The 72,089-nt window shown below is 46.1% G+C and overlaps 2 protein-coding genes across 2 annotated transcripts; one reads left to right on the plus strand and one right to left on the minus strand.

Moving 5' to 3' along the window:
* Positions 1-9,871: 9,871 nt before the first annotated feature.
* Positions 9,872-23,273, plus strand: LOC123183238 (disease resistance protein Pik-2). Its single transcript, XM_044596006.1, has 5 exons — positions 9,872-10,973; positions 12,645-13,175; positions 13,353-14,024; positions 15,798-16,433; positions 20,984-23,273. Exons 1-5 carry the CDS (start codon positions 9,921-9,923, stop codon positions 23,111-23,113), a joined length of 5,022 nt encoding a protein of 1,673 aa, XP_044451941.1. The 5' UTR covers positions 9,872-9,920; the 3' UTR covers positions 23,114-23,273.
* Positions 23,274-32,842: 9,569 nt separating this feature from the next.
* On the minus strand, positions 32,843-34,743 carry LOC123177564 (F-box/LRR-repeat protein At3g26922). Its single transcript, XM_044591244.1, has 3 exons — positions 33,718-34,743; positions 33,480-33,614; positions 32,843-33,382 (listed from the first exon to the last, which is right to left on the minus strand). Exons 1-3 carry the CDS (start codon positions 34,642-34,644, stop codon positions 33,002-33,004), a joined length of 1,443 nt encoding a protein of 480 aa, XP_044447179.1. The 5' UTR covers positions 34,645-34,743; the 3' UTR covers positions 32,843-33,001.
* Between the last annotated feature and the right edge of the window lie 37,346 nt (positions 34,744-72,089).

Raw genomic sequence — 72,089 nt, forward strand, 5'->3', positions numbered from 1 at the left:
TTTGACTTGAAATAAAACTCAAATTTGAACCGACATTCAAATTTGAACCTATCTCCAATATTTTTGGAGTTCATTTGTTTGTTCTGTGATGTTGCATTGTTTTATGTACTACTATGCACTTTAGTTCATAAATCCAACCCTTTTTGTGAAGTCCAACTCATAGTCACTGAAAATGTTGTCCAAACAGGCTCCAAAGTAAGGGAAAACGACCCCATTTCTAAGCAAGTTTTTTTCGACCTTCTCAAAATCACCCAAAAAGATTTTCTTAGCTTATATTATACCTATATAGGATCAATACGAAGTCTCACCTTTTTTTGAATAAGTATTCATATTATTAATTTATTTTTGAAAAAACACCCTTTAATACAAAGTCAGCAATAAAACAAGTTTAAAAATTTTAAATGCAAAAATAACTTCAGATCCTCCTTAGTCACTCCAAAATGAAGCTAAGGTGAGGTTTTTGATTTTTTGCATTTTCAAAACCTCAAACCCTCTTCTCACTCCTTTGAACTCTATGCAACCTCAGTCGAGATAGTCCAATTTGTGAAGGTTTTTTCATGCAAAGATCATTAGATCAAGTTTATCATTTTATATCATAACTATGTAACATAGCAAGACTATATGCGCAGGTTTTTCATTTTTTAGATTTTTTTTGAATTAGTTATACACATTTGAATGTTCGGTCAAACCTTTCAAAACCCCGTTGACTGCCTCCAAAACACATGTAACCCTAGCGCCAAACGCCCACCGTCGATCTAACCCTAACGCCAAACTGCGACCGTCGGATAGGCCTTCTAGAAGGATTCCGCGGGGGCGATCCGTGGGAGCCCTGATTCTCCAATCTGATTGGCCACCGTTTTTTTCTCTGATGAACAGATAACGTTGAGCGGGGGAGCATCTCAGTGACCATTGGGCCGAGCGGATCGGGCCCGGCAGAGCCTGGCGTGCGTGCGCACGGCCGTCGAGAGGGGGGATGGGCTGCATGCGAGAGGGTCACTGACATGTGGGCCATCTCTGTCCCATGCATGCCATGCAACGGCGTCGCAGCCTAGCTATTCTGTGCTCGTGAACGTTGGGACACAGCCTAGCCCTTTGCATGCGGGCTTGCATGCACGCATCGACGCAGTAAAGCAGCGGCAGGGGCGCAGCGTATAGGTACGTCGCATCTAAGCTATTTTAACAAATGCATGTTTGAACCTGAGACACGGGACGGACGCGTCGGTGGTGCAGCTCCTTTTTCAGTGTCACGCGCGGATGAACGGGCCTGTTTCCCACGCGGCGTCACCCCGATGCAAGTCCACGAAACGATGCATCTCGCCTGTGCCGCCCGTGCCTCTTTGGATGCTCTGCCCGCCGTTTTTGAATTAATGCCCGCAATTACTTATGCCAACACGAACGGAGAAGAGAAAACGATCGAAGGCATCGTGTACATTGACTACGGCTGCAACGCGGCTATAAAAGGGCACCATTTCCTCATCCCTCTCACACTCATCTCTCAAGCCTCCTCCGCTTGTTCGTTTCGAGCCAAATCCACCACTCGAGCCACCATGCAGTTCTACGGCCCTACCTACCGTCGCCCTCGCACCGTGCCGGAGAGGGAGTACCCGGCCAGAGTCATTGTCGAGAATAGCCTGAGGGTGTGGGCCATCTCAAGGTGGAGGGGCCCTAGAGAGTTGACTCGCTTCTTCCTCCAAGCCGGCTACCGCCACCTCCCTCCGGGCACTCCGCCCATGTTCCACCTCCACGAGTAGTACGATGGCGACGCCAACGGCATCGTCATCGGCCTCTACGTCACCTTCACCAACCCCTACGACGCTCACCACCTCCTCGGCCAGGTGTTCTGGTGTGGATGCGAGTTTATCGCGTTCACCACCTACAATATCTTCACCAACTTCCACCACGTATTCCCCCACCCCAACGGCATGCACACCCTCCCCTACCAGATGCCGGAGAACGACGAGTGAGGGGCGCCGGCTAAGGAGGGGCCAAGGTGTTGTTCGAGTGCGAGTCTTTCTATCTATCTAGCTTGTGTTGTGTTGGTTGGGGCGTGTGTGCCCGTGTCTTCTAGCTATATGTCTAGTTTTAATTATTTTCCTTTCATGTTTTATGCACTATATGTTGTAAGGGGATGCCCCTCTATATGTTCTCTAAGGGGATGCTACTAGGGTACCCGATGCCCCTCTATCGTGCTATCTATTAATGTTTTTTCGGGCCTAAAGTTTCTCTATTGCATTTTATTTATGTGGCCATGTGAACTAAAAAATGCACTAAAACATGATCCAATCATAAAAGTTGTTGTTAGCACGTGTCTAGTTAATTATCTTCCTTTTATGTTTTATGCACTATATGTTGTAAGGGGATGCCCCTCTATGTTGTAAGGAGATGCTACTAGGGGCACACCAGATGTCTTCTTTTTTTGAGAGGGGCACAACCTTTTTCGGTTAAAACACACGAGTAAAAACTTTGAAAACACCATAGCACAAATCAAAAAAATTAAAAATGGTGCTTGGTTGAAATAAACTAGAACCAAACAATTGCAACTTTTTTGGTTCACAAAGACTGCAAGTTAGACTGCTAACTAGAACCAACCTTTTGTTTTAGGCAAAACAACACGGGACCTACCATCGGACACGATAGCTTGTGCATAAAAATAGTTCAAATAATTATCAGATGAGTTATCTCAAAAAATGTGACTACAGGAAACTTAAAATTTGTGAAATAACCTAAAGCCGAAAAGATATATCGATGTCAATGACCGTGTGCACTTTTTTTTGCACTAGCTACACTTCTTTTATCAATGGGCATGGATATGTTCTATTCGGTCCTACCTAACTTCTATATGGGCCTGGCCTTTTCGGGCAACTGTGGATGAACCATTTTTTTCCTTTTCTCCCTCTACCACTGAAACTGAAACTGATGACGAACTGAAGAACTGAAAAAACGGGGCCGAAACAGAGTGGAGAAGACATGCCGAATTCGTACAGCGCAACACTTTTATTCAAACATCCATATCATTATGATTACAAATGATGCCCAATCTATTCACTTACGACTAATTATCATCACATAAACAAATGCGAGAGCAATTACACAAACATAAAAAAGTCCGGCCATCAGCCCCATCAAATTGCCCTGCTTCTGCAATTCGATGAGTTTCTTCATCTGCTTGTTCAGCTTCTTCAGCTCTGCCGTCACTCCTGCATCCCCACAGTAGCACCAATGGAATGGGCGCCCCCAATGGAATTGCCAGATCCAGGGGCCCCAGATCCAGACGGGCCCGATCCAAACTTCTCTGCCTCCAACGGTAAATCGAGCTCCCCTGATGCACCCTCCAGTTGAATCCGCTCTATGTACTCATCTAGCCACTCAAAATGGGTGCATTGTTTCAATTTCTGAAATCGGAAAGATGAACCCTAAATCCCAAATCCGATGAAAAATATGAACTTGGGAGACAAAAAACAAAATTGGCATATTGAGAAGTAAAATCTCACCTTTCCCTGCTCTGGTTTGCTCTCGCATTTCACGAATTCCCGCCCAAGGTTGCCATTCTTGTCGGTCGTTGTGACTAGCCGCTTCAGGGGTGCGGTACGTGGGCATGCAGGGCACCTTGTCATGGGCACTGCGCCATAGCGCGACCATGAGCGGCGGGAGGCTGAAGCGGAGCTCGACAATGCTAGGTCGCCGCCCGGAACGGCGTTGCTGCGCATCGTCGCCGGAGAAGAAGAACAACAACGGTCGGGGAGGGGGGGAGGATGGGAAGGCCGCGGTAGGGCTCGGGTGCTGCACGGCTCGGAGCACGGCTCGGTGTCCTCTTGTACCAATGCTGAGCTGGATAAGTTAGTGGGTCCCACGCTGTGGGTGCCGCTCACCTGACCAATGCTGAGCTGGATAAGTTAGTGGGTCCCATGCTGTGGGTCCCGCTCACCTGACCAATGCTGAGCTGGATAAGTTAGTGGGTCCCACGCTGTGGGTCCCGCTCACCTGATTCGAGTTTTAAACATGTGTCTTTGGATTAGGCAGCGGTGTCGCACGGCAGCTATTTTTTCCAACGTAGATGTCGCATGAAATCCATTTGAACCAACGATGTCGCATGAGAGACAATTCAACTCAACAACGTCGCAGGGGAGCTATTTGCCCGGTGGCATCGAGGCCGTCCTGGCCGAACAGGAACGGATGGTAGTCAAGGTTGAGGGGGGCGGAGCGCCAGAGGTGGCGCCACCGGGAGGCGAGGACCTGGGTGCGGGCGCCTTCCCGGGTGGGGAGGAGCGAGATGATGTCTCCGAGCACGCCGTCGGGGAGGCCGCTGAGGCGGTCCTCTCCGGGGAGCGGCGGTTCCTGGTCCTCCGCCGTAGAATCCGAGCCGTGCCAATCTGCAGCCGCCGCCGGCACCTCCGTTTCCATCTTCATCGCCGACGACCTGACAGAGACGATGTCCACGAGGACGGCGCCGGGGAGGTCGGTGCTGCGGTAGCCGCAGGCGCCTCCTCCGTCCCCAGCCATTCCGGGAAGGGGCGTTCCCGGGTCTTCCGCTTCTGTAGCCGCGGGCGCCAGCGCTTTCCTCTTCATGGAGCACGCCTCCGTCCCCATGGCTGGCGTACTGTGCGGCGGGGATGGAAGAGCACGCCGAGGAGGGAGGGAAGGAGGGGTAGGGGTTGGGTTGACGGCCCGTCGCCGGAGCCGACAGGAGCAGAGGAGATGGGCGGCAGCGGCGGCGGTTTTGGGGGAAAATGCGCGTGGGCGCCTGGCGGATCACACAACGACGACGTAGCAGAATGAATCAAAGCCCACTCAAAGCTGAAGTCTTCTTTTTTTGCTCAAAAAAATATGCTGATGTTTTTTTTTATCTCGAGGCATGCTCCTCTCCTGCTGATGTTAATCACTGCCATTAGCGTCCATCGATCGACACAGTGCTCTGGCAAAATATATTTTCTTATATTTATACTATTTATAGTATTTTCTTGTTGTAAAAAATACTTTTTTTGACCATGCCAATGTCAAAAAATGGGATTTATTTTTTTCCTTTAGAAAATGATACGGCGCTCTGCCTATCTAGACTGTTTTGGGGGGCTAATATAAAAAAAATAGAAAAAGTAAACGGGCCGTGTTAGGTTTCAGTGGCGCCAGGTTAGGTTATTGCTGATCTGTTGAGCTGATTAATGCAATTCCTTTGAACACCGCACTGTTGCCACCATTTGAAATCATCGCTGTCAAGATTGTTTTTGTGTTTGTTGTTCTCTATAAGTAAATGGCGATTCCAAATCAACTTTCCCCTTTCAGTTGTATGTTCAGTTAAACGCTGCTGTAAATGGCTTCATCAAAGACATGTCTAATTGCATTGCCTTGTGTTTTCCTGTATTTATCAGGGGTACCTGACCATTGTTGCAGAGTTACCCAGGTCATCTAAAATTCATAAATACTTCTTAGAAGTTTCAGCAAAGACTTGGTCTGCTATTGCTGGTGTTTGTGTATGTTCAGAGTTTAAACCAGCTGTCTTCCTTAACTGCCGCAGGGCTAAAATCAGCACTAAACATGTGGATGGTTCAGGTTTTGCTTTGCAGCCCTTCTGAGGTTTATTTTTTTTTTGTCCTCTTTCGTTTCTTTTCTTATGATATTCCTTCTTACTTTCATAGGGACTCCTGACCCTGAAACTGCGACTCCTGTGGTGCCCCGGCACCAAAAATCAGATACAGAGGTTCACTATTTCTGTCACGCGCTAACGCTAGCATGAGAACTTAGTTCAGTCTGAATATTTTGTAATTTGTTAATTTACCGTGCTAAGCATTTAGTTCAGTCTGAATATTTTGCAACCTTGAGTGTTCCTTTTTCTTTCTGTCACAGGCTCATGCTAGCACCTGCAACTTATTTCAGTCTGAATATGTTGATACTGAACCAGAAGTTGTCTCTAAACTGTCATATTGCTGCACTTGACAGCTCTGAAGTTTTCCAGACTTAAACACTTGACAGGTCATGGAAATGACACAAAGGGGAGAGCGGCCAGATGGTATCCAGGTATTCTCAATTTCTATTTGTCTCCTAGTATCATTGCTGCAGACTTTGTAACCCTGTTGTAATGTGATATAGGATATTAGTGACGAGCCGATCTCGGAACCCCGTATGGCACCCAAACCCAGGGTTTGCAGTTGAAAACTACTTCCTAACAAAACGTTCCACAGTATGATTTGCCTTCTTTTTTAGTCTCACCGTTTTGCGGGTATACCAAAGGGACCAGGCAAGGGTACCTAGCGCGACCCAAATAAAGGCGCGCCTAGTCCCGGGGAGCCGAAAGACCTCCCCGAACAAATCCGGGAGGTTGTCATGGCACCATGTGCCCCCAACCACCTCCCGGAAGCAACTCCATAAGAACTGAGCTGCCGGGCACCGGAAGAAGATGTGATTGCAATCTTCCGGTACCAGACAAATGGGGCATAGACCATCCCCAGGTCCATTACACTTACGGACCTCGGTGCCTGAGGGGAGGCGTCCTCTCACCCATTGCCATAAAAAAATACGGATCTTCAGAGGGAGTTTGATCTCCCAGAGCACCGTGAGCTCCACTGGACCAGGAGTAGGCACAATCGCCTGGTACAGAGATCTAGTCGAAAATCTACCGCTTGGCTCGAGGTGCCAGGAGAGCGAATCCGGTTCCAGAGAAGGAGGATGAAGGGCAATGCATTCAAGTAATTCATCCCATTGCGAGAGTTCGACCGCCCCGAAGGTGTGGCGGAAGGCAATCGCGCCTAGGTTCTCTAGGGCCGCGGCCACAGAGATCTGTGGGCGAACACAGATAGAGAATAGAGCAACAAACCGCTCTGCAAACGGGCGGGGTCCCGCCCATTTATCCAGCCAAAAAAGTGTGGCAGCCCCAGAGCCTATTTGGATGGAGGTCCCAATGCGCAGAATCGGTAACAAAGACATCACCGATTGCCAGAATTGGGAGCCTCCAGACCTAGAGGCAAACGCTAATGGTTGCCCGCGAAGGTACTTCCCACGTATAATCTGAAGCCACAGGCCGCCCTCCTCAGTTTGGATCCGCCAAAGCCATTTGGACAGGAGGGCAATGTTCATACGCTTGGAGGAGATGACTCCCAAGCCCCCCTGGTCCTTAGGTTTGTAGATCTCAGACCATTTGACCATATGGTACTTCTGCTTATTGTTCTCTCCCGCCCAAAAGAAGCGGGAGAGTAGTTTGGTAACTTCCTGATGAAGGGATTCATGTAGGCTATAGAATCCCATGATATACATCAGTAGGCTAATAAGGGAGGAGTTCATTAGAATCACTCGAGCGGCTTTGGAAAGCCATCCCCTTGCCAAGGCTCCGTTCTAGGTTGGAGCTTGGCGACTATTGGACGGAGATCCTTTTCCAGGAGTCGTGCATCACTAAGGGGCTTGCCTTGATCCTCATCTGATCCCTCAACTATCATAATGGTCTCATCCGCATATTGGAGATGGGTCAAACCCCCAGGAGTCACCAAATGAGGGCAAACCCCTCTAATGTGACCTGCACGCTTGGCCAAGTCCAGAATCGAGGCGAGCGCATCAACCACAAGGTTGAATAAGAATGGGGAGATCGGGTCTCCCTGCCGGACCCCTTGGCCAGTCATGAAGTAAGGTCCAACCTCCCCATTGATGTTAACAGCCGTCCGGCCACTCGTAACTAATTGCATCACCCGGGCCACCCAGTGGGGGTCAAAGCCACGTTTCAGCAACACTTCCCGAAGGAAGGACCAGTGAACAGTATCATAGGCTTTATGGAAATCGATCTTGAAAAAGACCGCACGGAGGTGTTTGCTCTTAACCTCATGGATAATCTCATGGAGGGCAAGGATCCCATCTAAGATATATCTCCCTTTTGTGAAGGCCGACTGGTTCGGGTGATGAATCCGGGGAGCAATAAGGGCCGCCCTAGTGGCGTACCCTTTAGCGAGGATCCGAAAAATCACATTGAGGACTATGATCGGACGGAATTGTCTAATGTCCGCCGCTCCCGGTACCTTGGGAAACTGATGATTTTAAATCTTGCATCAGAAAAAAAAAGGGAATGGCATATGATGAGTAATCCGGTCGGTTTGGCATGAAGGATGTTTGGCAAAATTCGAAAGATTAAACACAAATTTCACTATCAGAATGAATATGTTTTGATCCATATAGCTTGACACACTACAGATCTACAGTGCATAGGCATCGAGTTTCTGAGAAGGGAATAGATCACGCGGCTGAAATATAGATGCATAAGCTCATGTCTGAACTGTACATAGTACATGTGGAATTGCTTTATTGGACCATTCTTCTTTTCTTCTGTATATCACATTTAGCAAATCCAGTGAGCAATGGTTATCCTTTTTGAATATCAAACTTGTGTTACTCTTTTCTACGTTGTCTTATTTATCTCAGGTCTGACTCCTGAGCACCGATCAGTTTTATGCATCCTCTATTGTCACTTTTAGCTCTTAATATTTGCCTTTATTTTTTTGAAAGATCATAAGCTTACTCATTCATGATACATAGCCCCATTATCATTTTTTTTCCTGCAATACATGTTAACTATATTGTCTTCTTGTAGTTTTGTTACTTGTGCTGATGCTTGCCACTCAAACCAATATACTTGCTGCCTAGCTACTGTTGTGTCATGACACAGAAACTCTATTGAAACAGATCGACATAAAATGCATCAGGAAGATACGAGTATAGAAACCTTACGTGCTTACCGGCAGCCTGGGCGGTTGCGGCGAGCGCAGGACTCCCCGATCGTTACAAGCATGGAATGGGGCATCTCCCTCTTTAGATTGTGGACCTGACGGAAAAGGCCTTTATTCCGTCCGAGAGGAGCTATTGAACACGAAAGAGAACAGAATCAAGGATGGTGACAAGATTTATCATCCACCTCTCACCCTTAGTCTTTAATTAGTGATGCAGCTGAGATGAAGACTTTCCATGAAAGCAACCACCTCTGTCTTTAGTCTTTAGTCTTTAATTAGTGGAGGGAAAGAGCATCTCTGATGGAAGAGGATAGCTAGCTCCTCATCCATCATATCAGGTGCAAGCATGGAACCGGGCACCTCTGTCTTTAATTTGTGGACCTGATGGAAAATGCATGGTTCCCTCGGTGAAAGAAGGCTAGCCACCACGAAAGAAGTTCCCTCAGGTGGATGCAGCTTTGTTTCCTGTCGTGTTGAACACGAAAGATGGAAAAGAATCACCCCCCTTTATTCTTTGGTTAGTTATGCAGCTGAAAATGTTCTGGACCTTAATACATCATCAGTTTTAATGACACACTGGACAAACCTCTCAGAGCTCTTGTGCGCCTTGATGGTACCACATGGCCATTAGCAACTCAGGATTGAAGAATAGAATTGTATAACCTCATGAGAACAAGAGACATGGACAAGGATTAAAAGGTAGAAGAGCTATACTTCCTTCAGTAGTGAGTTTCTATTAAACTCAAAGAAAAAAAAGTAGCTATAGCAAAAAGAGCATCCTGTATAAGTTTGTACCACACATAATTTTGAATATCTATAAAGAGCAATTGAAAAACGAATATGAACAAAATTAAGTATTGAAAATATAAATATTGTGTAATACATCTAACCGCGAAAATGCGTGAGCCACCCCACTAGTTTTCTTTCTCTTGTGATGGTTCCTCCTCCGCCACGAAAGTTGATGATTGCAGATCTGTACCATAGAGGTAAGGCATCAAGCAAAGGTGATCTAATGCAGATGCTTATCAGCTTTGCAGTGCACCGGATACTATCCAAAATATCCGGCTTGCTCAACGAATAGATGCTTTCTCTGGATATGGTTTTCTTCCATCTTCTCTCCCTCTTTATAAACCATCTGCAGATTAGCGGGTCACCTGCGCTGCCTTGTACCCATACTAGTACACAAGAAGGGAACAAACTCCAGAGACCTTGAGAGAACAAACAATGGCGGACTTCGCGCTTGGGTTGACCAAGACGGCGGTGGAGGGGACGCTGAGCAGAGTCCAATTGGCGATCGATGAAGAGAACAAGCTGAGGGTGACGGCGAAGCAAGACCTGCGGTACATCACAGGCGAGTTCCAGATGATGCAGTCCTTTCTCAAGGTTGCCAACAAGGAGCGCGCCAATAATGAAGTGGTGAAGACCTGGGTGAGGCAGCTCCGAGACCTTGCCTTCGATGTCGAAGACTGTGTTGAGTTTGTTGTCCACCTGGACAACAACTCGGCCTTGATCTGGTTGTGGCGCCTGGTACCATCCTGCATGGCACCACCTCGGACTCGGGAGCTGGACAGGGCAGTCGCTGAGTTAAAGCAGCTGAAGGCAAGGGTTGAGGAGGTAAGCCAGAGGAACACACGCTACAACCTCATTAGTGACTCCGGCTCCCATGCCAAGACCGCCACACCGACCGAGCAGCTGGCTGCCCTGGCCACCACCAACCCATCAGCATTCCACATGCTAACTGAGGTCTGGGAGGCTGCTGGGAGGCGACGCGGCATGAGCGACCTACAGAAGTTGATCCTAGGTGAAGGCAGTGACCTTCAAATGATCTCCGTATGGGGAAGTACGGCAGCTGATCTTGGGACAACGTCCATTTTCAGCATGCTGTATAGTGACCCAGATATTTGCCGAGCATTCAGAAGACGTGCATGGGTGAAGTTGATGCATCCTTTTAAACCTGACGAGTTCCTCAAGAGTTTGCTGACTCAGTTCTACGTGAGATCTCACCAAGAAAACATAGATGTAGATCATCTCACGAAGGCTGAGCTCATGCAACAAGTGAAGGTGCACAAGTATCTCATCATTCTAGAAGAAGTATCTGGTGTGGCGGACTGGGATGCCATCCGAGAGTACCTGCCGGACAATGAGAATGGCAGCCGAATCATCGTGTCCACAAAGCAATTAAGGAATGCACTCTTGTGCACAGGGGGTGGGGAGTACCAAGTTTCAGAGCTCAGGAGATTCTCTGACGATCGATCTCTTTGTGCCTTCTCCAAGAAGGTAATTAACCCAGAACATCGTCTTCTACTTCCAAACTATACTCCATTCCAAATAATTGAAGATTTTGACTTTTCAAGGACTCCACTGTGTAATTTGACCTTTAGTTTCTATACAAATATGTAACAAATTATTACAAAAAGTGATAAATCTGATGGCACTGTTTTCATCTAATCAATCACAGCAATTACATATTACTTTCTAAAACTGTAAAACATAAATAATAATTATATAAAATAGTTGGCAAAGATAAAGAAAATTTATACCATACTTTGTGAAGTGCTAAATATCTTAGAACAGATGGGGCACTAGGCTAATCATAGGTTTGTGGTCTATTTCTTAATCGGTATCTCCATCAAGGACGCTGTAAAGTTAGGTTCTCAAAAGGAATACCAAACAATGGATGTAACTTAATTGACCATTGTTAGTTGGCTGTAGACATAATAGCTAGTACTCCTATATTGTTTGCAGCATTTATACAAATCATGTTGTTTTAGGTTTTGGCACATTGTTCCATGCACAGATATTCTATGTACCTTAATATAAGACATTTTTTTAACTGCAAAAACGTCTTATATTAAGGTACAGAAGGTAGTATATATAATTGTGATACTATGAATCTACTTTTGATGGCAAATATATGGTACCATTTCCATTGAATCAACCTAAATATCTTGTTATGTATATGAATGGTCAGACTAGAGAAGTTCACCTGCTCATTGTAGGAAATCTTCTTTCCAAAGGGATGGATTATTAATATCTATGGTTTATTCTTTGTCCATCCGTTTCCAAAGCATCCAGAGTTCTAAATATCTGGATGTCGAAATGGTTAAAATAGATATGTAACAAATACATGTGGTTTATTCTTTAAAAATGATGCATTCTAATTGGCTTGGACTTTGTACTCACAACGAACTAACAGCACATTGTATTTGGATTTAAGTGGTTGATTTCCATTATATTAAATGTACTATATTGAATCCAAAAGAAATATAGGCTATATTGGTAGATTATTGCAAATTTGATTTACTTATAATTATCTATATGTATCTTATGTTTATCTGGCTGTCGTTTTTATCATCTGATGGTGTTGTGTGAAATGTGGGACATCTTAAAAAAATTTCTAGAAAACAATCAAAACACTTGCACTAGTAGGAAATAGGATTTGTTACCACCATTCAGTTTTTAAAATAAAATCCAATGTAATTTTCCTAAAGAATCAAGAAGTAGACTAGGTTTAAATAATGAACTCGATATATAATCAAATTGAATTTGGTCACGTACTAATTCTAGTCAACCAGGTGCACCTGACAGGTACTGAATTGGTAGTAAAACAGAATGCATGAAGACTAACTGCTGCAATACGGGGTATCTATAGTTTCAGAATTTGGTAGGATAAGTTAATCCTAGTAATAATAGGTAGAATATGTTAACTACATTATTAACAAAACTGTAATAATCCTGTAAGAACCCCCACCCCCCAACCCCCCTCACCCACCAACCCACACACCAAGAAAGTCCCAACCCTGAACCAAGAAAAGCGTGTACTTTGTGAAAGGGGGAAAAAGAGCACTTCAAGTAGAAGCTTATAGTTGAATGCGCAGTTGGATTAATGGGAATTTGAAGCTTAAAGTCCTGCCCTTCTAGTTTAACAGTTATGGCCCTTACTTGCAGGCAGGGCGTCACAGTGGTATGCACGATCTTATTTGGCAAATAAGGTGTCGTGGTGTGATTTCACTATGGGGGATTAGCGATGCCAAATCATCACTCATCAATAAAGTGTACACCAGCATAGTGTATAAGAGTAAACAATTCGATGGAGTTGAATTTCAACGACACAGCTGGGTCGACGTGCCCGCTCCTTTCAATTTGGAGGTCTTCTCTCGGCGCTTACTTGTAAGTTTCCGCTCAGAAGATCTTCAAACCGAAGAAATTGCAATGGTTGGTATGATGGAAGAGCCAGGCCTAACTCAAGAGTGTTGCAAGTTTCTGCATGAAGACGATTGCCTCGTTGTTATTAATGATCTGCAGTCCACACATGACTGGGACTTGATAAAAACTGCTTTCTTGTCCGAGCCTATTAAAGGATGTATTCTTATCATTACAAATGAATCAAGCGTTGCCAGACATTGCGTAGAGGAGGAAGATGGGGTTCTCAACATCGAAGATTTGAAAGCCCATACTATGCTTCGCCCCTTGATAAAGGTACGCATGCTTCCAAATCTCAACCTAAATTGAGCCCAGTTCTCTTTGTCATTGACCATCTCATTGATGGGCAAAAATCATATTGATGGAGGTCGATCGGACCACCGGAGGGTCTTCCCAGCAGCATGTCGAACTCTTGCACCTATCGTTTGAATTATTATGTATCTTTACTTGTAGGATTGCCAAAACTATGGAATTAGATGGAAGGAGGCTACTCACAGGGGTCGCCTTTTCTCCATCAGATTGGGGGAGACACGTGAATGGTTCACAAAATTTGGACACATGTATTGGGAAGAAGCGAGGGACCTTCGGTTTCTTTTACACAATCCTGGTGTGATCTCGTTGTGGGGACCTGCTGGTGCTGGGTTATCAACTCTTGTTAGAATCTTGTACTATAAGGTAATGCTTAGGTCTGATGCTTCTTGGGAGTGGGAATATCATCAAGAGAGGCCAGTTAGCTGGGAAGAGAAAATTACAATGTTTAGCTGGGTTGATGTGCCCCATCCTTTCAATTTAAAAGACTTCTGTTGGCGCTTGTTACTGGATTTTCGTTCAGATGATCTTCGAGCCAAGAAAATTGCTGCAGTTGGTATAATGGAAGGCGAAGACCCAATTCAACAGTGTTCTAAGATTCTGCGTGAAGACGAATGTGTCGTCGTTATTGATGGTCTACGGTCCACCGATGATTGGGATTTGATAAAAGCTGCCGTATTACCTGACCCAATTACCAGCCATATTATTGTCATTGCAAATGCTGCAAGTGTTGCCACACATTGCGTAGATAAGGAAGATCGAGTGATCAAGATAAATTGTCTAGAAGCTGGTATGGCCATTGGTCCCCCGATAAAGGTGTGTTAATTTCCTATAAATAGAGCTAATTCTCTACTGTGCCAATAATCTATGGATTAATTTCCTTGACATATCTATATATTTAGAAGAACTTCCATTTTATGGTGCAAATGGAGTCTGGGACTTTACTCTCCGAATTTAGTGCCTAAACTTTCTAAACCTACTCATTTAGATTGTATATATGCTTGATGATCACTTATTCAAACTAGAAATCAGAACAATGGATTATTTTTCCCATAATGTTTGCCTAACATTCCTACAGATCGGGGGCAACGTCGCTACTCACACTCCAGGAAAGAACGAAACAGAACACACGCCGCCACTCCAAGCGAGCCCCTGTGCTGCCCATCCCTCACTCGCCGTCGCCGGAGGAAGGCTAAGGACAAAGCCCGACGGCTGACGGCAGCGGCGAGGAGACGCGCGGCCCATGCCCACGCCTCTCCTCGATCTCTTTCATTCCTCCCCAGCCAGATCCAGATCCGCTCCCGCCGCGGCCCCGAGCGGCGCGCCTCTCCCGCTCATCACCAACCTCCGGTCGGCTCCCGAGTGTGTCCCACGACCCTTCCTCGCCTCGCTGGGCTCGCTCCCTTCCCTGGCCGTGCGGGACGGCTCAAGCTTGCTCCCTCCTCCCCCCCCCCCCTCCGAGAGGCTGCCGGGTGGGGTGCTAGCAGACCTAGAGCTCAGCAATGTCCACGGGCGGAGCATTGACAGCGAGCAGGTCCAAGGGCGGAGGAGCTCTCCTGATCCGTCGGCTGCGCATTCATCGTTTTGCTCCTGCTGCTTCTCTGCCTGCTGGTCGGTGGGTCATTCGGTAGGTGTGGAGGCCGGAGAAATCCTTGTCGGCGGTCGCCAGCAGACAACGTCGATGTCTACGGGCGCCGCATCCACCTTGGTGGCGTTGTCTTGCCTCCATCTCACATACGGTTGGCCTGGAGACTGAATCCCTGCCGGCTCCTCTGCTCTGCCTCCCATCGTTCTGCCTCCTGCTCCCTTCGTGTTGATGTGTCCTTCTCGGCAAGCCCGCAATCTCCTCTTCTCGCCATGAGAGCTTCTTGCAACACTATGTCCGGCCCTTGCTTCCTTTGTTTTCATCAACAGGTGGTCGTGTGTGTCCTCCATCTACCCTCCGCCATGCGCCATCTGCCTTGGTTGAGATATTTTCTTTCGAGGCCTCTCTGTGAGCTTGGTTGAGATATCCCTTCCGGTGGTGAATTTAACACTCTCTCGGTGCATGCTCGCTGAGCCGGCATCTCCCCCTCCATCCTCACCTCTCCACGGGCACCCACCCTAATGTTGGGTGTGCGATGGCTAGGGGTTGGCAATGGTGCTGCTCCCTGGTGGTGGAACCCTGCGTTATCTTAGGTCTGTGGTTTTGATGTTGCTGTTGCTCATGTGCTCTTGCGGCGACCTCTGAGCTTGCCGCCTTGTTGTCTTGCTAGTGCTACCTCGTAAATGGTTCGGCATAATCTGAGCTGCTTCTCCCAACCACCTATCTCTTCTGGTAGTTGGCGTTTGCGTTGTGTTGTATCTATGTATGGGGTGTTTTGTGTTTACCTGTTCTTTTGCCCCTCGGGCTGTATGTTTTTTGGATCCGGTTTTTCTTATAAACTGGATCAAGGTTTTCGATCCGGTCTTTCTCGTACTTGCAACTTATTTAATACTTGCATGCATGTAATCGTAATGACACTGTGCTACTTCCTTCCCATTCCTTCCTAAACCACAACCGGCGGGCATGGCTTGTGCTAATTTAACAGTTCTGCATGTAACTTGCAGGGTTGTATATTCTCCAACAGGAGAGCAGAGGCACGTGCCTTGGTCAACACATTTGCACTTCTTGGGCATCAGAATCTATCAGCTGATCTGCTTCGCAGCAGTTTAGATTCCTCAGGTCCTAGTGTGTCCTCATTGTGGGGAATTTCTGGTGTGGGGAAATCAGCCGTGGTCAGAAGTCTGTACTGCCACCTGTTGCTTGGACTGGATCAATATTTCAAGTTTGGCAGCGGACACAACCTCACTAGTCCCCAAACGGAATTTACCATGTGCAGCTGGGTAGACGTGCGTCATCCATTTAATTTGATAGATTTCTCTTGCCATTTGCTCCTGGATTTTCACTCAGATAATCTTCAAGCTAAGGAAAAGGCAGCAATTGGTATCATGGAAGGGCAAGATCCAGTTCAAGAGTGTTGTAGAATTCTGTGTGAGTACAGAAGTCTCATTGTTATCGATGGATTACGGTCCACGGAGGATTGGGACTTGATAAAAGCCTCCTTCTTACCCAATCCTACGAATGCATGTATCATTGTAATTACAAATGAAGCAAGCGTCGCTACACATTGTGTAGATAAGGAAGATCGTCGAGTGGTCAATGTAAGTCTTGAAGCTGACATGGCGCTCATTCTCTTCAAAAAGGTGTGTGTGCTCTCAACCATTTATTTATTAATCTTCGTTGAATCAAGGTATGCAAAATTTAAAATCCCATAAACTTTGTTTTTGCCACTCTAGCTTTTGACCACTTTGCTTTTGCCACTCTAGAATTTGACATTTCACTTTTGCCACTCTTAGTTTTTGACAATACATCACAATTGCCATTCCATGGCAAAAACAATAATTTTAGAGTGGCAATTATGATACATTGTCAAAATCTGAAGTGGCAAAAGTGAAATGAAAAATTATTGCTTTTGCCACGAAATGGCATTTGTAATGTATTGCCAGAAGCTAAGAGTGGCAATAGTGATATGTCTAATTCTAGAGTGGCATAAGCAAAATGGGCAAAAGCTAGAGTGGCAAAAACAAAGTTTTCCCATGCAAATAAGTGGGCGACATCATTGAAAAAACACTCATGCTTTTGAGATTATTGTGTATATTTAAAAGATCAACAACGAAAATGATTTAATTTAACATGGTCCATCGTACCTACTCTTTTTACATGAGAGATAAGAGTATATAATAGAATTGAGCCATTGATCTTATCAATTGGTGGTCGATTAACTCTTATCTTTTTATCTCACATGAAAAAGAGAAGATAAGAGGGAGAATGCTAAATTTTGCCATGAAAAGAAGAAAATCTTGTTGACCTAGCGAAGGAATGATGTTGTAGTGGACCTGTATAGCTATGTCGACGGCCCCGTTAGCCCCATCGACATAGGCCTCACGCCGTCAAACAGCCATCACCGCCCGGGTAGCCGAGCTCACAGGTATGCCGACGGCCCTTCCTATGCCGACGGCCACCATGGGCATATATCCATCGATGCCGACAGCGGAGCTATGCCGACCAAACCTGGCCAAATGGGCCGGCCTAGGCGTGCCGGCACGATAGCCCGCGTGCCTGGCCCGTCACGGGCTGACCCGGCACGTGACTTAATGGGCCGTGCCCGGCACGTGGCCCGGCTAGGGCCGTGCCTGGGCTGGCTAGGCAGGCACGCGTGCCAGCCCGACCCGGCACGCCTAACCATCTGTTATGTGGGGACTAGCTGGCATGGGTAGGAGCGTTTTGCTCGGAGGAACGTTGCGGGAGGGACCAGGAGGTGTGGCCCATGAGAGCGACGTTCGTACGAGAGCGAGATGATAGCGACGTGCCTCCTGGCACGAGCGAACGAGAGAGACGTGCCTTGATGTGCCTCCTGCACGAGCGCACGACGTGTAAGATTTTTTTTTTTTCAAAGCAAGAGATCACGTACGTAGCATGCATCGATTTGTTACTTCTTTTTTGATGTGAAACGCCTCAATCTGCCTCTCGTGCTGGCGTGCTTACCGGGCCAGCGTGCCGGCATGTTTACTGAGGGGCCGTGCTTGGGCCGCGGAGGTCAGCACGTGTGCCGGCCCGGCCCGGCCCGTGTACTAAGCGTGCCTGGTCGGGCCGTGCCGTGCCTGGCCCGTTTAACTTAGGCCGGGCCGTGCCGGCCCGTTTGGCCAGGTTTGATGCGGACGGCCCCCGTCGGCATAGATGGATATATGCCGACGGCTTGTCTACACCTACTGCTTGACCTAGGCCGTCGGGATATCTGCATCTATGCCGACGGGGGCCGTCGGCATAGATCAAGCCGTCGGCGTACACAGTTATTCTGGTAGTGCGTAGCGGACCAGTAGGCCACACTGCATTCCACAGAGCACAATAGTCCAAATAATGAGATGAGAGTCCCTTACATAAACATACTAGTGAAAAACCAAAAATAATTACGACGCATGCACAATTCCAAACACTTCTGTGAGGTGGAGGAAGCTGGCAGGGCGGAGGAGGCTGTGCTCCATGCAGTGGACTGTGGACGGCACTGTGGAGGCCAGCTGCGCAGTTGAGGATGTTGGGTTTCAACCGCATCTTCAAGCAACCACAAAAGTAAAAAAAAGGCTTATTCCTGCATGTGGCAGGATAAGATAACATGCATTAAATGCATGTTAGGGTAGGATAGGAGTGGACAGTGTGACTAAGGGGGTGTTTGGTTCAGGGACTTTTTAGTCCCAGAGACTAGAAAAAGTCCCTAGGAACCAAACGGGAGGGACTTTTTTTACAGGGACTCTTGATTACAAAAGAGAGATTACAAATCCTTCTATACAGCAAATGAACCGACTATGGACTGCACATTACGTGCATTACAAACTAGTACTGCACTAGTGTGTGAACAAGAAGCAAAAGTCTTAGGGGGTGTTTGGTTCAGAAGTCCTAGGACTTTTTCTAGTCCCAGGGACTAATCAAAAAAGACTCTCTAGTAGAATATGACCTCTACCACAAACAGGGCACCCCTACCACTCATAGTGCAGGACCCATGGCACTCACAGAACACGCATAACACTCCAAATCAGGACCCCTACCACTCACAAGGTAGAAACCCTAGCACCCATAGTACACACCTACCACAATAGTTTGGGCTAACAATTGGCATCAGAGACTCGTTCAAGCACCCATAGTACAAACCTACCACGTACAATTGGCAGTAATACTAGACACATCTTCAAGACATCAAAACCATCCTGTGTTCAGCCCTAGCTCCCCTCTGCTCCTCTACTTCTAGTCTGTTTCTAACAATATTTCAATATTTCATAAACATTTTCATTGATATTTCATGCAAGTACATATGTTCCAGTGAAATTTTAAATCAACATTTCAGTGATAACACAACTTGAATCACCATTCCCAACTTTCCATATCAGTGTATTTCAGAAACATATCAATTCTAGAGGATAAGAAACATTTTTAATCTAATTGAGTCATATTTTATTTCAGTTGTGTGTCTGACAAATCTTAGAAACATCTCGGCCTTGTTCCACACAGGTTTCACATATCCACAAATCCAGAATTGCATTTTCAGTCATGTTTAATATATATTTCACAAATATAGAAATGCACATTCCATTATTTCAGTTTCTACTATGCACATGAATATCCTCCTTTTTTATAAAAAAAACATGCATTTCACGACCATTCCACAAGGATCGGATTTCAGAACTGCAATCATGGCCTAAAAGATTTTAGAAATAATAAATAATGGATAGATACATGTAGCTCCAAAAATTTACTCCCTTATGTACCCTATTTTCTCCCTTGTACATTTGTATGTATTGACTAATATATTTTCTGTCGGAGCTTCCCCTACAGTTTTCAGTCAAAACATGCATGCACCTTCACAAATGTCGTCTCATACATGTTTGCATCCATTTCACAATTCTTACCAACATAATACATATTACCACCAAAGCATAAATGCACATAAAAGAGAAGAACTTATTGGCCCCATTGACATGCTCTTGTGTGCGTCCAAATTTACCACCCAAGCCTAAACCAGAAATAATCAGACAACCCTGAAGATCATATCTTTAAACCCAACACCAATAACTAAAACTACTACATGGATCTACGGGGGAATACACCAGGTTGAATCACACCAGCATTGCAGCACCGTGTAGGAGTCCAATATCTAAACCGGCTCCGTGCCTTGGCACGAGCTCGCCAACGCCTACGCGGACCCCACCCTCGTGGTGGTTATTGCTGTCCGTTGCGTTGTCTCGTCACTCCAGGGGACATGTACACATGAATCCTATATTATTAGAGAAACACACGAATTTGGATCAGGGATTGTTTGATACCATGGAAAAAACAAAGGAAATGTCAAAGATGTTGGGGTGGACGGGAATTGTCCTCCAAAAAAAGGGCTCTTTGATTCACATCATTCAAAATCCGCGGGAATAGAAAGAAAAAAATAGGATCGGCATGTCATGCTCATCTCAATCCTACATGATTTTGGTTTATTTGATTGCATCATAGGAAAACCAAAGGATGATTTTAAAGAGGTTTGAGTGGATACTATCCTATGAAATGTAGCAGACGGGAATCCTTTAGAAAAATTCCTATAGGATTCAATCATATGAATCAAACAACCCAACATCGGAAGAAATCTTAAGGATTCTAATTCTCCAACATTCCTATAAAATCCTTTGAATCAAAGGAGCGCACTGTCAAATCAATCTTAGGGTTTTTTTTCCTAAGGATTCCATTCCTGTGAATCAAATGGCCTATGTAGGAAAAAAATCATAAAAATCCAAATCCTCCAAATATTCTACCAATTCCATTGAATCAAACCACTTGTGAATCTAGAACCCTGACCAGCTGATGCTCCAACAAGTCCAGTTGTCTTAACACTACTAGCTAATATGCCAATAGACTCAAGTCCCAACCGGCATATAACACCACTTAAAACCATAGTGCACAACATTAGTGTTGCCTATTTGATAGTGAATCTGGAATTTTATTTTATTTATATTGAGGAAAACTAGGTTCGGTCATGTCAGGAATGGAAAACAATTACAATATTTGATTTTATTTTTCAAAGTTTAATTTCAAATTTATTACTTATTTGGTAGGCAAAATCTGTATTTTTTATGTTGATACTGAATAACTTATGGTAACTACTATTTGCCAAATAGAGATTTTACATTATTTTAGAAGCTAATGTATTTCTGGATTATAGATCACAAAGGATGGGATAGAATTGACTCCTGACGAGATGGAGCTCTCCAAAGTTACCGTAGGCAGATGTGGTGGGATTCCTAAAGTTATTGCTACTATAGGCCACCTCTTCACCAAAGAGAATGCCGCTGGAAGGCGCTGGTCTGTATCGGCCACAGATTTGTTGAAGGAGATAAATGATGACTTTATGCACAAGTTGGAGACCGATCAAGAATTTCACAGTTTAAGGGATCTATTCTCTTGGATGCAGTCCTACTTTGATGGTTGCTCAGATTCCCTCAAGCCATGTATTTTCTATCTCTCAATCTTCCCTCCAGAGCAGAAGCTAAGGCAGAGGCATTTGTTGAGGCGGTGGATTGCTGAGGGTTATTGCAGGGACACGTATAATGCTACTGCAGAGGAGAATGGGGAGAGATTGTTCATGGAACTCGTTAGTTTGAGCATAATCCAACGATGTCAGAAGACAATGAAGTGCCTATACCAAGTCAATGGTTTCTTTCATGAATACATCATTTCACGGCGAATGGAAGACAACCTCGTCTTTGCACTAGAGGGGAATTGCAGCCCGAACTCGCAACATGCAGGTCAACACCTCACCATAAGGGAGGACTGGGACAGGGACATCACAGTGTTTAAGACCATGGACTTCTCACGTCTACGGTCCTTGACTGTGTTTGGAAAGTGGATGTCATTCTTCCTCTCCTCTGACATGAGTCTACTTCGGGTGTTAGATATGGCGGATACATCAGGTATACTAGATGCCGACCTTGAGCAGATCGTGAAGGTGCTACCTCGTCTTAAGTTTCTCTCTCTGCGAGGATGCAAAGGGATAAGCCATCTACCAGAATCATTCGGTGGCCTGAGGCAGCTGCAAACGTTGGATGTCAGAGACACCTCAATTGCCATGCTACCGTTGTGTGTCATCAAGCTACAGAAGTTGCAATACATTCGTGCTGGCACCATCATATCATCTGATGAAGGCGATGACGCTCTTGCAAGTATACCAACAACAACAGTAGACCAGACATCAAGACCATTGGAGAGCAGTGATGACATGGTCACAACACTACCGGAAACAACAGAGGAGGTTCAGACATCAACACCACCAGAGGCCAGTGATGACGTGGTCACAACTCTACCGAAAACTACGGAGGAGATTCAGACATCAACACTACCAGAAACGAGAACAGAGGTTCAGACATCAATATCACCTGAGGGCAGTGATGACATGGTCACAGCACTACCGGAAACAACAGATGTTCAGACATCAACACGGTTGTCATGGAGCTGCCGGCCATGTAGTTTGGTGTCTAGCTGGTTATCCAAGTTGCGCAGACGCCGACTTGATAATGATGGTGTTGAGTTTCCTGTAGGGATTGGGAGCATGACGGCCTTGCATACTATTGGTGTTGTCAATGTCAATATTCCAAATGGAAAGGCAATCCTAAAGGAGCTTAAGAACCTTACACAACTACGCAAGCTCAGCGTGTCTGGCATAAACAGGCAAAACATACAAGAATTGTGTAATTTCATCTCCGGCCACAAGCATCTGGAGTCCTTGTCATTGCGACTCGATAAGGATAAGGATAAGGATGAGGGGTTACTTGCTTGTTTCGGTGACATGATTTCCCAGCCACCCAAGACCCTAAAGAGCCTCAAGCTGTACGGGCATGTAAACAAACTGCCAATTTGGATCAAACAGCTTAATAATCTCGAGAAGTTACATCTTGAGTTGACCATACTAGTGCCAGAGGACATGCACTTCCTTGGTGGATTACCAGATAGATATTGCTTACGTGGCCTTTGTGTCAAGCCAATTCAAGATGGCGAACTCAATTTTGGCACCCTGGGTAATGTTATCTTTTCGAGATTACGGGTCCTAGAGATCGATTGCACCTCCAAGTTACACGTAACTTTTGTAGAGAGGGTGTTTCGGGAAGCTGAGGTGCTAAAGATTCACTGCTCTGATGGGGCGTCTTTGCGGATTTCTGGGCTAGAGCATATGAGTGATCTCAAAGAAGTGTGGCTGAAGGGTTCGTATGGTGACGAACTCAAGCAAGAGTTGCAACAGCAACTTTCCGTGCATAAAAGAAAACCCGTCCTGAAGCTAGTGCAGCGACGCTCGTCCTGATAGGCTCTCTCTCTCTCTCTCTCTATTCATTTGTTATTTCTGTACTTGTAAGTTGTAACAAGTCCTGTAGAAAGGAATACAGTTCTGCATTGCGCATCGACGGTGCACTCTGCATGCAAACTTCTGACAAAGAAACTGCCCTTGTGATGTATTTATTTCATTGTCGTTCTGTAACATATATAGTGAAGTTCTATTATTATCTATTATATAGTGAAGTTCTATTATTATAGCGACTCTCTTCTTGCTTCAGTGAACTTGCTTGCTTGTGTTTATGTGATGGTAGGGAGATCCTGGAGCAATTTTATCATGGCATTGGCATTTCTAGGTTGCTCGTAGATTAACCTGATTGATTTATCACATGTTTGGGGCTTATTAGTATTGCTTATTACACTAATGGTCCATAAGCAAAAAAATGTGTAGATAGATACCCCTGTACTGTACTATTGATTCACTAACAAGTGCAAATACACAAGCATAATCGTCTCAATAACAGAATGCAGCGAATTAGCAGACATATTACGCAGTCCAAGGAACTCTATCAACGAATACAACTTGAATCAGTACTACTAGAGGGCACAGGTCAAGGGAGCTGCCCTGTGTTGGCAGTTCCCAACAACTTCAGCGTGCCTGACATAGATATCTGATGAGATCTATATTTGAGCTTCCAAAAACAAAACCAGCAGGTCAGCGTAACAACAGCCAAAGCCGGGCTTGATCAAAGCAGCTCAACATCAGGACCACTGGACCTTTTTATGTTGAAAACAGAAACAGTTCCCTACTTCCACGGTGAAGCCCCATGTCCTCCTTGTTCCGACTGACAGGTGATGTGAACTGGAGACATCGCCCAACATTCCGAATGCGCAACAAACTGTTCTACACATATCATGCCACTGGGCAAGGGAGAAAACAAATGGCTGATAAAGTTGGTTAGCAGCAGACACTTTGCGTCACCGAAAATGGCGCCGTGCCTTGCTAGATCACAGGCAGGCATTGCTTTGGATAGCATCACGTAGCACTGGGCATCAGCAACAATTCCTCCCAGTCCAGCCCCGCATCGCTTGAACAAATGCTCCATGAATGACTCCAGGGTATGCAGTGCATGGATCATCGACACACTACCCAGTTTACCGACTCACTGCTCATGACCGTCGATGCTGTTCCTGGCAGACCAGACGCTCCAAAGGAACGTGATAACAGCAATGTGACTCCCTTTGGGTCCTCTTTTCATTAATGTCATTTTTGTAATTTGCAGAGCCCACCTTCAAACTCTACAGGTTCAAACACATGTGAATCTCAATGTATACAATAAGTCAGTTTACTCGTGACTCTAAGATTAACGAGCAGAAAACCCTGCTCGGCTCGGCTCGTTTGAAGCTCGTTAAGCTCGTGAGCGCTCGTTAACAGATTATAATGTGTTACGATATACATGATAAATGTGTAGGTGTGGTTTTCAAGATGAAATATGATGAGTACAAAAAGAAATGCAGTAGTTTGTTGCCTCATATGTCGATTAGATTGAATAGATGGGCTAAGGTTCTACAAAAGTTTGTCACGTAAAAATAAGAATATGTGTTGTGTTGTTACTAACGAGCTTAACGAGCTACTCGTGAAACTCATTAGCTCGCTCGTTAAGCTCGTTAAGCTTAACAAGCTGAAATCAATGATTCGCTCTGTTCATTAAGAAGCGAGCTACGAGTTTAACGAGCCGAACTATCGAGCGCTCATTAAGCTCACGAGTTATGAGCTTTTGGTCCAGCCCTACTCTAAGGCCTCCGACTTTAGTTATAATTTGATGTCAACGTGGATTCTGTTAAGGTTATTGATTGTTTTTCGGTTTGTTGTTCTGTATAAGTAAATGGTGATTCCATATCAACTTCCGCTGTCAGTTGTATCTTCGGTTCAGCGCTCCTCTAAATGGCTTCATCAAAACATTCCTTTTTCCTTTTGACATTCCTACTTTACTTTTGTAGGAAGTCCTGACCCTGAAACTGTAACCCCTGTGGTGCCCCGGCACCCAAAATCATATATGGAGGTTCTCTATCTTGAGCATCCTTTTTTTTCTGTCATGAACTCATGCTAGGATATGAGCAACTTAGTTCAGTCTGAATGTTTTGATATTGAACCAGAAGTTGTCTCTAAACTGTCATATTGGACTTAACACTTGACAGGTCATGGAAATGATACAGAGGGGAGAGCGGCCAGATGATATCCAGGTATTCTGAATTTCCATTTATCTCCTAGTATTATATCTGCAACAAGAGGACTCTGTAACACTATTGTTTTGTAATATTGGATATTAATGATGAGACACCAAACCCTGATCAGCTAATCTCGGGCTGCGTATGGCACCCAAGCCCAAGGTTTGCACTTGAAATTACTGGCTAACAAATGTTTCGCAATATGCATTTGCCGTTTCTTTAGTCTCGCCGTCTTGGAGACAACGACATGTGTATCTACATGGTAACCACGGCACCATCTGATGATGAATATAGAGTTTTACTTGGTATGTTCATGATGCCATCAGGCTTGCTCGAGAACTATGGTTGGCTCACATTTCTGTTGCTGTTGAATAGCCATGGGAAAAGCAAGTCAAACAAAGTTCCGGGCGGGATCTGAAAGTTCACCCAAGCAACTCCATCGAATCGACGTCCGGGTTCGAATTGATAGCGCCAGCCAGGCCGCGGGATCAAATGACAAGTCTGATCATGGTGGCTTGCTGCTGACGACAGAGCCGGCTATGGGCTCTGAAGCTCCTGTGGATGATGATGCCACCTCGCCGAAACAGTAACTGCAGAAACACATACACGATGGCTGGATCAGGACAAGATGTGAAGTGGAGGAGAAGATTCGGATCTCAAGACCATAGTACTTTTTTCTAGAATGAGAGTTGCATTCTTTGCAGCATAAAGGTTTATATAGGAAATGCAAGGTAAAACTACTGCTCCAATATTACCACAGATTCATTTCATTTTCCAATCTTACTTGGAATGATTATACTCTCACAACGGATGGAAGAGGGCAAGAAAGGGGCGACTCTATAAGCATATTATACTCGATCTTCACTTCCTGACAGAGAATCAAACTCTTTCATCAGCAGGCCAAATAGAAGTTTGATCTTGAGGTGACAATATACTATTGCAAGAGGACATGCACTCCCTTCTGTCACACCCTACGGAGTTCAGGGGTTGATCGGCGGCTAGCCGGAGCAGAGGTAAGAGACGGAGAGGAATCGGAGATAAGGGGAGCGAGCGAGGAGATAGCGTGTGGAGGGGGATAAGCCAGAATGAGAGGATAGAATGAGCTCAATTTCAAATTTCATACCTCACAGCGTTACACTCTCTCGCTTATATACCGCGAGTTACAACCCAACTCCGGCCCAACGACCCACACCCAACACCTACCGAACGGCCCAACACCTATTCAAACTTCTCGCGCCTTGGTCGCCTTGATCGCGTGTGTTGTGGTCTCCTCTGCACTTACAGTGCCCGCCCCTGAAGATCCAGCATGTCCCCACGCTGGTGCTGCCGGAAAACGCTCTTTGATTACCTCGTAATCCTCCCAAGTAGCTGAGGCCGCGGGCATTTTCGACCACTTGACCAAGATTTGAAGGTGGGATGCGTTCCCTTTCTTGACCAGACGCCGATCCAGGATTTCTTCAGGTACAACCCCAGGGACAGATAGATCGATCGGAACTGGCAGAGTGGTGAACACCGGAGTGTGGTCTGGCACATGACTCTTGAGCTGAGATACATGGAAAACCGGGTGTACCTGGCTTCCTCTGGGCAGCTCCAGCCTGTATGCAGCATTGCCCACCTTGTCTAATATCTTGTAAGGTCCAAAATACTGCAGAGCTAATTTCCTGCAAGGACGATTGACCACTGTGGACTGAGCATAAGGTTGCAGTCGCAAATACACCATTTCTCCTTGTGTAAACACTCTGTCAGATCGTTTTCTGTCAGCAAAGTGTTTATACTTGCACTGGGCCCGTGCTAAGTGATCTTTCAGAGCTGTTGTATGGTGAGTGTGTGTGGACAACCATTCACTAACATCCGGGTGACTCGAAGGTGTGTGTCCCAGAAGCTGGCCCATATTGGGTGCATAACCATAAAGAGCCTTGTATGGAGTACATCCCAGTGATGAATGATAGGTGGAGTTATACCAAAACTCTGCTTGGGGCAGCCAGGATACCCATTTGATTGGAAATTCGTGTACAGCACACCTCAGGTACATTTCCAAACACTGATTGACCCGTTCTGTTTGGCCATCAGTCTGGGGGTGGTAAGCTGTGCTCATTTGCAATTCAGTGCCCCATATCCTGAACAATTCTTTCCAAAAGGAGCTAGTGAAAATCTTATCTCTGTCTGAAACAATTGCCAGGGGTAGTCCATGCAGTTTCACAATGTTGTTGAGAAATATATTTGCAACAGAGGCTGCTGTGAAAGGATGTTTCAATGGTAGGAAGTGGCTGACCTTTGTGAAACGATCTACTACTACCAGAATTGCTGAATATCCTTCTGACTTTGGCAATCCTTCGATGAAATCCATACTGATGGCCTGCCAAGGACTGTCAGGAATGGGTAGTGGTTGTAACAGTCCTGGTGATTTGCACAACTCATGTTTTGCTTGCTGACATACACCACATTGCTTGACGAAATTTTCCACATATGTTCTCATCCCTCTCCAACTAAACAGTTGTTTAACTCTGTGGTATGTTGGTAGAATGCCTGAGTGGCCTCCCACCGGAGTGGAGTGAAATGCCTGAATCAGTTTTGTTTTCAGGCCCTCATTCGCTCCAATCCAAATCTTGCTGTCCTCTTTCAGAAGACCTTCCTGTAGTTGAAAACCAGGACAGGACAGCTCCTACCCCAGTGTTACATGCACCAGTTTCCACAATGAAAGTCTTGTCAAAATTTGGCAAAGCTAACACAGGTGTACTGACCATGGCCTGCTTTAGCAATTCAAAAGCTTGCTGTGCTGCCTCAGACCACACAAATGCTTGCTTCTTTAGGAGGGCAGTCAAAGGTTTTGCCAGCAACCCATAGTTCCTCACAAATTTTCTGTAATATCCAGTAAGGCCTAGGAAACCCCTCAATTCAGTGACAGATGTTGGTACTGGCCACTGTAACATGGCTTCAGTCTTAGTAGGATCAGTTGACACACCTTTGTCAGAAATGATGTGTCCCAAATATTCCAGGGACTGTTGAGCAAAGGCACATTTACTCTCCTTCACAAACAGCTGATTTTCCTTCAGTATATCAAATACTGACTGCAGATGTTCAATGTGCTCCTCTAAAGTGCCACTGAACACCAGTATGTCATCCATAAAGACCAGTACATATTTTCTGTTGGCCCCTGCAAAAGCAAAGTTCATAACACACTGAAAAGTTCCTGGAGCAGTGGCTAATCCAAATGGCATAACTCTGAATTGGAACCGCCCATGATGAGTTTTGAATGTTGTTTTATACTCATCTTCTTCTTTCATCCTTATCTGGTGATAACCAGCTCTGAGATCCAATTTAGAGAACCACTTTGCTCCTCCTAACTCATCCAAAATCTCATCTATTACTGGCATTGGAAACTTGTTTTTTACAGTAATTGCATTCAGTTTTCTGTAATCCACACAGAGCCTCCATGTCCCATCTTTCTTTTTGACCAACAACACTGGTGCAGCAAAAGGACTGATGCTGGGTGTAATTAGACCAGTATCCAACATCTCCCTCACCTGTTTCTCAATCTCATCTTTTTGTAAAGGAGAGTATCTGTATGGTCTACAGTTTACAGGAGCAGCATCTGGTACTAGATTTATTTTATGATCAAAAGCCCTATGTGGGGGCAGGGTTGTAGGTTCCTGGAACACCTGCTTGTTTCTGTCCAATACTTGTTTCACTTCTTGAGGAATTTTTGTAACAGGATCCACTACTATGCGATTTAACAGAGCAGTAGCCCACACTTCATTCCCTTTCTCCCATTTCAGTAACTGATCAGCAGATATCTCTTCAATATTTTCTTGTTGAACAGGCAGCACACCTTGTAATCTGACTTCCTTGCCCTGATACTGAAATTGTATCCACTTGTCAGCCTAGTGACACTGCATTACACCCCATTGTTCGAGCCAATCCATTCCCAAAATAATGTCATGGCCTCCCAGGGGAAGAACCTGCATAGAATTACTGAAACTGTGCCCTTGCATCCACCAGGTCAGTTGAGATACTTTCTCAGTGCAAGAGATCACACTGCCATTTGCCACTTTCACTTGTAAAGGAGTCACCAGAGGTTCAGCAGTAACTGAGATTTTTTCCAGAAAAGCCTTGTCCACAAAAGTATGTGTGCTACCAGAGTCCACTAATATCAACACCACCTTGTTCTGCACTAGAGCTCTCAACTGGATGGTTTTAGGGTTTTGTGCCCCAGACAAAGCATTGACTGAAATAGTAGCACATTCTGCTTGTGCTCCTGCTACTAATGCATCCAACACTGTATCTGAAATAATTTCTTGTGTAGTCAGGACTTCAGCTGCTTTCAACTGAGCACCCCCTGCTGCATTCTGGTTACACACATGCCCTGGCACAAATTTCTCTCCACACTTGTAGCATAGTCCATTTGCTCTACAATATTCCTTCAGTTGTTTTGCCTTCCACAACTCTCCAGCTGCTAGCCCAGAACGACTGTCAGACTTGGTGTATGCAGTTTTTGGAGCACTGGTTTTGTGAGTTTTCTGCTGAAGAAGCAATCCTTCTTGAACTATGCATAGAGAGATGCCAATTGTACAGTGCGTGGTATCTGCAACTCCACAGCAGATCGAAGCTCCTCCTTGAGACCCAGCACAAATCTCGTGACCAGAAACGTATCACTGATGGTGGGTTCATACAGCTTCACTGTGTATACCAGTTGCAGAAACTGTTGCTTATACTCTTCGACAGTATCCACCTGTTTCAGCAGCATTAGTTCCTTCATCTTCTGCCTGTACACATCAACATCAAACTCTAGCAGAATTGCCTGACGAAATTGCTCCCACGTATGAAATTCCCCCGACTGTTTGAACGCCTGGTACCAACGAGCAGCGTTTCTGACAGATACAGAGATGCCGATGTGACTCTGAAACTGTCAGGAATGTGATACAGTCTGAAAAATGCTTCGCACTTGTCCAACCAGATGCGCACCTCTGTGCCATCAAACCTAGGAAAATCCCTCTTCGGCATCCACTGTCGTTTGCCCAGGTTCTCATCTATTTCAGGCATAAGAGGAATGTACGGACCGTGTTGAACTTCAGGTACCTGAATAGGTGGTGGCGGAGGACGCCCCACCGATCGAGGTCCCGCTCCGAGAATGCCATCAGATACCTCGGACGCCGTCGGCGACGCCATCTCAGGCGCACCCTGCTGTTTGTGCATCTGAACCACATGCGCCTGACTCTGCTGCACCTGACTGAGCGTGTTGCAGGACAAATCCACCTTGACCTGCACCTGATCAAGCCGCGCTCCTTGCTCGGTCAGCTTGGCGTCGAGAGCTTCGAGCTGTGCGCTGAGGCCGTCGACTGCGAGCAGCTTGCTCTGCGCGGCGCGGATCTTCGCAAACTCCTTCAGCATCCTTTCCTGGAACGCCTCCATCTCGTCGACGATGAAGCGCGACTGCGGGCTTGGTTTGAATGTCATCGTGGTCGCCAATTTCTCCGAATCAACCCACCTCAGGTCAGGGATTACGCGGATCGAACCCTAGGGTGATCCGCTACCGTCGCCTCGGATTTGCTGGGTACGAATCGGAAAAAAAATTCCGGCGAAACGCGGCGGAGAGGAGCAACGGCTCTGATACCAACTGTCACACCCTACGGAGTTCAGGGGTTGATCGGCGGCTAGCCGGAGCAGAGGTAAGAGACGGAGAGGAATCGGAGATAAGGGGAGCGAGCGAGGAGATAGCGTGTGGAGGGGGATAAGCCAGAATGAGAGGATAGAATGAGCTCAATTTCAAATTTCATACCTCACAGCGTTACACTCTCTCGCTTATATACCGCGAGTTACAACCCAACTCCGGCCCAACGGCCCACACCCAACACCTACTGAACGGCCCAACACCTATTCAAACTTCTCGCGCCTTGGTCGCCTTGATCGCGTGTGCTGGGGTCTCCTCTGCACTTACACCTTCATGTATGACCAAATAGAAGTTGCTTACATCGCCTTTGTGTGAAGCCGATTCAAGATGGTCAACTCCCTTTTAGCACCCTGGGAGATGCTAACATTTGGAGATTACAGGTCCTAGAGATCGATTGCGCCTCCAAGTTACAGGTAACTTCTGCAAGTAATGTTTGTATGAGAGTTGAGGTGCTGAAGATTCACTGCTCTGGTGGGGCGCCTTTGCGAATTTCTGGACTAGAGTATCTAGATGGTCTCGACGAAGTGTGGCTGAAGGGTTCCTACAGGCTACAGCGACGAACTCAGGCAAGAGTAGCAACAGCAGCTTTCCGAGCATAAACAAAAACCTGTCCTGAAGCTAGCATAGCGCCGCTTGTCCTGATAGGCTCTCTGTTCATGTGTTATTCTGTACTTGTAAATTGTAACAAGTCCTATAGGAGTGTGAACTTCTGACAAAGAAATTCCCCTTATAGTGTTTGTGTTTGTGTTCTGGCCACTTATTGCCAATTCTAGAATTGGACCCTTTTATATTTGCTATATGTCGTTATTTCACTATCCTTTTTAATACAGCGTAGTTCTGTTATCTATATATGGTTGGAGAAATTGATTCGTGAGCAGAAGACCGGAAACTCAAAGTGAAGATAGATTTAGTTGGGTATCCGTGCGATATGCGAGACGAACAGACAACAAAGTATGTGTACCCCAGTGGAAATGCCTCTGAAGGAATAATTTTTGTGTCAGCTTGCCAGTTTATCTGGCTGGTGACTCTTCAGTGAACTTGCTTGCGTGTGTTTATGTGATGGTAGGGAGATCCTCGAGAGACATTAGTTAACCTGATTTTGTCAGTGGCACCAGCTAATTTTGTCAATGGCACCACCGCATTGGCCTTCCTAGGTTGCTGGTAGATTAACCTGATTGATTTACCACATGTTTGGGGTCTACCAGTATTGCTTACGGTAATTCGGGACGGTCGTGCAATGACCACAGCAAACAAAAACTAGAAATGTTGTGTGTAGGTAGATACCCTCTACTACTGATCCACTGACAAGTGCAATAATACATATGCACAATTGACACAATAACAGGTTCCATCTTCAGCAGTTGCACCAAAATCCAACAAATTGCCAGACAGATTATGCGGTACAAGGAACTCTGGCAATGGATACAAAGGGGGCAAAGAAAACGGCGACTCGACTCGGTCTTCCTGGCAAAGCATCAAGCCAAGAGTCAAAAGCAGTTCAACATCAGAACCATTGGACCATTCATGTTGGAAACAGAAATAGTTCCCTGCCTTCACAGTGAAACCCCTTTCTTCTCTTCGTTCTGACTAACAAGCGGTAGATCCGCACACCAAACAGGGCAAACAGCTGATGTAAACCGGAGACACCACACAATATTCTGAATGTGCAGCCAACTACAGCCCACACAAATCATGCCATTGTGCAAGGGGAAAAAACAAATTACCGATAGGACTTTTAGCACCACAGTTTTACCTTGATCTGAGGAAGTGCTTGGCACACCAGATGGAGCAATACCGATACTCAGACCCATCAATTCGCGTGGCTTCCTAAAATCGGCTTAACAGATAACATCACACTTGACGTTCAGAAGCCACACAGGTCTGTATTTTCTCATAAAATAAGTGTACATCGTCACAAGTTGGTTTCAACAGAACTAACAGCTTAAATAGCATATTTAATTGTCACTAGATTCCAGGATAATACAAACTTAAACAAACTACAAACATGAGAACTAAACTTTTTTAGGACAAAGCATGAAATTGGTACGGATAACTCCTTTCAAAGGGATCAGCTAGATCCAAATCACGGACACAGAAATCCGTAAAACTGCCATGAAAATGATACGTTGTAAAATGAAGCCGAGCACCTCCTGAGGCCTTCTTATCCAGTTGAAGCTTCTCACGTTGCCGTGTAAAAAACTCCTCTTTGAAATTACTCGGATAAACCTGAAGAGTCATTAACTCTAGCACTCTCGCGTTTAGTAAAAAGAATGTGGCAAAGTCAACATCTGACTTGGTGCCCACATAATATCGCCAGTCAATTGTCTTCAGACGGATGTCAAGAGATCTTATTAGATTCTGGTGTTTACGGCGCCACAAATTCTTTTTCCCTGGCTTAATTGACTAACAAAACATAACCAAATGAAAAACGCCCAGTTCAGAACAATAAGCAGATCACATGAGAAATGAACACTATGAACCATTAAGGAAGAATTGTTACCTCAATGTACAGCCTTTCCAAGCAAGGAAAGCATCTCATCAAGTCAATAACAACATCCAAACTAAGAGCAATCATACGAACAGATAAAATCTTGACAGTGCGCACCGTCTCCGTCAAGCTATCAACACGCAATCCCTTCATGAAGCATGGAAGATGACATTATAAACCATCTATAAGTGCAGAAACTACATAATTCATCACCATAAGTGCAGAAATTGATCGAGAAGGCAAGTGGTACCTGAATAACTGTCGAGTATAGCGTGAGTGTGGTACTAGAATCAGATAAATAGGAAGATAGGCAGCCTAGGGTCTCCAATTTAGGTGCGGAGATTACCGATATATGCGCGGGTTCAGCTGAGCCAAATAGGAGCAACCTTTCAAGACAAGGGGCATTCTCGATGATGACTTCCTTTAATATGATGAGCTCTCCCCAATAAGCTTCCACACCTATGCCTCTAAGGCTGATGGAGTTGATTCGGACACAACGGAAGCCAGAGCCGCGGCGAATCAGCAAGCACTCTAGAGCGGGGCAACCATCAATCATGGTTTGTAGTGAGGATTCGGATATGGTGACATTTTCAAGCCCGAGCTTGTTAAGCTTAGGGAAGAAAAGCGCTTGGGCCATGCTGTCAGGGATGTGGCACTCTCCGATGGTGGCAACGCCGAGGGTGTCAGAGAAGCGGAAGGCAGCTGCAGGCAGCGGCGCCGGCTGCGGTATTCCCCGTGGATACGGGAAGAGCTCAAGCTCGTGGAGGTTGTCGAGGGCGGGGGATCGAAGCCAGGCGTCGGCTTCGTCGCCGTGGAGGTGGTAGATGGGCGCGCAGAAGCGGCGGCCGGGGCCCCGGTGTGAGGTGAGGATGCGAGACACGATGGCGTCGAGGCCCTCCGCGTGGAATAAGAATGGACGGTAGTCGAGGTTGAGAGGGGCGGAGCGCCAGAGGTGGCGCCACCGGGAGGCGAGGATCTGCGTGCGCGCGCCTTCCTTGGTGGGGAGGAGCGAGACGATGTCCCCGAGGACGCCGTCGGGGAGGCCGCTGATGCGGTAGCCGTCCCCGCCCCCTTCCGCTGCGTCCAGCGGCGGATCCGCCGTAGCCTCCGGGCCGCGCCCTTCTGCAGCCGCCGACTTCCTCTTCTTCGAGCACGGGCCGCCCGCCTCCACCTCCATCGCCGGCGGGGTAGGGTAGGGTTCGCCTCCGAGGGAAAAAGAAATGGGAAGCGCTAGTCCTAGACCATCCGATCGAACTTACACCCAACGCTCGATCTGTTAGCAAACCCCGTGCATGATTTGCTGGTTCGTCATAACTGCTACGTCGTCGTTCCTTTTCTTACGGGATGGGCCCGGTGCTACTTCTTTCAAACAATTTGTTTGCTTCCTACTTATAGGCTCCGTACAATTAGTTTGCTTCCAAGATTGATGCATCATTCCATCTATAAAAAAGGATTGATGCATCATTTTGTCCACCTGATTTATTTCTTTATTTTAGATATTCTATTCTGAGCCAACCATATTTGCTTCCATCATATAATAATATGCGTCATGAGCGTACAACCAAATTTGTTTCGATTTAATGAAAAATGTGTGATTATAAATGTTTATTTTGCTTCCAACCGAGCACCAATTTATTTCTATCGACTCATCGATTTGTTTCCACTGCAACTCAATTTTTCTCCTATCAGGATAAATATGTTGACCAAACGTTCGGTATTTGCGTACAGATCCGAACGACGCGATCTCCGTGCGATGGGGGCATTGAGCGCCTGCTACACATCGCCGGCGGCAGTTTCCTTTTTTTTGGGCGATTAATTAGTCTGCGCATGTAACTTCGTTTCCTTTTTCTATTCAATTTCTCAGTTTCCTTTTCTTCCAGCCGTTTTCTTTTTTTTCGACCACTCCTTGCATATGTTTCCTTTTTCCAAAAAAAGTGTAGAAGCTGAGATTCAAACCTGCAACCTATAGGTAAGTTCACGACTCAATAACCAACTGGGCTATCACGGTTTTGTGACTAAATTTTGTTCAGTTGCCTTTTTGTACCTTTGATCTCCGGCCAGAAGAGCAAAAAACAATCTCGCGTGTGTGCATGGTGCATAGTATTCGAATCTGAATTTCTAGCCAACTAAGTCACTTATGCGTACATTTTATACGAACACTATCCTTTTTAATACAAGAAAAATAAAAATATTACTAGTATCAAGAAATCTAATTTTCAAACCCTGGTAATTTACATGCAGCGGAGCTGATAACCTTTGTACGACCACCTCGGTAACTTTTGACATAAAAAAGGAGAGGGTTGTTGAAAAACATACCACCGATAACTTTTGTGTAACCACATGATAATTTGCACACATGGAGCTGATAACTTACGTACAAACACCGCGATAACTTTTGATTCGGAGGAAAAAATGTTGTTGAAAACATACCTGGTAAATTTTGTACACATAACATGGTAATGTACATATCGATAACTTACTCAGTCAAAGTGTGATAATTTTTCGACCTAGAGGGAAGTTGTTGACTAAAAGAAGAAGTAATCGTCTAAAGTGGGACTCGGACCCACGAGCCCTGTCATGGTAGCAACAATGTACTAACCAACACACCATGTCTTGATTGTTGACCAATAAGTAGGAAATATGACAGTTAACCTTTTTTTCACTTTCATATGAGCCAAAAAAACATTTTTATTCTTGTGTTTTTTTTTGTTTTTCTTAAGTTGTCTTGTAGTCTCCCATATACCAACGGGTTGTATACCTTGCCCATGTAGCCTCGTTGTAAATATCATGGCAACTTCACATGAGGGATTTTTTTGGGTTGAAACATACATCGGTAACTTCAGTGCAAATGGCATGGTAATTTGTGTACCGGAACCCGATAACTTATGTATAAATGTCATGGTAATTTCGACCGGGGGTGGAAAAATATTGAAACATCTCTTCAGTAATTTATGCGTAAACAACACGGTAATTTCTGCATGGCAACCCTGATAACTTAGGCATAAACACCATGACAACTTTGACTTGAAGGAAAAAAGTTATCAAAAATGTACCCCGGTAACTTTTTGTATAAACATCATGGTAATAACGCATCATATACATGATAACTTAGGTACAAACACCATGATAACCTGGACCCCGAGGAAAATTTGTTGGGAAATATAACCTTGATAACGTTTGCGTGAATATCATGGTAATAGAAGCACTGCATACCTGATACTTAGGTAAACCACGAGGGGAGGGAGTTGTTAAAAAACATATTCCCGATACTTTGTGTGCAAATAACACGGTATTATACACACAATAAAGTTGATAACCCACTACAAACCCCACGGTAACTTTTGGCCCCGGGATGAAAGTTTGTTGAAAACATAGCCTGGTAACTCGTGTGTAAATAACATGGTAATATACATATAATAGAGCTGATAATTTACTTAATCCAGGCGTGGTAACTTTTTGACTAGGGAGAAATGTTGTTAAATAATACCTCCCAATAACTCATGTGTATACAATATGATATACACACACTTGAGAGCTGATAACTCATATACAAATACCGCTGTCATTTTTTGACCGAGAGAATTAAAATTGTTGAAGAACATACTCGATAACTTTTGTGCAACATGGTAATATACACAACAAAGTTGATAACTCACTTCAAACATCATAATCATTTTTTTACTCTGGGATAAAAGTTTGTTGAAAACATACCCTCGACTCTTTTGTGTAATGACACGGTAACTTATGTATGACAGACATGATAACTTACGTAGCCCAGATGTGGTAACTTTTGGTCCGAAAAAAAATCATCAGAACATAGCAACATGGGATCTAGTTTCGAAGATCTCATCGAGACGATTTTTTTCGTGAAAATAGTTTTTCAATCGGGGCGACGGTTTAAGCTACAAAACATTTTGAAGTTTGAAAAAAGGAAAGAATCTAGGATGACATCAGCTTTTCATCATTTAGTGCATATATGCATGTAATTAGAGAAAGGAGTGCACGTGAAGGAAAAATTAGTCATTTTAATGCATGCATGTATATAATGAGAGTGAAGTAAGGGTTGTTCTTGCCTATTGCTAAAATCCGAACGTTTGGTAGTTATAAAAGTCCAAATATATTTGCTTCCACTGTAGCTATACATTGTTTCCACAAAAAACGAAAAATTACTTCCAAAGAAAAGGGAATCTGCTTCCATGAAACCAAAGTATAAATACAATCACAACACATTACAACAAAATATGATACAATATTCAGGCCTAATATATCTGCTGGGAATCCCTGGATATGGTCTTGAGCTGCACCATGAAACTTGCTTCGATCTACATTTTGTGGATGTTATAGAAACTTGCTTGCATCTCGGAAGTGTGGATATTATAAAAATATTTTGCTTCCACGGTGAAACTTGCTTCCATCTACAGTGAATTGGCCTCCATGGCAAACAAACATGTTGTGATTTTACAGATTTTACTAAAAGAAATTTGTACTTATGTGATGGTATGCTTACTTTAAAAACATTAAACTGTCGCTTCCATCGACTAGATAATTCTCTTTAACCAAATAAGACATTCCTTTAGGAATGAACCATAATCATGAGTATACATGCTTCAAAAGACATGAGTGTGTTTCCTGTTTGCTTAAAAATGCACAAAATTATTCATCCATAATTCCATGACCGTACTACATGCTCAAACAATGTGGTAACTCCTGCTAGCTTGCTACTTGTTGGGATCATGGAATATGACAGCGTGGACATCAAGTCATTTCATTTGGCGTGGCTCCTCAAGGCGCACAATATTTTGGGGCATGAGCAGCACATCGGTATTGCTTCCGTCAGCTTGAAGGAAGTCATTCGTCAGTGGTGCTTCAAACATCAGTAAATTTTCCTTCCAACGAGGTGGTGCATCCAACACTGCCCAAATCAACAGTGAATTGTTGATGCAAATCATCATTTCAACTAAAGCAATATACAGAAATTGAAAGGGGCACTGAAAGAAAGAGAAATCACGTCGGTGATGGAAAATATAACAAAGCATGTTTGTTAATAAATAAATAAATAAATATCTCCATGCACTAGAAAGAAATATACTAAATCAAGAAGCATGGTCACAATTCTATCTGTTCATGAGAAGCATGGGACAAGCACCTACGTAGCATGGATTCTAAGCAATGATCTTGATAGGTGAATGTAAGCATTTTTTCAAGGATACGTCAAGGATGACATATCAATATCATAGATAGAAAGTGCCATGATGGCAAATATTCAGTTACAAGTTACCCACGGCTATTGCAGCCAAAGATGTTCTGAAGCCAGGCTCCGAATGAAAAGGGTAATTACACAGTTGAATATATATGCATCACAAGCTAGAATGAAATGGCTTGAAGCATATGTATCTATGAAGCTCCTAGGAAGCATGTCAAAGGATTAATATGCCACTTGTACACAGCAAAGCACCTAGAACAGATTCAAAGATGTAGTACTGCATGTGAGACTACATGGGAGCATGAACTGTTTCGATAATTATATATAAGTAGGAAAAGCAAAATAAAATAAAATTAAGAAGCAGCAAGCAAGGAAGCTTGGATCGGAAACTGTACAAGCACATGAAGTGTGATGTTGGAAGCTCCATTTGCATGATGTATGACAATAAGATAGGTAACATAGAAAATGAGCTATATGCGGGAGCTCAATTAGAAGCATAGTAAGATCAATGAAAATTGAGGCAAACTAGTATTGTGGCCAACAACAGAATGGATGTTTTGTCACAAGCGTACAAATTGATTGAATTCTTAAACTATAGAAGCAGATTGTATAGATTTCAGTAGCATCTGTCAATTTAGACACTGCATAACAAAGAAGCATGAAAATGATACTTTGGGAACAGAACTAGTCTTGGATGGAAGCATGCAAAACTGAAATTGTAAAGCAAAGTAATATTACCACCAAAGGTTGTCATGCATATTATTCTGATGTGCGTATCAAATTATAGATGATATTGTAGGAGATATGCCCTAGAGGCAATAATAAATGATATTATTTATCCCGAGTTCATAATTATGTTTATGTTCCATGCTATAACTGCAATGATTCTCGAGTTTGCAATATCCACGAGGCTCGGAGGAAGACTCATATGCACGTGTGGAATAATAAACGGTAAGAAGAATTCCTAGTCTGGCCTCTAAGACTAGCTCAAGTGTTGCATGATGGTTCTATTTTCCTGATCATGGGCATGTCTATGCCAGCAATTTTGAGGGCACAATGTTAAGAGAACATTTGTGTTGAATCGACCCGGATTGATGTTATGCTAAGAGATTCATTTGTCACAAGTTAATGGTGCATAACACAGAGATGGTTAACGTTTGCATGATTCCTTAGACCATGAGAGTATCGAGTTTCTTCATGCTTGCTTCATGAACTTTGGGGTTTGTTAAACGTCATCCGTAAATGGGTGGGTATTACGGCGGCTTATGGGTTCATGGAAAAGTGTGTCAAGTAACTTGATAGCTCAAGATTGGGATTTGCTCCTCCGATGATGGAGAGATATTATCAGGCCCTCTCGGTATTACGGTATCCATAATCGTCTGGCCAGACACAGTGTGATTTGATCACTGGGATGCCGGAACACGGAAACGAGAAAAGAGAACAAAACCGGTAACGAGGTAACTTGCATGGTGGACAAATTGTTCGTCCACGGGGATGCAACAAATCTCACCTCGGGTGTTTGTGACATATCGCGAAGCAACAGGAATAGCTCACTGCAACTGGAGGTTCACTCGAATATTCATTCGTGTGGGTATAGGGGTCAATATGGGTGTCCACGGCTCCGATGTTGATCATTGATCGGAAGGGGTTCCGGGTCATGTCTATACTTCACCGAACCTATAGGGTCACACGCTTAAGGGTCATCTATCTGCTGAATACTAGACAGGGAGTCTGAGAGAAAATCATCGAAAAGTTTCGGACACCGAAAAGTTTCGGACAGCGGAAAAGTTCCGCAGAGAGAGGTCACCGGATGAGTTTCGGTGAAACCGAAATAGTTGTTTCGGGGTATGCCATTAAGTCAAAATGGTTTCGGCACATGCCTGATAATTCTTGGAGGGTGCCAGAATCATTTTGGAATTTTGTTGGAATTTTCAGAAATAAAAACCGGAAATGTTCCGGAGCTGCAGGAACCGGTTCAGATGCTTTTCGCAGATGAAAATCACTAAACTGGAATTGTTCCAGAACACGTTGAAAATTATTATGGTGGGTACTGGAAATGTTCTAAGCCCACATAAATATTTTCAGTTCGAACGGACGCTGAAAAATGTCGTCGTGAATAGTGAAAGTGCTTTTTGGGATATTTTATGGAAAGCCACCTTTTGGGGCTTTGCCCAAAAGATCTAGGGATGACATGGATGGATTGGGAGGCCCTCATGAGGGCCCCCCAAGGGGTGTGGCCGGCCACACTTGGGGCTCCACCTTGGAGCCCCTCTTGTTCCTTGGTTTCACTCTTATGTCCTTGAGGAAGGACTTCATTCATGTGCATTTTGGGTTTTTGTGTTAAACTACCCTACCCCTTGGGATTTCCTATAAATAGAGGTGGAGGGGCAGCCCTCCACACACACTCTTTCTCACATACAAGTGTCATGCATGATCTGGCTTCTCTCTCCCTCCCAGCGAAATAGTTTCGTAGAGCCGTAAGGATGTCTGGGTTCCGGCAGGAACTAGTTCTGGATGGCGAAGCCCTACCGAATAGATGACACCGTATGTGTGCAACTCTGTAGAGAGATCGTAGTTTCGGTCTTAGTTCGTGAGTGCCTCCCGTAGGGCTGTCCGTGTGACCGTCCGAGTTTCGAAGGTCCTCCCGAAGGGCTGTCCGAGTGACCATTCGAGTTTCGAAGGTCCTCCCGAAGGGCTGTCCATGACACCGTCCGGGGGGGCTGTTCGAACGCCTCCCGGAGGGCTGTCTGAGGAGCAGATGAGGGTATACATCCTCGCGGTTGGGAGGTTCTAAATCCTAGCTGCGGGGATCTGCACCGCCGATCGTCATCGACTCTACTTCCCGCTGCGCTACGAGTCGGTAACGAAAAAGATCAAACCATGTATGCAGTCTCCATAGTGGTCCTGGGCTGGTGCGTAGGTCGGAAATTTTTTGTTTTCTGTCGCGTTCCCCTACAGTGGCATCATGAGCCGTGCTATGCGTAGATGCAGGTTGCGATCTAGAATACATAGAGATGTATGGGTATTGCATAATATAATTAGGTAGTAGATGAGATCTATTGCTGAAAATTATTTATGCGGGTGACAGATGAAATCTGTTACCCGACGTTCTTGTTGCTTCCCTAGAATTTGCATTTGCTCAATCTCGAGACAGCATGGTGGAATTTGACAAAGTTCTGGCAATCCGTGATCCTGATTGATCATGGAAGTGCTATCAGTTCTTTGGGTTCTGCCGTAGTCAAAAGAAAGATGAAATTTGCAGATGAAAGGGCATTGCAGATATGATCTGCACGGGGGTCATGCGTATGACGAAGTTTAGTATGGGGCTCGAGATTTAATTATCTCGTGTTTCATACACCCCGAGATGTTAATCTAGCAACTTGAATAATCATACTTGATGATAAAACGTTGGTAGCTGCGGTTTAAGTCAAAACCTTAGAAGCCACGTAAAATAAATTTTTGCATAAACCAATTAGAGGCGTCTAACTTGGTTTTGTAGGATGTGCATGTGATGTGGTATAGCAATGCTCATATTCAATTTGATTATGTATGAGATGACTATATGATGTAATTAACATGACCTGCGTGTCATGATTCGGCATGATGGCTGGAGCCATATGATTGTCACTTTAATGACCTGCGTGTCAACCTTAAGTAATGCACTTATTTTATTAGCTATAGAGATAGCAATATTATCTGGTGCATCAACAGGGTGGTGGCAATCTTCGTGAAGGTGAACACCGACGCGAATGCCGAAGACGAAGAAATGAAATACTTCTCCGTCAGAAAGGGCTATACCATATCATGCTATTATGAATTGCCTGAGATGTTTATCCCTTATGATGCACCCTTCTTGATTGCGCGGTAGTCGCTTTTTATTAGGGTGATCTCTCACTTAAAATATCAAAGTAGTTAGTGTTCACCCAAGTGTAGCACCGTCTGAAATTCGTATCTTTTCGGGGTGCGCCATGTACACATGAGCACGAACGAATCGAGAGGAATGAGGCGGGTGAGGTCAGACCTCGCAGCAAGATCACTTGGTTGTCTTTGACGTTCAGGCAGGAGAGTCCTGAGCTCGGAACACGCCCATCGAAAGATGAACAAGAATCACATAGAGATGTGATCGGCAAGTTGGCCTACCGATTGAAATTCGTGTCATCAGTGATGAACCCGTCAATGGCATCGAATAGAAATATGGATCTTGAATCACTCTAAATCAATTATGAGAGATATTGATTTGAGTGGGAGCGCACTGTTGAATTAACATGTTTAATTCTCAGTGCAATTAATTATGAACACTGTCTAAGTGTTTCTTGCAAAATAGTTGTAGAATAATGGCTCGCGTTTCCACCTTCCCTGTTAAAATTGAATAGCTGTTAAATATCTGGTTAAAACTTTACGTTTGGTAACGTAATGTGAGGATTGTCCTCAAAAGTGCCGAGAAGGATTTTGTCCTATCGCATGCTTTCCGTATCCTCCCGCTAATGCTATGGATCATGTGACTCTCGTCCTTCGATCCAAAAGCTAGAATTCTGTTACGGTCAAGTGGAATATGTTTGCTTCCATGAAACCCAAACTTCGAAAGTTGGGATAGTTATATGATATTCATGGAACTGAAAATTATTTTCAGATACAAACAAAGCAATGTTTGTTTGCAAGTATTAGTAAAAGTGTTTACTATGCATTTGACTGTTGGGAAAGGGATCCAGAAGAACGCCTGTCATATAATGAAAGGTGAATAAAACAACAACTTAAAGAGAAAGGAAGTGTCCAAAGGGTGTTAGTATGACTTACACGCCTAGGAAGTCCGGGGCTAACGCCACTCTTAAGTTGGGTGCTTCTTTTGCGAGTAGGAGAAATACTAAAAGTTAAACAGTTAGAAGTATAAAGGCAGAAAGAGAGATGACTGGAATATCCAGCTCATGTATGAATGTCATACAAGTTTTTGATGTATAGTAGGCTGGTCAAAGATATAGTTCTTGGGAATTATGGTTAAACATGTTAATCACTAATTCTTGGGTATTGTGAGTTAATCACAAAGATACCCGCTCGATTGCATTCTGTTGCGAATCAATGTAAGAGCTACTATGGCCTAAAAAGACTAGCCAGAAATGAGGTTAAGGTATACACAGGGAACATAGTAAATGTTACTATACCTTCCATCGGTGTATTGCCGTCTGTATTTATTTTCATAATTCATTTAGAGTTTTACAAACTCTAGCCCATTGCATAAGGTATCTTGCAAGAAGGTTGTTCATAAGAGAACTTTTTATGTTCGATGTTATGAATAACACAAGGGCCATACTTTCATTATGAATGAGATGTATGTTATGAATATTGATAATAATACAATACCTCTGGGTTTACTTTCATAATTCATTTTAGAGTTTCTTACACTCTAGCCCATTGCATAATGTTTATTGCAAAAGGGTTGTTCATAAAAGAACAATTGTTGTTCAGTATTATGAATAACATGAAGGGCCATGCTTCCATCCAAGATGGGATGTATGTTATGAATATTGATGGTAAAATGATACATCCATAACACTGACGCTAAATGTCGCAAGACTATGAGAATACCACACATGTGTGGAACTGCATTTGGTCACATTGGAGAAACCCGCATGGAAAAATTCCATTATGATGGACTTTGAAGTCGTTTGATTTTGAATCATCTGACACTTGCAACTTTCCTCCGAAAAGTGAAGTGACTGAAATACCGTTCACAGGCCATAAGGAACGAGCAACAAACTTATTGGTGATCATACATTTTGATGTGTGTAGTTCAATAAATGTTGTTGCAAGTAGTGGATTTATATATCTTCAGAAATGACTCAAGTAGATATATGGATATTTGCTTGATGAGACGTAAGTCTGGATCTTTTGAAATCATTCGAAAGGTTTTCAAAAATGAAGTAGAAGTTATTGTAACAAGGAAATTATGTTTCTACAATTTGATTGCAGAAAGGAATATTTGAGTTACAAGTTTAGCGAATGTCTGATGAGTTGTGAAAAGAGTTTCATAACTTACACCTTCCCGGAACACCACTATGAGTGGAATGTCTGTGAAGATGTAATCAAACCATTTATGACATGGTAAGGTCAAAGATGACATAAATAAATTTGCCATTATCCCTTTTAAAGTGATGCTTTAGAGACTGCGGCTTTTACACTGAAAAGAGCTACATCGGGTCTGTTGAAATGAAGCCATGGTATGGTACGCCCAACCATGTTATATCTTTTCTTAACATTTGGAATATGGGGCTTGTGTAAAAGGTTACAAACCTATTCCAAATCAGACAAGTGCTACTTTGTAGGTTATACCAAAATGTTGGGTATTCCTCCCTCACTATACCGAGGCAAATAGTTTTGCCGCGAAACGGTGTGCTTTTAAAGAGAATGGTTCTTTCAAAAAGGTGAGTGGGAGAATAGTGCAACTCGACGAGATAAACAGTATCTTCGTCATCAGATCAAAGGAAAGAGACCTTGGAAGTAATTCCAGAGTTTCCTACTGCGACTGATACGGAAGTCTCTACAATAAAATGTATGAACTTCGGTCGAACTTGCAGCTGAACCACGTAGGCAAGGCTCGTGCAAACCTCTCAGGTGCGCAAACGAGATATTGTTGTTAGACAACATTATACCTACGATACACAAGGAAGCGTTGATGGGCCCTGACTCCGGAATTGGCTAAATGCCAATACAACCCGAGTTAGTTTCCATATAAGTGATTCAAGATTAAAACCTTGATACACCTTTCGGAAGACTTAGAGTCTAACGAATATTTATGGAACTTAAAACTGATACGGATAAAAATGTTTTATCCATAAAGCTCGACTTGTTGAAATAACAAGTTCAAGAGTTGACTACGATAAGGTTGTTTTCATCGTAGCGATGCTTAAAGTCGGTTCGGGTTGAACTAGCAATTAATACATATTTCAATCATGAGATATGAAACATGGATGACAATAGGATTTCCATTTGATGGAAATTAAACCAAGGACTTGCATGTGTTACAGTCCAAGGCATTTTGTCTATCCAGAGGATGCTAGTAAGGGTGCAAACTTCAGAGTTCCAGCGATGGACAGAAGAGAGCAAAATGGAGTTGGAATCTTCGTGCTTTGATGAAATGGTCAAAGGGTTCTGACTTCATCAATGGGTAACGAAGATGCTTGTAATTCAAGAAAGTAAGTGGGAGCTTAATAATATTTCTAAAAACCTTGTGTGCTTGACACATTGTTAATTGGAAATAAATTTCTTGACACGAATTAGGACTTCATTTGAAATTGTTTTTGATGAAGTGCTTAGGCAGAATAGCCTCAATTTTAGGCATGATGATCTATGGAGATAGATTTACCTAATATGGCTAAGCAATGAATACATATTGACAAGGTGCTAAAACCTATTTAGCATTAAAAACACCAAGGAGTGATTCTTGACTAAGTCACATGGAAAGAGTTTTTACAAGACTCGGTGTCCCAAAACACTGAGGAGTAAAATACATGATGGAGATTCCACACACCTTCGTGTTTTGGATTAATCATGTATTCCATGGTATGTAAAACAACCAGATATGTCTGCCCAAGGTGTTGCGAGTATGGATACTAAAGTGATCAAAGTACTGATCGTGGGACAACAGTGAAAGATGTCATTGAGTACTAGAGTAAGTACTGATGATATGTTTGTTGCAAGCGGAGATCATGAAGAGTTCGTTGTAAAATGTTACATCGATACAGTCTTCATCTTTTCTCCATGCGATTTTCGATTTAAGTTAAGGGTTTTGTGTAATACACAATATGGTGGCACGGTAGTTGGAAATTGTTCCCAACAGGATACTGTGGTGAATTCTATAACAAATGACTAAGTATGTTGACGCTTTAGAAGCGACAAAAGAAAATGTTGAATCATATAGTTCATTCATGAACTTAGTATGGTTCCAAGATGGCTTTTGTCAATGGGACACTACTGCAGGTAGTTGCTTCATAACTCAGTCTGAGGAATCCAGGTTCGTCCTATGATTCACATACATACAACGCCAAGTCCACACAAAATATGAATTTTGTGAAAGCATGAAAATGCGAGGATATGCAGAGATACACACGGAGCTGAAGTTGTCAGATCCGATGGACATCAGGCTATACCACATGCGAAGCATTTTTTACACCAGTATGCCATAGGAGTAAAGTGCATTAGCATTAACTAGATTATTGACTCTAGTGCAGGTGGGAGTCTGAAGGAGATATGCCCTTGTAACGCCCACGATGCGGCTATATCTCCCACGTGTCGAGGCACGACTTAGAGGCATAACCGCATACTGGTTTTGTCGCAAGAAGGGTCACCTTCACACAATCCCATGTAATGAACAAGAATGGGATAAAGAGTTGGCTTACAATCGCCACTTCACACAATACATAAATATCATCATACATCATCCAAAATACAATCATATAGACCGACTACGGTCAAAATCCAGATGAGAATAAGACAACCCCAAATGCTAGATCCCCGATCGTCCCAACTGGGCTCCACTACTGATAATCAGGAAAAGACACATAGTAACGACCACGTTCCTCGTCGAACTCCCACTTGAGATCGACGCTATCATCTGCACTGGCATCGTCGGCACCTGCAACTATTTTGGTAGAATCTGTGAGTCACGGGGACTCAGCAATCTCACACCCGCGAGATCAAGACTATGTAAGCTGGTAGGAAAGGATGGTGCAATGAGGTGGAGCTGCAGCGGCAAAAGCATATATGGTGGCTAACTTGCGCAAATGAGAGCGAGAAGAGAAGCAACGGAACGGACGTCATCTAGCAATGACCAAGAAGAGGTCCTGAACACCTACTTACGTCATGCATAACTCAGACCGTGTTCACTTCCCGGACTCCGCCGAGAAGAGACCATCACGGTTACACACGCAGTGGATGTATTTTAATTGGGTCATGTGACAAGTTATCTACAACCGGACATTAACAAATTCCCATCTGCCTCATAACCATGGGCACGGCTTTCGAAAGATAATACCCTGCAGGGGTGTCCCAACTTAGCCCATCATAAGCTCTCACGGTCAACGAAGGATAAACCTTCTCCCGGAAAGACCCGATCAGTCTCGGAATCCCGGTTTACAAGACATCTCGACAATGGTAAAACAAGACCAGCAAAGCCGCCCGAATGTGCCGACAAATCCCGATAGGAGCTGCACATATCTCGTTCTCAGGGCACACCGGATGGGCAAGACGTCGGGTTGGCATAGACCCTGGTTGCCCAGGGGGCGCCGGACATCGCCCAGTTTGGGCCAGCATTCGAAGGAACACTGGTCCGGGGTTTAAAATAAGATGACCCTCGGGCTCGCGAAAACCCGGGGGAAAAAGGCTTAGGCGGCAAATGGTAAAACCAAAGTTGGGCCTTGCTGGAGGAGTTTTATTCAAGGCGAACTGTCAAGGGGGTCCCATAAATCACCCGACCGTGTAAGGAACGCAAACTCAAGGAACATAATCCCGGTATAACAGTAACTAGGGCGGCAAGAGTGGAACAAAACACCAGGCATAAGGCCGATCCTTCCACCCTTTACCAAATATATAGATGCATTAATTAAATAAGAGATATTGTGATATCCCAACATATCCATGTTCCGACATGGAACAAACTTCAACTTCACCTGCAACTAGCAACGCTATAAGAGGGGCTGAGCAAAAGCAGTAACTTAGCCAAACAACGGTTTGCTAGGAAAGGATGGTTAGGGGCTGACATGGCTAAAATAGGAGACATGATATAGCAAGTGATAGGTAGCGAGCATGGCAATAGAGCGAACAACTAGCATAGCAAAGATAGAAGTGATTTCGAGGGGTGGTCATCTTGCCTGCAAGGTTCTCAGAGTTGTCGAAAGCTTGATCCTCGTAAGCGTACTCGACAGGTTTCTCGTTCACGAACTCGTCTCCCGGCTCTACCCATGACAAGGACACAAACAAACGGAACCACAATCAACAACGAGGAATGCACAAGCAACATGATGCAAAACATGTATGATATGCAAGATATGATATGCGATGCATATGCGTGCTCCGGAAGGAAAATGATGAACATGGCAGTAACCTGGCAAACCAAGTATGCCACTGGAAAGATGAGATGATTTCGGTCGAAATCGATATAAAGATCACCGGAATCGGATGCACGGTTTGCAAATGGCAAGCAAAACAAGAATGACACGAATCTGCGATTAACAGCAAGATAGCACTTAAAATGCAACAAGTAACAATGCTACAGCACCCCAACATAGCAACAAAGCACATGGCAGTAATCTACAGGAGATGCTTGACAAAAGATGAACACTGAGCTACGCTAGTTCACAACATATCAAGCTTCAACAAGCATGGCAAAAGTGCAAAAGATTACAGGTTCACAGACTTAGTGAAAAACTGGACATGGCAGACATCAGCATCAGGTAGCAATGTTCAGAGCACAAAATCAACATGGTACAGGGACTTAACATAGCAAAACAAGGCATGGTAGTGTTCTACTAAAAGCACATGACAAAAGTCCCTTACTGACCATAAGCCAAAAAGGACCAGAAGATATGATGGCAAGCATGTAAACATAGCAAGTTTCGTTATCAGGTTTCAGACTTAGCAGAAAACAGAGCATGGCAGAAATATTAATATGTAGGCCTCTTTGTGAGCTTGATGCACTGACTACAGAGCAATGCATGACAAACCAAGCATACCTACAGAAATATGGAATGTTTATGAAGCTATCCATGGCAAGAACAATTGCATAGCATGTATGGATCAACTACAATAAGCTTGGCAAAAATGCATATCATGTTAAGAATCTGCCAGAAATATTTTATAACAAAAGTAGAGCAAGATTGAGTCATGCTACGACACTCCATAATTGCAAACAATTGCAGGAATGGATCAATTACAACTATATCTAAAAAACATCCTTGCTGAACATCTCCAAAATATGCATGGATCTCTCTGTAGCATCAAGTTTACATGGCAACAAAATTACAGCAGACAAGGACTTAGAGAAATCACTAAGTCCCTGAAATCAGAAATATTACGGGGCCTAATTTGCATGCTTGTGCTAGTCACCACAGAGATACCAAAAATATATGGACTACACCACTGGAAAGATGGCATGTCATACTTCAAAACACATGTAGAGTTCATGCTCAAAATATGCACAGATTAAATGATACAAAAATAACAAATCTCCAAGTTCTGTTAAGAACCAGAGAATAACAGCAACTAGCCCTCTTCCAACAGAGATTTGGGCATCAAGATGACCTCTAATGAACATAGTGCAATTGAACAAAATGAAGAGCATCATGAGGCAAACAATTTGACATATTACACGCACAAATCGGAGCTACATGCAAGAAGTTATCGCATCTCGAACAAAGGCACTTGCTAAAGATTTTCCAGGACTTGGAGAAAAAAAAAGGGGGGCGAGAAAGTCAACGGGCACGTACAGTGTAGATCGGATCGAGCGGAAGAGCTCGAGCTCGAGCCCGTCGCCGGTCGGGAGGAAGAGGAGCGACGGGGAGGCGGCCGGAGGAGGAGAGGCGCGGCCGTCGGCGGCGGCCTCGGGAGGCGCGTCGGGCGGCGGCGGAGATGGCGGGGCTGGCCGGCGCCGGCGAGGGCAGGCGGCGGCGCGGGGCGCGGGCGGCGGCGCACGGGAGGCGAGGCGGCGGAGGGCGCGCGCGGCGCGGGCGGCGGCGATGCGGGCCGGCGGGCCCGCGGCGGGCCTGCGGGCCGGCGCGGTGGAGGATCCGGCGGCGGGCCACGTGTCACCACGGGATTGGACGGGGCGCGGCGGCGGACGTGTCCGGCGGAGTACGGACGCGTCCGGCGGCGCGGAGGGATTTTTTAGGGTTTGGACTGCGGTTGTATTTCGGGATGCCCACATATTTATAGGTAGAGGGAGCTAGGAGGCTCCAAATGAGGTGCGGTTTTCGCCCACACGATCGTGATCGAACGACCTAGAGCATGGAAGAGAGTTTGGTGGGTTTTGGGATTGTTTTGGAGGGGGTTTTTGCTGGACACACAAATGGACTTTGCGGATGCCCGGTTAACCGTTGGAGTACCAAACGACCTCCGAATGGAACGAAACTTGACCGGTAGGGGCCACATGACAAGCCTCGGTCCATTCCGAGAAAGCTTGACACACGCACACGAAAGAAAACAAGAGGGGTGCACCGGAGGAGTTAGGAGCGCCGGATTGGAAAACGGACAACGGGGAAAATGCTCGGATGCATGAGACGAACACGTATGCGAATGCAATGCACATGATGACATGATATGAAAATGCATGACATGACAAAATACAAAACGAAAGACAAAACCCGACAACGGAGGGAAAATCATAACACATAGCCGGAAATGGCAAGAGTCGGAGTTACAAATATGGCAAGTTACATGCGGGGTGTTACAACACTCCACCACTACGAGAGGATCTCGTCCCGAGATCTAGGACTGAAAGAACTCCGGATATTCGGAACGGAGATGGTCCTCGCGTTCCCAGGTGGCTTCCCGGTCGGAATGGTGCGACCACTTCACTTTCAGAAATTTGATAGACTTGTTGCGAGTCTTGCGCTCAGTTTCTTCAAGAATAGCAACGGGGTGCTCATGATAAGACAAATATTCTTGGAGGTCAATCTCTTCAAAGTCGATAGTGCGCTCAGGCGTCTTGAAGCACTTGCGGAGCTGTGACACGTGGAACACATCGTGCACGTTCGCGAAGTTGGAAGGAAGCTCAAGTTGATAGGCGAGGTCGCCTCTTTTGCCAATGATCTTGAAAGGACCCACGTATCTAGGGGCAAGCTTCCCTTTGATACCGAAGCGACGAGTGCCCTTCATTGGAGAGACGCGGAGGTAGACATGGTCTCCGATCTCGAAAGCCAAATCACGATGCTTACTATCATAGTAACTCTTCTGACGCGATTGCGCGGCTTTGAGATTATCACGGATGACTTTACACATTTCTTCAGCTTCAGTGATTAAGTCATTGCCAAGAAGTTGGCGTTCACCAGTCTCTGACCAATTGAGAGGAGTACGGCACTTTCTGCCATAGAGAATCTCGAATGGGGCCTTGCCCGAACTCGCTTGGAAGCTGTTGTTGTAGGAGAATTCAGCATATGGAAAACAATCTTCCCATTTCATGCCAAAGGAAATGACACAAGCCCTGAGCATATCTTCAAGAATTTGATTGACTCGCTCGACTTGGCCACTAGTTTGAGGATGGAAAGCTGTGCTGAAGCGAATGTTTGTGCCCATGGCCTTCTGGAAGGAGTCCCAGAACTTAGAGGTGAAGATGCTTCCACGATCTGAAGAAATCAATTGTGGAATGCCGTGCAAAGAGACAATTCTGGAGGTGTAGAGCTCTGCCAGCTGAGCTGCTGTGATGGATTCTTTGATAGGAAGGAAATGAGCCACTTTAAAGAGCTTGTCGATGACAACGAAGATAGCATCATTTCCGCGCTTGGACTTGGGAAATCCAGTCACGAAGTCCATTTCGATATGATCAAACTTCCATTCTGGGATAGCAAGAGGTTGGAGGAGACCAGCTGGTCGTTGGTGTTCTGCTTTCACTCTTCGGCAGACATCACATTCATTCACGAATTGAGCAATCTCTCGCTTCATTCGAGTCCACCAATACGACTGCTTGAGGTCATGATACATCTTCGTACTTCCAGGATGAATGGAAAGGAGAGAATTGTGCGCCTCGTTCATTATGACTTTCCTTATATCACCTTTCGGAACCACAATCCGGTCCTCGAAGAACAAAGTGTCTCTGTCATCAATGCGATAGCACTTGTATTTGGAAAGACCCTTGTCGATGCCACGTTTCACCTTCTTCACCATGGCATCAAGGAGTTGTGCCTCACGAATTTGATCTTCCAAAGTAGGAGAGACTATGAGGTTGGCAAGAACGCCTTGAGGAACAACTTGGAGATTCAGCTTGCGGAAAGCTTCACAAAGATCCGGTTGGAAAGGCTTGAGAATTAAGCTATTGCAATAAGCCTTCCTGCTTAAGGCATCTGCAATGACATTTGCTTTGCCTGGAGTATATTCGATACTCGTATTGTACTCTTGAATGATTTCGACCCATCGAGTCTGCCTGAGGTTGAGGTTGGGCTGAGTGAAGATATACTTGAGACTCTTGTGATCAGTGAAAATGTCCACTTGTCTTCCCAACAAGAGATGTCTCCACGTAATCAACGCATGGACAACTGCCGCCAACTCAAGATCGTGAGTGGGGTAGTTCTTCTCGTTGGGCTTCAACTGCCGAGAGGTATAAGCCACATATTTCTTCTCTTGCATTAACACAGCACCGAGACCTTGGAGAGAAGCATCACAAAAAACTTCATACGGCTTGGATTCATCAGGAGGAGTCAAGACAGGAGCTGTGACTAGTTTCTCTTTGAGAGTGTTGAAAGCAACGTCACACTCAGGAGACCAGACATACTTCACATGCTTCTGTAGGAGGTTGGAAAGAGGCTTTGCAATCTTGGAGAAATTCTCAACGAATCTTCGGCAATAGCTTGCAAGACCCAGAAAACTTCGAAGCTGCTTGACATTTTGAGGAGGTTCCCAATCTGTTGAGGATATAGACCTGGGAGTCACCCGCCAGGAGGGCCGGGTTACACTAAGGATCATTGCCAGAAGCCCGGAGCTAAGTTTCAACATAATGGGCCAGAGATGGGCTGAGACCCGGCGAGGGCTTAAAGCCCGTAGTACAATCTTTATTGTTATAGTAGACTTGTAGTGTAAGGCAAGTATTGTTTAGAGTCCGAGACAGACACTCTTATGAGCCGGCCGGGACTCTAAGGGCCGCTGGGCGTCAGCCTCCCTATATAAAGGGACGACCCGGCAGCGGTTTAGGGGCGACAACAATCTGATCGAGAGCCGGGCATAGCTGTTTAGCTCCCTGGCGATCGTAACCCTAATCAATAACACCTCGAACTGGACGTAGGCTTTTACCTCCACCGTAAGGGGCCGAACCAGTATAAACCCTCGTGTTTCTTGTCCCGCATAACCCCTTCAAGCTTCCTAGTTGCGATGGCTCCACGACTAAGTCCTAGCTCAAGGACATCTGCCGTGACAATTCCACGACAGTTGGCGCCCACCGTGGGGCAGGCGCACGGTGGATTTGAGTTCTTGGAGGGCAGCTTCGAAGGGCTCAAGGGATACGCTGTGGGCCGGATGACCAAGAGTCGTCGCGGCAAGCTCTACGTCGACGATGCGGACTGGGGCCCCGACGCCGGCTCAGTGGAGTACGGGTACCGGGTCCCCTTCGGTGGAATTCATGTCTTCATCGGCAAGATTGGTGAGCCGGGCCCCGAGCCGGATCCCCGCGCCGATCTCGTCGAAACGGCTCAGCGCACACGACCCGCCCGGGCCCGGCTTCCTTAAGGCGCGCTTTTGTGGGATGCATCCACGGAGGGCCCTCTGATCCATCCGGGTCTGGTGATGAGGCGGCCGCCGGCTCTGACGGCGAGTCGGCCGCTGATGAGTCAAACTCGTTGTACCAACTTCAAGACGGCAGGCTCATGAGTTATTCCGATGGCGACAGTATTCCGGACCTTTTTGAGCCGCCAAGTCAGGTTGGAGTTTTTATGGCCGGCGCGCAGCCTGTTCAGGACCCCGTTGCCGGATCAGGAAACCCGGTGCCTTCCCCGGCTCAGGTGCTGCTGGATCTCACGGACAAGATGACGGCCCTATTAACTGCCACGGTTGACCCGGCAGATCAAGCTCAGCATGATGCGGAGGTGGCACAGTTAAAATTGGATCTGAGGAAAGCTAAAGAAGATCTTGCAGCAGAAGGGATCAGGCTGGCGGCAGAGCGGGCGGCTCTCGACGCCCAGACTCAGTTGATTCAGGCGCAGTCTTTCCAACTCACGATGGATCAAAACGCGGCCAACGAGGTCATGAGAAGGAGGCATCAGAAGGCCCAGTCTCGACTCCCGCCGGTTTACGATCCGCGCAATCTCTTCAACACGCCGGGTGAGGGATCCAGTAACCCACCAGGAGTCATTGCGCCCGGGTCAGGACCCCTTATTCAGCCACGAGTGATGGGGCCTCCCCAGGTGCCCCCTGCCCCGCCTCAATATGTGCCAATACCCCCGGGCCATTATAATAACCCGCTGGAGAACATGGTCGCCGCGGCGGCACGGCTGGCGGCTCTGCCCGTTGATGGCGACTCTCCGGCGGCTATTGGGACCCGCCGGGTCAGAGAACTCCTTCATACAGCACTGGCGCAACAAGAGGCGTACTCCTACAGCCGGGATAGGATCCACTCAACCCCTCGTCCAGGGCAGAGCCCGAGTTACAGCCGGCACATGGTCTCGGCGACCGGCTCAAGTAATGTCCAACGCCATGACCCGCCCCCTGGTCATGGCCCGGCTCATAAGGGAGCCTTCTACGTAGCAGACCAAGCACGCCAGGAGGCGGAGCAGGCGCCTCAATTGACGGCTTACCAGACCCCCCCCCCCGGCTTACCCGACGACGTCCGTTGATGCGGGTATCCCTACCAGAACCGGGGGTGTCCCTTGTTTGGTGCCAGCTATCCGTAATGAACGTCTACCCAAGGACTTCAAAGGACCTAGGAAGGTGCCTAACTATACAGCAGACTTACAGCCTGCAGCCTGGATTGAGAGTTATGAGATGGCTATGGAATTACTGGAAGTCAGTGAGGCGGCCATGGCCAAATATTTCACCATGATGTTAGATGGAACCGCCCGCACGTGGTTGAAAGGGTTACCGCCGAACTCCATTGGGTCTTGGGCTGAGCTGAAAGCCCGGTTCATTCAAAACTTCAAAGATACCTGCAGGCAATCTATGTCAATCGTGGATCTGACTAACTGTAAGCAGCAGGAGGGTGAATCCACGACCCATTGGGTTCGCCGGGTCAAGGAGATCATACATTCATCGGATAAGATGGATGCCGGCTCTGCAGTCTTAATGTTGGAAAAAAACTGTCGCTTTGTGCCCCTAAAGATGAAACTCGGGCGGCTTAAGCGTGACTGTACTGATATGGGTACACTGATGGCGGCTCTTGTCAAGTACGCCGATTCTGATGGTACCAAGGATCCCCCTTCAGATGAGGAAAGGACAGGGAAGGGAAAGAAGAACGGCAATGGCAAGAGTCCTCAGTTTAACCCGGGGAATCAAGGAGGAGGCAAGCGCAAGGCCGATGGCAGCCTAGAGTTTGTAGCCAACACCAACTCTCAAGGTAATAACCAGCGACGCAAGGGGAGGCCCCCTCCCCGAGGCGGCGGGTCAGGACCTTCTCTGGAACAGCTGTTGAATGAACCTTGTCCGAGACACGGTTCTAGAGAGAAGCCAGCGACTCATCTGTGGAAGGATTGTGCTATCATGAAGGCCTTTAAAAACTACAATGGTCCGGGTGGCGGCTCAAGCTCCGGCGGCTTCCATGGCCCGGGCGGCGGGTCAAATTCCGGTCCTCAGAACGGTCAAGGGGGCTTTAATCAACAGTCTGGTCAGGGTCATCAACAGCAACAGGGGGGCTATCAGACCAACCCAAAGCAGCTTAGCGGTGGACAGTGTCACGTGTTCACCACTAGTTTGTGCAAATGAGACGAGAAGCTTCACAAGAGGGCTGTTAATGCTGTTGAGCCGGCGGTTCCACGCTACTTATGGTGGTCGGAGCAGCCCATAGTGTGGAGTAGGGAGGATCACTCTCCCCGGGTGGATAACCCGGGCCACCTGGCCTTAGTGGTGGCTCCTCAAGTGGGAGGCTATAAGTTCACAAAGGTCCTCATGGATGGAGGCAGCAGCATCAACATCCTCTATTATGAGACTTTCCGTCGTATGGGACTAGTCGATAAGAACCTCAGCCAGTCAAATACTATCTTCCATGGTGTGGTACCCCGTAAATCGGCTTATCCAGTCAGCAAGATCGAACTGGAAGTGGCCTTCGGTGATGAGAACAACTACAGGGTGGAGAAGTTGACCTTTGAGGTGGTCAAGATAAGAAGTCCTTACCACGCCATATTTGGACGGCCGGCTTACGCCAAGTTCATGGCACGGCCGTGTTATGTGTACTTACAACTCAAGATGCCGGGTCACAACGGGACCATTACGGTTCACGGCAGCCGGAAAGTGGCTCTGGAGTGTGAGGAAGGTGACGCGGCTTATGCAGAGTCTGTTTGTGCCACAGAAGAGTTGAAATTTTATAAAGACAATGTCGACCCAACAGATATGACCTCTCTGAAAAAGCCGACCACGGAGAATGAACCAGCAATGAAGTTTAAATCAGCTGATGAGACTAAACTTGTTGATTTTGTTCCAGGTGACTCGTCTCAGCAGTTCAGCATCAGTGCAAATCTGGACCCGAAATAGGAAGGCGCGCTCATCGAGTTCATCCGTGAGAATAGGGACATCTTCGCATGGAAACCTTCTGACATGCCAGGTGTACCTAGAGAACTCGCTGAGCACACTCTCAATGTTGATCCAAAATTTAAGCCGGTCAGACAGTTCCTTCGACGGTTTAACGAAGAGAGGCGGAAGGCTATTGGTGAAGAAGTGGCCCGGCTTTTGGCGGCCGGGTTCATTGTTGAGGTTTTTCACCCAGAGTGGTTGGCTAACCCGGTGCTTGTACTTAAGAAGAACGGCACCTGGCGGATGTGTGTGGACTACACGGACTTGAACAAGGCGTGTCCGGCTGATCCTTTTGCTCTCCCCCGTATTGATCAGATCATTGATGCTACGGCAGGTTGTGCACGCTTAAGTTTCTTGGATGCCTATTCCGGGTATCATCAGATTAAAATGGCAGTTAAGGACCAGGAGAAGACGGCGTTCATCACTCCCTTTGGAGCCTTCTGCTATGTCTCTATGCCCTTTGGGCTCAAGTGTGCGCAGGCGACTTACCAGCGTTGTGTACAGAATTGTCTCGATAAACAGATCGGGCGCAATGTTCACGCTTACGTGGACGATATTGTGGTTAAGTCCATCAAGGAGGAAACCCTGATAGATGACTTAAGGGAAACCTTCGATAATCTCCGGGTCTACAAGATGATGCTTAACCCGGCCAAATGTGTTTTTGGTGTTCCTGCGGGCAAGCTATTGGGCTTCTTGGTTTCTGACAGAGGAATTGAAGCTAACCCGGAGAAGATCAAAGCTATCACTTCTCTAGCTAAGCCGGCATGTATAAACGATGTTCAGCGTTTGGCAGGTTGCATCGCTGCATTAAGCCGGTTCATAAGCCACTTGGGTGAGAAGGCTATGCCCTTATATCAGTTGATGAAGAAAACTGACAACTTTGTCTGGAATGATGCAGCTAATACCGCTTTTGAGGATTTGAAAAAGCAACTGGCGGAGCCCCCCGTCCTTGCTGCTCCGGTTGATAAGGAGCCCTTGCTACTGTATGTGGCGGCAAACGCACGAGCCGTCAGCGTGGCTATTGTGGTGGAGCGCAAGGAGGCGAGTAAGGAGCATCCGGTTCAGCGGCCGGTTTATTATGTCAGTGAGGTGCTCATTGAGTCCAAGCAGTGGTATCCGCATTGGCAGAAGCTCGTATATGGGGTGTTTATGGCGAGCCGGAAGCTTAAGCATTATTTTCAGGGTCATCCCGTCACTGTGGTCAGTTCCGCCCCTCTCGGTGACATTATCCAGAACAGAGAGGCTACAGGGAGAATTGCTAAGTGGGCTATAGAACTTGGACCTCATGACCTTAAATATGTGCCACGCACTGCTGTTAAGTCTCAGGCCTTGGTAGATTTCATCAATGATTGGACAGAGTCACAAGTACCTGAGCAAAAGCTGGATAACACTTATTGGACTATTCACTTTGATGGGTCCAGGCAGCTGGAGGGCTCGGGAGCTGGTGTTGTCTTGGCTTCCCCTAAAGGTGACAAATTCCATTATGTGCTACGGTTGATGTTTCCTTGCACTAACAATGCGGCTGAATACGAGGCTTTGCTCCACGGTCTTCGGGTGGCTAAGGAGATGAGCTTAAGCCGGGTGAGGTGCTTTGGTGACTCAGACTTGGTGGCTCAACAAGTATCAGGCACCTGGGATTCTAAGGATCCTCTAATGGCGGCTTATCGCCGCGAGGTTGATGCCATTGCTGGGCACTTCCAGGGGTACCAAGTGGAGCATATTGATCGCCGGAGGAACGAGGCGGCGGATGCGTTAAGCCGGCTAGGCTCTCAGCGAAAGCCGGTGCCGCCTAACACTTTCCTGGATGTCCTGTATAATCCTTCGGTCAAGTTGCCTACAGAACAAGATTTGGCCGTCCCTGACCCGGAGGCGCAACTGGTGGCAGCTCTTCATGTCATACCAGGCTGGACAATGCCATATCTGGCTTATATAACCCGGGGAGAATTGCCTGAAGAGGAAATTCTGGCCAGGCAAATAACCCGGTGGGCTAAGTCAATGATTGTTATCGATGGCGAGTTGTATCATCGCAGTGTTTCAGGGGCATTTCAGCGTTGTATCTCCCCTGAGGAAGGTCAAGAGATCTTGCGCGAGATCCATGAAGGGGATTGTGGCCATCATGCCGGTTCAAAATCTCTTGTGGCCAAGGCTTTCCGTCATGGTTTTTACTGGCTGACGGCTCACGCTGATGCAGAGGACTTGGTCAGTAAATGTGATGGCTGCCAAAGGTTCTCACGACGGGCTCATGTGCCGGCTCAGGAGTTGAGGATGATTCCAATCGCCTGGCCCTTTGCGGTCTGGGGGCTTGATATGGTTGGGCCTTTTAAACGGTCCAAGGATAAGAAGACCCACCTCTTGGTGGCAGTGGACAAATTCACGAAGTGGGTGGAAGCTGAGCCAGTTAGCAAGTGTGATGCAGCCACGGCGGTTCAATTTATGAAAAAGGTGATCTTCCGCTTCGGCTTTCCGCACGGCATCATAACAGACAATGGCACTAATCTGTCCAAAGGCGCTATGGAGGAGTTTTGTCAACGAGAGCATATCCGGCTTGATGTTTCTTCAGTAGCTCATCCCCAGTCTAATGGTCAAGCTGAGAGAGCTAACCAGGAGATTCTGAAGGGCATCAAACCCCGGCTTTTGGTCCCTTTGCAACGGACGCCGGGTTGTTGGGTGGAGGAATTGCCCTCCGTCTTATGGAGCATCAACACCACTCCTAACAGGTCTACAGGCTTCACGCCTTTCTTCATGGTTTATGGAGCAGAAGCGGTTCTCCCCAGCGACATCCGTCATGATTCACCTCGTGTGGCGGCTTATGTTGAGACGGATAATGAACAGGCGCGCCAAGATGCTCTGGACTTGTTGGACGAACAGCGTGATGTGGCAGCCGCCCGTTCAGCAATTTACCAACAAGACCTGCGCCGTTATCATAGCCGCCGGGTCAAGTCACGGGTCTTTCAGGAAGGCGACCTGGTGCTCCGGCTCATCCAGGATCAAACAGATGCACACAAGTTATCCCCACCTTGGGAAGGGCCTTTTGTGGTCAGTAAGAACTTGCACAACGGGTCATATTACCTCATTGATATCCGAGAGCATAAAGACTCGCGTAAATCTGAGGAGGAGACCCGTCGGCCGTGGAACATAGCTCAGCTTCGGCCTTACTACACTTGAGCTACCGGCTCTTGTGGTGTATATATTTATCTCAGCCATGTATATATTATGATAAGCAATAAAGCAGGACCTCTGTCCTTTTTTCTCCTCCAAATATACGTGTCATACTAATTTGAAAGGAGGATCCGGCTTACGATCGCATTCGAGTCTAGCCGTAAGCAGTAAGATCACTTGGGGGCTTCCTGTTCAAACATGGGTCGTCTTCGAACCAAAGAGAACATAGCTGTCGATACCCATTTGATTGGCAAAGTGCCGAGCTCATTGGGAGGTTGCTTTTGGTCATATTTGAATCATAGTGTAACCCCTCTGAGAACCGACGTGGATCGTATTCGAATCAGCGTCGTTAAACAATTTTCAGAATCACTTGGGGGCTTCCTGTTCAAACATGGGTCGTATTCGAACCCAAGAGAACATAGCTGTCGGTACCCTCTTGATTGGCATCGCCACACCCATTGGGGGCTATATGATCGTATCCGAATCTTGGCTTAAACCCCTTTCGGGCCGGGTCTCTGGTCGTATTCGAACTGGAAGCCCCTAAGTTCCGATTTATCGCAAAGTCTACTCTGATTATGACAACGTATGCATGGCCGGGTTTCACTTGCCGGCTTAATTTTGGTTTATCTTGTTAGTTGAGCATCATGGATGTCATCAAGACAAGTAAATTCGAGTTAAGATACCAACCGTGCTACCCGGGTTATTTAACCCGGAAGTATGCTTACAGGCTGTTGAGTGTGTTATCACGACTGTGTTCAGAACATAGTTAAGGACCAGTCTTTTTGGTTTGTATTCCGGGTTATCCATCTCAAACACCTGATTCTCAGGGCGGTAAGCCGCCTTGCGACTTGTGATTTGCCTTTCTATGCAGATACTTAAAGGTACTTTTTAAGGTTGAGAAGGACAAAGGGATAATTACGACCCGGAGGAACACAAAGGATAAATTCAAGAGTTTCCAGCATTCATTACGTGCACGATGGCACGGCAGAGATAAAATGTTGCACCTAGTCTATTACAAAATTCTTCAAGTCTCAAGGTTGGAGCGTTGTTCGGTGAACCGCCAGCCGCTTTACGATACCTGCTGGGTTGAAGTCCCCAGCTCGTCTTCTGCTCCGGTTGATCCCAAGACCTCGAAGGTTGACGACTTCCAGTCGATGCCGCTGAGAGCTTCGAACTGGGCTTCTTCGTCGATTAACCCGGCCGGGTCAATCTCGGGGGCGAAGGTGTGCTGACGAGCCAGAGGAATCAGACTAAGAGCTTCATAGCGAGGGGTTGGAATCCTCTGATTCTCCGCGTTGTACCCCGGCTGATACTTGGTTAAGTCGGTGTCGTTCCCGATGATGGTGGCCACCGGGCGTACAGCCTTAACACACGCCGCGAAGTCCTTCTGGTCGAAGGTGGAGCCGTCTTCCTTCAAGCTCGGGTAACCCAATGCGATGTCTGCCGGGTCTAGCTCCGGCAGGAATGCTTTGGCCCGGCTCAGCGCGGCAATTGCTCCGGATCTTGCGGAGGCTCGGCGTAGCTCCTGGATCCGCTGTGGCAGAACAGCAAGCCGGCGCAGGACTTCGGCCAGATGGGTTGGCACCTCGTTGGATAGGGCCACCACAACTAAAGCGCGCTGTGACCCGGTGTAGAGTTGTTCCACCAGGGTGTACACGGCCTTTAGCTTGGTGACCACGCTTTGGTTCAAGTTGGCGCTTCTGGAACCTGTTTAACAACATCAGATGACCCGGTGACAAGGATGAATCAGGAGATGTAAACATTCTAACATGAATGAAAGTTGGTGAGGCGACTTACCGAAGATGGCAGCTACCATTTGGGACACTTGGCGCTTTAGGCTGGAGAGTTCGGCGGTTTTTTCAGAGAGTGCCTTCTCCGCCTGTTCCGCCCGGGTCATCAGTGCGGCTTTCTCCTCAGCCCAGGCCTTCCGCTCAGCGTCGAATTCAAGCTTCAATTTCTCTTGAGCAGTGATGCTGGAGACAAACTTTGCATTCGCCTTCCGGGTCTCCATCTCTTGAGTCTTTAACCGGCTCTTGAGATCCGCCAGGTCCGACTCTAATTTCTTGCCAACAGCCTGCATATTTTTCCGGGTTATTGACAGTCATTCTATAAAGTCCCAAGCGCTTTCCAAGCAAAGACACTTGGCACTTGGGGGCTAATGCATATTGAACGTATTTATCTATGTACGGCCGGCTCAGTTCAGTAAGCCGGAATCTAAGTCTACAACATATTCAAGTATAAGTGCTAGACTTGGGGGCTAGGATGACAAGGATCACTATGCAGAAATAAGAAAACAGCAGAAGGTTACCTCAAATTTCTGTTGGATCTGGTTGACCATGGCGATCTCGGCGTCTCGGCTCTTGTGAACTTGGCTGATGTAGCCTGAGACAAGCTCTCCAATGCTTAAATCGGTGTAGCTGGAGAGATCCAGATTCACCCGATGGGGTTGCAGCAACTCCCCCTTCGCGGAGCATTTGGCCAGTGCGGTCGGCCTCCCCGGCTCAACATACTCCGTCCGGGTAATTACCACGTCCGGGTCGTTAGCTGGTGGGGCTGAGCCGGACGCCTCCGGATTAGCTGACGCTTCGGTCGTTGTCTTGGTGGTCGGGGCAGGGGCTTCAGGCGCCGTATCCATGGGAATGGTGGCCTCGGAGGCGGCTGGCGGATCTTGAGCCGTCGTCTCCGGCTCAGGCAAGTCCGGCACTCCGGCTGACCTGGTCTTCTTTGTTCTTTTGGTGAGCTTTGCCTGGGCACTGAAAAGACAGAAGTGTTAGGCATACAAAGAGTAAATACAGACAGATAATGTAAGGTGATTGTTATTACCCGGGTGCAGTCTTGAAGGCCGGCAGACTTGATTGCAGGGAGTCACCCGAAGAGGGGGAGGTCTCCTGGTAATTGGAGTCAGAAGAATTAAGTGGTTGACGGATAACACCCGCCAACGGATGAAAAGGGTACAAGTGAGAAAAGACCTCGGTGCGATGTTTCTTTGTCGCGTCGGGTAGCCCGGCGGAGAGGTCGGTGTCCTTGCGGGCCCGGGTGAGACGCCGGCTTTCGTGAACCTGCTGCTTCAAAAGAAATTGAGGGTCTTGATGAGCTAATGGATGAGAAAAGCTTACTTTCCGGGTTACCCTTCGGACTTTCAGCTGTGGCAAAGGCTCCGAGTCGGAGGGGAGTAATGTTACCTCTTCAATCACCGGGTTACTGGCGCTGGTGTCATCCTGTCAATAAGCAAAATGATGGTAAAGTGGACAGCAGCAACCAGTAAATACGGCAAGGGTTTAAAGGTTTAAGGGTTACCTCTGACTCGGAGCTATCGCTTAATTGCAGCAGCTCCGAAGCAGTGGGTCTGTTTCCCTTTTTGCGAGGGGCGGCTCTCTTGGCGGCTTTCTTCGCCTTCCTGGCCTTCTTGGCCGCCTCATGGTCATACTTGACCCGCCAGAATTTATCATCAGCCTGAAAAATACAGTAATGAGTTCTTAGTAAGATGACAGGTAAAAAATGGAAAGGTTAAAGTCAGCGGCTTACCGCTGGGGCTGGATTGATCTTGCAGAACGGGGCTAGCCCGGTTCTTCCACAGTCTGCCAGGCTCTCGTTTAACAGAGCCTTGGTCTCTTCTTCCGCAACGTCTTCTGGAAGATCATTGCGACTGTGCCTCTGCGGGTCATCCTTTCGCCCGGTGTACTCACACATTAAGCCGGGGCGGCGGCTCAATGGGATCACCCGCCATGAGATCCAGACCCGGACCAGATCAATTCCGTTCAGACCATTGCCTAGCAGGGCCTTGATCTTGTTGATTGTTGGAAGCAAAGGTTGGCGTCCCGCGGCAGTAAGTTTGTCGGATAACGGGTGAGTCGGCTCCAGGCGTGTTGGGCGAAAGCCGGGCAGTGGATTCTCGTCAGCCGGGGATGTATCTTGGCAGTAGAACCAAGTCATATTCCAGTCCTTAGGGTGGCTCGGCGGCTCTGCGTAAGGGAACAGACAGTCCCTACGTCGCTGGATGGAGATGCCGCCTAACTCTAGACTTGGCCCGTTGGCACACTCATTTTGGCGGTTCAAATAAAACAGCTCTCTGAAGAGCAGTAGACTCGGCTCTTCTCCAAGATATACTTCACAAAAGACTTGGAAGTTGCAGATGTTGGATATGGAATTGGGTCCTATATCCTGAGGTCGAAGGTCAAAGAAGTTGAGCACATCCCGGAAGAATTTTGAGCCGGGCGGTGCAAAGCCCCGGCTCATATGGTCCGCAAAGATCACTACCTCCCCCTCCCTCGGCTGTGGTCTTTCTTCGGACGGATCAGGGGCACGGTAGGACATCACTTCCTTCCTGGGAAAATATCCGGACTTAACGAAGTTGGCCAGGGTCTCATCAGTGACGTTGGATCTCATCCAGTTGCAAGTGATGGGAGCTTTGGGAGGCATGGTGACGGTTGGTGATCTATGATAAAGAAGAAGGTGTCCGGGTTAATTATAAGCCGGAGTTTATCATTCAAACTACAATGACGGCTTATGAAGGGGACTAATGGTATGTATTGATACGGTGGGTTATCTAAGCCGTCGGGGCATTCAGGATGAGTTGGTCATCTACGGCTTACTGCGGTTAAGTCAGAAGATACTACAGAGCATGGTTCTCTTTAAACCGGAAAGTTCTACGGCGCGTGTTTTCTTTAAGTCGGAAACATAAGCCGCCAAGATTCAAGGGCTGCAGTTTTTACTAAGTGTGGTAAAACAGATTTCATATATTACAGTAACTTTTTCGGATCAAAATGGTCGGGCAAGATGAAAATTTTCTAGACCTAAAGAAACAGAAACAGGAGAAGTTCTTAAGGTGGAACATGGTCTTTAAGCAGTAAAAAGAGGATTTTTTGCAGATGGAATGGATCTCGAACATTTACCGCAAAGGTTCTACGAAGAGTTAAGATCAACGGGGGCAGTGACTACAGGGGTTACTGAAACTTGCGCCAATGGTGAAGAACGCGAAGAACACAAGATGAACCCTACCACAGATTGGTTCTAGCAAGTCAGGGAAGACTCACCGGAGTTGAGGAAGAGCGAAGGTCGCCGCCGTTATCTGGTCCGGGTCAGGGTGATGCAGCGGCCGGGTCGATGAAGATCAGGGGCGCGACGGCGGCGGCGGCGGCAGAAGCTCGGGCAGAAGAACGACAGCGCGAGGAAGAAGAAGGAAAGTGTGAGAAGAGAGTGCCGGGCCGGCCTATTTATAAGGCAAGTCATAAGTGGGCGCGATATTCAAGGAGACCACGGCGTGGTTATCTCCCCTTCACGGCGCCTCGATTTTCGGAAAGACAGTAACAGCAGAGATCCGTTGCGGATCTGGCGGAGTAAAAAACGGACTTAATGGAGGATGACGTCACGGCGGATTATCCGGAGTCCGGAGAATGACGTCACACCGGGTTATGGCCTTCACATGAACGGTAAGCCGGAGATTTTTCCTGTCGGCAGAGTTGAAGATTGACACGAGCCGGCTCAAGTCAATCTGGGGCCTAATGTTGAGGATATAGACCTGGGAGTCACCCGCCAGGAGGGCCGGGTTACACTAAGGATCATTGCCAGAAGCTCGGAGCTAAGTTTCAACATAATGGGCCAGAGATGGGCTGAGACCCGGCGAGGGCTTAAAGCCCGTAGTACAATCTTTATTGTTATAATAGACTTGTAGTGTAAGGCAAGTATTGTTTAGAGTCCGAGCCAGACACTCTTATGAGCCGGCCGGGACTCTAAGGGCCGCTGGGCGTCAGCCTCCCTATATAAAGGGACGACCCGGCAGCGGTTTAGGGGCGACAACAATCTGATCGAGAGCCGGGCATAGCTGTTTAGCTCCCTGGCAATCGTAACCCTAATCAATAACACCTCGAACTGGACGTAGGCTTTTACCTCCACCGTAAGGGGCCGAACCAGTATAAACCCTCGTGTTTCTTGTCCCGCATAACCCCTTCAAGCTTCCTAGTTGCGATGGCTCCACGACTAAGTCCTAGCTCAAGGACATCTGCCGTGACAATTCCACGACACAATCCACAACTGCGGACACCTTCTCGGGGTTAACAGCGATGCCCTTGGCAGAGATGATGTGTCCAAGGAAAAGAACTTCATCAAGCCAAAACTCACATTTAGAGAACTTCGCATAGAATTGATACTCTCTGAGCTTGTCGAGCACCAATCGCAAATGTTTGGCATGATCCTGTTTATTCTTGGAGAAGACCAAGATATGATCGAGATATACCAGAACGAATTCATTGGTATAGGGGTTGAAGATGTAATTCATCATCCGAGAGAACACCGGAGGAGCATTGACAAGGCCGAAAGACACGACAGTATATTCATAAGAACCAAAGCTTGTTCTGAAAGCTGTCTTGGGAATATCTTCTTCACGAATGCGAATCTGATGATAACCCATACGAAGGTCAAGCTTCGAGAATACTTTAGCTCCTTTGAGTTGCTCAAATAGCTCATTGATGTTGGGAAGTGGATACTTGTTCTTGATTGTCTTCTTGTTCAATGGACGGTAGTCGACACAAAGTCGGTCCGTGCCATCCTTCTTCTTGACAAAAAGAACACCACAACCCCATGGAGAAGAACTTGGTCTGATCAAACCCAGACGTTCTTGTTCATCGAGCTGCTTCTTCAATTCCTTCAGCTCGTTAGGTCCAAGCTTGTATGGACGCTTGCAAACGGGTTCAGTGCCAGGTTCCAGTTCAATAACAAACTCAACTGGCCGGTGCGGAGGCATACCCAGAAGCTCTTCTGGAAAGACATCTTGATACTCGCAAACGACTGGAATTTGAGAGATGGCATTCAATTCGCCCTTCTCATTGAGAGAGAAAAACCGAATGGTTTCATCACGAGCGGCAAAAATAATCACATCCTCAGAAGAGTGTGTCAATTGAATTTCCCTGGCAGCACAATCAAGTTGAGCCTTGTGCTTAGAAAGCCAGTCCATCCCGAGAATAAGATCAATATCCGAGTCACCAAGGACCATTGGAGAAGACTGAAATTTATAATTGCCCATCTTGATAGAAACATCGGGAGCCATCATTTTGGTATTCATGAATAATCCCGGAGAGGAAACCGCTATCGGCTTAGGCAGATCAACAGTATGCAAATTGTTCATGGATGCAAAAGGTCTTGATATGAAAGAAAGCGATGCACCAGAATCAAAAAGAACTTTTGCAGGAATATCATTAACAGGAAGATTACCCATTATCACATCAGTAGATTCCTCCGCTTGAGCTGCATTCATCATGTTCACCTTAGCAGACTTTGGGTTATGCTTGACCACTGCATTGCTGGAAGATCTGACAGGAGGAGGAGGAGGAAGACGCCTCTGGTTGAAGCACTTGTTAGCATAGTGACCTTTCTGCTGACATTTGTTGCAAGTCACCTCTGAGAGTGGACGGTGATAAGGAGCATTGGACTTAGGAACTTGATTCTGAGACTTGTTCTGATAGCCAGAGTTGGAAGAGTTGGAAGAACCATGGCCACCTTTGTTCTTCTGCTGATAAGGCTGACGAAACGGAGGAGGAGGAGGCAACCAGAACTTCTGTTGCTTAGCTGTCACAAGTGAGGAAGAAGAAGACTGAACTACGTCCCTGACTCTTTTCTTAGAGGCCTCACACTTGAGCTGAGCAGCCTCTTGCTTCAGTGCCATATTGTAGAATTGATCAAAGTGAGTAGGCTCAACAAGAACGAGAGCTAACTGCAGATCCTCTTTAAGGCCACCTCTGAAGTGATAGATCATGCTCTTTTCATCAGGAACGTCTTGTTTAGCGAAGCGAGCAAGTTTCTGAAACTGAATGTTGTATTGATACACAGACATGTTGCCTTGCTTGAGATTGCGGAACTCCTCATGCTTGCTCTCAACAACACTTTGTGGAATGTGGTGCGCTTTGAAGTCCCGACAGAAGTCAGTCCAAGTGATCACACGACCTCCTCTGGAATCTTTGTATTGTTGAAACCAATCAGCAGCTTGGTCCTTGAGCTGGAAAGAAGCGAACTTGACATAGTCCTCAGGCCTGACATTGCTACATTCAAAATGCTTGTTGATGTCCACGAGCCAATCATCGGCATCCGTGGCCTCGGCACAGTAGCTGAAAGACTTGGGCTGATTTGCGAGAAACTGGCTGAGAGTGGCAAAGTGAAACTGATTGTTGCCTTGACCTTGATTGCCTTGCCCTTGAGTACGTTCTTGCAAGAGTTGCAGAATCATCTGAGCATTGGCGTTGGTGGCTGCCATGATTGCTTGCCATGCCTCCGGAGGTGGAGGTGGTGGCGGAGGGTTCGCTTGACTCCCTTCATTGCGATCCGGATTCTGACGCGTTGGCGGAGCCATCCTGAAGAGGGTGACATCCGTTAGCATCTTGATAGACAAATAGACAAGTAGAATCAACGGATAGAAAATTGCAACATATAGTCTTCACAATAAACATTCGAACGAAGATGAACGAATGAATTCCGAAGTAAATCATCACACTTCCATAAGTTGAGAAGCCACTTGAAAAAGATATGGAATGAACATATGAATTCGAAGCAACTTGAATACCACAATACAAAACAAAACAAAGTATTGGCTTGCAGAATAAGCCGGAACAAACATATGATAGATATTTCGTCCGAAGTTTTCGTGGTGGGGCCCACACGGGCTCAATCGTACAGCACCATCATGTACAAGGCTGTGCACATGACATACGAAGCATCCCCGAGTCGGCAAAGCCATGGACTCTTTAAGACACAACGAGACCACTGTAAAATCAACCGTGGAAAGGCGGACCACTAGACGTCGAACCCCAATCTCATATCATGCGTCTGTCGGAAAGATATCCTAAGGCTACTTCAATTCCCACTTATAAACTCCCGAAACTTTCTGGTTATGCAATCTGGTGTAGGGGATACAGGGGACACAAAATATATCACCCAAACTAACAATCCCTAGATCCAGCTGTATCCATCCGTCAACACATAACCAAGAAACCTTCGGAAATCGTTTACCTCAACCTTCGAAAAACATCTGTTATACAAGTTATGGCAATACTCCCGAACTCCCGCCCCAGTACTGGGTGGCGTCGAGGTGATCTCACCAACAACTGCATAAAAGAGATTTCGATGTCGGCGAAACTCAGGTATTCCAGAACTGTAATGATAAAATTGTGACGACAACACCTCGGAGCTCAACTCCCCGGGACACTGCCACAACCCCTAAATGACAGGAGGCACCAAGAACAATGTTCTCGTCACAAATCCATCGGAACGATTCCAAGATACCCGCGTGATCCTAAAAAAAAATTTAGTGAAATTTGAGGAGAGAGTAGTCAAAACTTCTACGTCAGGAGACCTCACCAGAGCGACGAAGGGACTGAGGAGTAAAAAGAATCCTACTCTCCGATATATATAATCCTAAGACTCAAAACATTTTTGTTCTAGACTCAACAACGCCAGCGATTCGATCAAGCAGGGGGCTCCTAAGTCGGGGATGGCTCTGATTACCAACTTGTAACGCCCACGATGCGGCTATATCTCCCACGTGTCGAGGCACGACTTAGAGGCATAACCGCATACTGGTTTTGTCGCAAGAAGGGTCATCTTCACACAATCCCATGTAATGAACAAGAATGGGATAAAGAGTTGGCTTACAATCGCCACTTCACACAATACATAAATATCATCATACATCATCCAAAATACAATCATATAGACCGACTACGGTCAAAATCCAGATGAAAATAAGACAACCCCAAATGCTAGATCCCCGATCGTCCCAACTGGGCTCCACTACTGATAATCAGGAAAAGACACATAGTAACGACCACGTTCCTCGTCGAACTCCCACTTGAGATCGACGCTATCATCTGCACTGGCATCGTCGGCACCTGCAACTGTTTTGGTAGAATCTGTGAGTCACGGGGACTCAGCAATCTCACACCCGCGAGATCAAGACTATGTAAGCTGGTAGGAAAGGATGGTGCAATGAGGTGGAGCTGCAGCGGCAAAAGCATATATGGTGGCTAACTTGCGCAAATGAGAGCGAGAAGAGAAGCAACGGAACGGACGTCATCTAGCAATGACCAAGAAGAGGTCCTGAACACCTACTTACGTCATGCATAACTCAGACCGTGTTCACTTCCCGGACTCCGCCGAGAAGAGACCATCACGGTTACACACGCAGTGGATGTATTTTAATTGGGTCATGTGACAAGTTATCTACAACCGGACATTAACAAATTCCCATCTGCCTCATAACCGCGGGCACGGCTTTCGAAAGATAATACCCTGCAGGGGTGTCCCAACTTAGCCCATCATAAGCTCTCACGGTCAACGAAGGATAAACCTTCTCCCGGAAAGACCCGATCAGTCTCGGAATCCCGGTTTACAAGACATCTCGACAATGGTAAAACAAGACCAGCAAAGCCGCCCGAATGTGCCGACAAATCCCGATAGGAGCTGCACATATCTCGTTCTCAGGGCACACCGGATGGGCAAGACGTCGGGTTGGCATAGACCCTGGTTGCCCAAGGGGCGCCGGACATCGCCCAGTTTGGGCCAGCATTCGAAGGAACACTGGTCCGGGGTTTAAAATAAGATGACCCTCGGGCTCGCGAAAACCCGGGGGAAAAAGGCTTAGGCGGCGAATGGTAAAACCAAAGTTGGGCCTTGCTGGAGGAGTTTTATTCAAGGCGAACTGTCAAGGGGGTCCCATAAATCACCCGACCGTGTAAGGAACGCAAACTCAAGGAACATAATCCCGGTATAACAGTAACTAGGGCGGCAAGAGTGGAACAAAACACCAGGCATAAGGCCGAGCCTTCCACCCTTTACCAAATATATAGATGCATTAATTAAATAAGAGATATTGTGATATCCCAACATATCCATGTTCCGACATGGAACAAACTTCAACTTCACCTGCAACTAGCAACGCTATAAGAGGGGTTGAGCAAAAGCGGTAACTTAGCCAAACAACGGTTTGCTAGGAAAGGATGGTTAGGGGCTGACATGGCTAAAATAGGAGACATGATATAGCAAGTGATAGGTAGCGAGCATGGCAATAGAGCGAACAACTAGCATAGCAAAGATAGAAGTGATTTCGAGGGGTGGTCATCTTGCCTGCAAAGGTTCTCAGAGTTGTCGAAAGCTTGATCCTCGTAAGCGTACTCGACAGGTTCCTCGTTCACGAACTCGTCTCCCGGCTCTACCCAAGACAATAACACAAACAAACGGAACCACAATCAACAACGAGGAATGCACAAGCAACATGATGCAAAACATGTATGATATGCAAGATATGATATGCGATGCATATGCGTGCTCCGGAAGGAAAATGATGAACATGGCAGTAACTTGGCAAACCAAGTATGCCACTGGAAAGATGAGATGATTTCGGTCGAAATCGATATAAAGATCACCGGAATCGGATGCACGGTTTGCAAATGGCAAGCAAAACAAGAATGACATGAATCTGCGATTAACAGCAAGATAGCACTTAAAATGCAACAAGTAACAATGCTACAGCACCCCAACATAGCAACAAAGCACATGGAAGTAATCTACAGGCGATGCTTGACAAAAGATGAACACTGAGCTACGGCTAATTCACAACATATCAAGCGTCAACAAGCATGGCAAAAGTGCAAAAGATTACAGGTTCACAGACTTAGTGAAAAACTGGACATGGCAGACATCAGCATCAGGTAGCAATGTTCAGAGCACGAAATCAACATGCTACAGGGACTTAACATAGCAAAACAAGGCATGGTAGTGTTCTACTAAAAGCACATGACAAAAGTCCCTTACTGACCATAAGCCAAAAAGGACCAGAAGATATGATGGCAAGCATGTAAACATAGCAAGTTTCG

This window comes from Triticum aestivum, chromosome 1D, assembly GCF_018294505.1.
Source record: "Triticum aestivum cultivar Chinese Spring chromosome 1D, IWGSC CS RefSeq v2.1, whole genome shotgun sequence".
Classification (NCBI taxonomy): domain Eukaryota; kingdom Viridiplantae; phylum Streptophyta; class Magnoliopsida; order Poales; family Poaceae; genus Triticum; species Triticum aestivum.

What these genes read in the sequence shown, in the direction of transcription:
- LOC123177564 (XM_044591244.1), bottom strand. Translation starts at nt 34,644, where the DNA reads ATGGAGGTGGAGGCGGGCGGCCCGTGCTCGAAGAAGAGGAAGTCGGCG. An exon ending in TATACTCGACAGTTATTCAG is followed by an intron (nt 33,615 to 33,717) that starts GTACCACTTGCC and finishes TGCTTCATGAAG; the next exon opens with GGATTGCGTGTTGATAGCTT. An exon ending in TGGAAAGGCTGTACATTGAG is followed by an intron (nt 33,383 to 33,479) that starts GTAACAATTCTT and finishes ATGTTTTGTTAG; the next exon opens with TCAATTAAGCCAGGGAAAAA.
- LOC123183238 (XM_044596006.1), top strand. Translation starts at nt 9,921, where the DNA reads ATGGCGGACTTCGCGCTTGGGTTGACCAAGACGGCGGTGGAGGGGACG. An exon ending in TGCTTCGCCCCTTGATAAAG is followed by an intron (nt 13,176 to 13,352) that starts GTACGCATGCTT and finishes CTTTACTTGTAG; the next exon opens with GATTGCCAAAACTATGGAAT. An exon ending in CGCTCATTCTCTTCAAAAAG is followed by an intron (nt 16,434 to 20,983) that starts GTGTGTGTGCTC and finishes TCTGGATTATAG; the next exon opens with ATCACAAAGGATGGGATAGA.